Consider the following 70,600-nt stretch of genomic DNA (forward strand, 5'->3'; position numbering starts at 1 on the left):
ATTCATTTTGGGGGACTTTTAATCAACATATCCACTCTGTAGATGACGGTGCCTTTCTGAGAGGGGGGTGAAGCAGTGAGGAGAGCTGTGTGGGTGTAATTATGGCTTACTCTTTATTTTTTTTTGGGAGGTGGAGAGAGAAGGGTGAATTTTACTGCAGTTGAAAGGCATTTTCTAACATCCTCCTGGAAGACAGGAGTCCCCTGTCCACCAAGCACATGGGCAATGACAAAGGCAAAATTTGCTGCAAAGGCTGGAGCTGGCAGAGCTGCCTGGGGAGTCAGAGCAGGCTCCGGCCAGGAGCCTGAAGACAGACAGACAGACAGACAGACTGTCCCCCAGCCTGCAGCACCTTCTTTGGACCCCACCCTGCTTGCACAGCCAGCTCTGCCTCAGCTCATCCCCATCCCTGCAGGGCAAACCCCCATGGCTGGGCATGTCCCTCTGCAGTGTGTGGGACAGAGGGACAAACCCCACTTTCTGCACTGGGGTGCATTTGGAGCAAGCCATGGATGATCCTTGCTCCCCTCCCAACACAAGCAGTTTTTGCAAGGTGAAAAGGCAGCACCTTTCACAGCAAGGCCCTTTTAAATGGCAGCACGTGTTACCTTGGGCTGCCAGGGAGGCTAAAAGTGAGTTTGGAGGAGGGGATCAGCAGCAGCAGCAGCTCAGCCCGCAGTGACAAGTGCAGAGAGTGAAAGCAGCTCCCATGGAGGAGCCTCCCAGGCCTTAGGGGAGGATATGAGGGCAGGAGAGGCCCCTCCATGGATGTCCCTTGTTTGGGGATGAGAGGGTGCTGGCATGGGGCTCAGGGATGCTGAAAGCAGAGGGATGCAGAGGGGGGAGGCAGAACAAGGGGCTGCTGTGTCCTGGTCCTTGCCCTGATGGTGGGACCCTGGCAGAGCCCATCGGCCCCAGGTAACCCCTTTCATTTCCCCAGGACAGGCAGTTTCTGTGCAGATGTTCCCACTTGATTGGATCCCCCTTGCAGTGCAAAGGGGCTGCAGACCCACCTGGAGCCCCTCCTGTGCTCTGTCTGGCCCTCACCCCCGTGGGGAAATGGGAACCAGGCTCTGCCTTGGGCACCTGAGCCTGCCAGGGAAGGAGTCAAACCCTGAGTGCTGAGATCCCACAAGTGCTCTCTGATATTCCAGCCTTCACATTTCTGCCGCCTCCTAGAAAATACCAGACTGAAAAACAACTCCAGCAAGGCTCAGTGTTTATATCTGCTCTGCTTTTCCAGGCTGGGGAGCACGGGCTCGTGGGAACCTTTGAAGATTATTTCTCTTCAGTTTTCTGAAGAGCCTTCAGCCTCCTCTTGAATCTTTTTTATTTTGCCTCCTTTCAAGGCATCGGCCCGATTTCTCTGAGACTTAGCAGCAATGAACAAGATTAAGATTGGAGCTTAGAGAGCATTAGGAGACGATCTCTCCTTCCCTGACGTGCTGGCAATCGGCAGATCCTGGTGCCAGCATCCCTCTCCTGGATGTGCAGGCATTTCTGCTCCGCTGGCTCTGGGAGCACAGGGGCTGCAGGGCAGTGCATGGTGTCAGCTCCTCTGTGCTTCAGCTGCCAGCACAGGGGCTGGCATGGAGCTGGGAGCAGAGGGGAGAGGGAAGGTGGTGCTGGATGAAATAAACAGGGCAGGAGACTTTATTTTATGACTTTATTAAAAGCGATCAGCTCAAGATTGGGAAGCCTGACAGGTCTGCAGTCTCCATCATCTCTCTCAGGATAACTTGGAAGAGGAGGAATGCTCAGCTTTGTCCCCTAGGAGTAGAGCTGGGGGTCCCATCCTCAGGGAAGCTATAGGCATGATCCTGATCTCTGCTTTCTACTCTTTTCCATCTCTGGGTCTTGGTTTAAGATGATTTCTCTGCTCAGGGCGAGGGGCAACAAAGGCTTTCAGCATCTCTGCAGACTCAGCATTCTGTTCTTCACGTCTAGGCATCACTTTAATTTCTTAATTCTGCATTGGCTCGTTGTTTTGGGGGTTTTTTTGGTAAATTTGACACTTCTCATGGCATGCTGGTCTCGAAGTTATTTTGCATCTTCTGATGCCCCCCTTCCCATGCCCCCCTTTCCCCTCACTGTCTGGGGAGGAGAGCCATTAACTTAGCCCTAGCCTTTACTGATACAAAAAGAACTATTAACTTCAACGACTTGCGATTATCATAACAAATGATAACAAATGATAACAAATGGTGGCACTGTGGCAGCAACACTGGTGTGACTGGTTCTGTAACTATTTTTCCCCACAAAAAAAATTGGCAGATTTTTTGTTTATAACACTGGACAGGGCAGCACGGCCTGCTGGTGGACGGGGTGTGGGTTTGCATGCTTTTGGTTGGGAAGGAGAATCGTGGAGCAGGGTGAGGCTGGCTGTGCCCAGCAGGCACACAGCACAGCCCCGTGCGGCACAGGGCTGATCTGGGTCAGTGTTTCACGGGGGATCCTGGAGCTCAGGAGCATAGCAGAGCTGGCATTTCCCCATGAACTCCTGTGAGCATGGGCTGGGGAACACCAGGGATGGGGAGGAAGGGTGCAAATGGCAGTGCCAGCAGTGCACAGAGCTGGCATTTCCCCATGAACTCCTGTGAGCATGGGCTGGGGAGCACCAGGGATGGGGAGGAAGGGTGCAAATGGCAGTGCCAGCAGTGCACAGAGAGCAGCTGGATGGGCTCTGGGCTGGGGAGCAGCTCTGCCATGCACACAGGGTGGCAGTGGGACAGCACCCTGATGGCAGCACCATGGGGGGCTCTCAGGGCAGCTCTGGGTTCAGCTTGTCCCACCTGGGCCAGGAGGGCACAGAAGGAGAGGCAGCCCCATTGATTCCCCCATTTGGGAGTGGATAACAGCAGCACAGCACAGGCTCCCCTCTCCCTGCATGAAAGATGCTCTGGGGCAGGGGGGCACAGGATCTGCAGAGGATCTGCCCAGCTGCTCCAAGGAAGGAGCAGGCACAGCCCCTGCCCCGAGCTGGGTGTGCTGGGACCTGGATGGGCAGAGTGCCTCTGGGCACTATCCTCAGCTGGTCCCCTCCCTGCTGAGCTCTTGCTGGTGAAGCCCTGTTGGGGTGGCACTCAGGGCCACAGTGCCACAGTCCCAAGGACTGCCTCGCTAAAAACAACAAAAAACAGCCCCTCCAAGATGTGTCCCTCAAGTTCTGGCATTTGGGAGAGAAGGGAGTCTCCCTCTTCTGCACAGGAGACACTGGAGCTTCATGCAGGAGGAAATTAAAGAGGCCTGGAAAATGTCTAAGAACTCTCCAGAAGGGAAGAGGAGTGAAGAAATGGGCTTGCTGCAGGCACCATCACAGAGCCTCAGAGTCAGCCCCAGCTCAGAACAGCTCCTGGGAGCCCAGATCAGGCAGCACCTGCACAGGAGGGGAGGAAAGCTCCTTTCCCTGGTTTCTCTGCTTATCAACAGCCCTGCCTTATCCCTGGGCTGACAAAATGTCACACTGCCAGCAGAGCCAGGCAAGGAGAGCGCGGGATCAGCTGCGGGAGAGGCTGTAATTGAACATCCACACCCGGACACAGATGAGCAGCTCCATTATTTACTGGTGTATAAACATTCCTGAGCCACTGGAGAGAGGAGGCATTGAAATCCCCACGCCCCTGGGCAGAAATCCTACAGGTATTAACAGCAGAAGGCAGCTGTGCCTTCCTCTCTGCTTTTCCTAAATCCTTGGGCCAGAGGGGCTGATGTGGCCTCAGCTGTGCCCTCGGGGCTGCAGCAGGGGAAGGGACAGTCAAAATCACTGCTGGCCACGGGGTTTTGATGGTCAGCACCACCTTCCATGTGTTGGCTCTGCTCTGAATCCCAGCCTGTCCTCAGGAGAGCCCCAAGCTCTTCCCAGCTGTTGAGCACCCCTGGAAACACTGTACTAAGAACAGTTTGCATCCCAATGAGACTTTTTGTTGGATTCATGACTTTCCTGGCTGTTTTTCCCCTTCCCTGAACCATTGTGGCATCAAGGATGGAGATCCACCCCTTGTGGGGTCCCAAGGAGCAGTGGATCTCCATCCAGAAGCAGCCACTCTGTTTCTACAGTGAAGGGAAGCAGCTGTTCCTGTTCCTGCAGCTGCATGTCCCCAAAGTTTGTGCCAGCACTTGCACAGTTTGTAAAATAAAGATGGGAGCTATTCTGGGGTCTAAACTACAAGCTCATGGTCCCGTGCTGGACGTATCGCATCATACGTACAGATGCAAATTCCACTTGAAAAAGTATTGAAATACCTGGTGCTCTGTCTGCTGAGATTTTCCCCTTTTTTCTGTCAAATGCTGCCAGTTCTCTTTCCCTTCCCAACCCTTCCCGTGCACATTTTCTCTTTTTGCATTTCCATCCCTAGGAGAACTGTAACATGTGAAGCTCTGGGATGGGGATGGTTTCAGAAAAGCAGATCCATAAAAGCCCAGGAAATGGCACCTTTCCCATCCACAGGGTGACAGCAAGAGCTCTTCTGACACACAGGATCAGATCACCTAGCATTTGGTGATCTCTTTCCACTAAAAAACTAATTTTTGAAGAGGGACTGCCTGCAAAGGAAGGAAAGTAGAGACTCCTTCAGGCCTGACACGGCAGCAGAGGATGGAGGTAAAGTTCTCACTCCCATCCACGCTCTCATCACCCCCGGGACAGCCTGCACCAGCTCCTGCCACGGCCTGGGCTGTCCTCCCACACCCTTCACTCTCCTTGGAAAATATGCACGTCACATTTGTTCAGGCTCCAAACACATTTTTTAAATCTGTCAGCACTGCAAGTTCACTCCAGCACCTAAAAACCGAACTGTGCCCTGTCTGCTTCATCTATCATTGCTGTCCACAAAGGTGGGGAGGCAGAGCCCAGCTGAAGCTGTTATTGATGTCATGTGAGCCCAGATACAGCATCTGCTGCTGTGCCTGGCCAGCCTGAAAAAGACAAAACCAGGGTTACGTTGAACAAATGCCCTGGTAGGGTAAACAAATGTTTCTACAGCACAGGACATGCCCCAAGTCAGAGAGCAGGGCCAAGCCTTATGTGGGGTTTTCATCCTGCAGGATTTTCAGAGGGATCCTCAGTTGTCCTTCTCCTGCCTCATCCAGGTCTGTCAGGGTGTTCATCCCCCAGGTTTTGCAGAGGATGCTCAGCTCTCCTTCCCCAGGCTCATCCAGGTCTGTCAGGGTGCTCATCCCCCAAGTTTTGCAGAAGGATGCTCAGCTCTCCTTCCCCAGGCTCACCCAGCTCTGTCAGGGTGCTCATTCTGCAGGTTTTGCAGAGGGATCCTCAGCTCTCCTTCCCCAGGCTCACCCAGCTCTGTCAGGGTGCTCATCCCCCAAATTTTGCAGAGGGATCCTCAGCTCTCCTTCCCAGGCTCACCCAGGTCAGTCAGGGTGCCCATCCTCATGGGTGCTGCTGTGAGGGTGACCAGCCCTGTGCCCTGGCCATGGGGAGAGGGCCTGGCCTGGCCCTGAGCTGCTCCCAGGGATGCTGTGGCTCGGGGACAGCCCAAGGACCAGTTCAGTGCCAGGAGGACAGAGGACATCGAGGACAGCGGCTCTGGCTGTGCTCTGTCCTCAGCCAGATGACGTGCGGAGCGAGGGAGGAGGGGAAGGCGAGTTCACCTCCATGCAGCCCTTCAGAGCACTCTGCTGCATGGCCCTGGCACTGCTGCCTGCCAATGCCCTGGCAGCTCCTTGTCCTGGAGTGCTCTCAGAGCTGGCCTGTCCCTGCAGAGCCCCTGGGATCTCCCCCTCCCTGGGCTCCTCCAGTCCTGCTGCAGGTGCTCCTCCACCCTTGAGAGAGACAGATCTGTCTGAGGGAGATTGTGCAAGTACCAAGAGCCTGAACTTTCTCACAAATGAGCTCCTGAACACCTTGGGGCCATACTTTTCCCCACTTGTATCAGCTTTCCCTCTGATGTAGCCCAGAGGAAGAGCAGTCTCCTGAGGCAAGCAGTGACCAGCCCTTTGCACGGGGAAGAGGTGGCAGAGCTTTGCCTCCTGCCTTCCCCTGCTGCTCCAAACACACCCCCAGTGCAGGAGCAGGCAGCACACATCCCAAAAGGGGCTCTGAGAGGGCACTGAGGGCTTTGGGAAGGGCTGCAGATGTGCCCAGATGTGCCCATCCCTCCTAGAGCACTGCTATCCTTGCAAGGGTTGGGATCCTTGGGCCGGGGCTGGAATTGTCTCCTTTTCTCCCAGAGCTGAATCCTGCAGTGAGCAGGCAGCACACAGAAAGGGCTCTGAGAGAGCACTGAGGGCTTTGGAAGGGCTGCAGATGTGCCCAGGCTCATCCTTCCAAGGGTTGTGATCCTTGGGCCAGGGCTGGAATTGTCTCCCTGTCTCCCAGAGCTGAATCCTGCAGTGAGGGCTGCACAACCAAACCCTCATTTGCTGTGGCAGCTTGGCCCCCCAGGCTCTGGGCTCATGAGGACTCTGTAAATAATAGGTTTTATTAGTTTGCCAGTTAAACTGAAATACCAGAAGGGATAAAAAACATCTTGAATAAAGCATTGCATCTCCTGTTTAAGTTTCAAATCCCATGACAGTAGACCTCAAAACAAATGTCTCTTCAAAGTGGAAAATAGGGCCTGCTCCCTCCCAAAACATAAGAGCAGGACATTTTGTCCTTCCCAGCATTTGGACTGAGGGTGGTTTTCCTGGTCAGAACCAATCATGGTGAATTTGAAATGGATTTCTTCCTAGCCAAGCCTGTGCTGCTGATAAATAAGGTGTTTGCTGGAAAAGTAGTGCCCTTGCTCTCCAACACCATCAACAGGCTTCATTCTTGTCCCTGGTTCCAGGGAAAGACTCAGCACTCAGTTACAAAATTAAACCCCTGGAAATGAAGGAGACCTGAGACAAGAATTGCTTGGAAGCTCCTGGTGCACAAAAATTGCCTGGAAGGTGTCCCCAAAACAGCATCATGAGAGGATGCTGTGACTGCCTGGCATTTCCCAGCCCATCTCCACTGCTCTGAGCACAGCCCTCCCCAGATCTCTCAGCTTTCAGGCAGCAGAACGGGGCAGTCAGAAGAAATGAGTCCTGTGAATTTCCCCACATACCACTTCACATCCTGCGTCTTGAGGGGGAGCTGAGAGCACATATATGAACCCCTGGATTTTCTGTGGTCTGCTCGCGGCCAGAATCCTTGACAGCTACATCTTCCCTGCAGCTATTCTTGCACCTTTCCCAACTTCAGCTTCATCTGGATCCCCGAAGAACTTCTGGAACAATCCAGTGGCTTGCTTTGAAGCTTAAAGAGCTCTTTCCACCTTCAGTGCTGCTTTGATATTCATTATTTACTCTTTTGACATGTGCTTCCTGTAAACTCTGCCATCCAGAGCTGGCTTCTTTGCATGAAGCAAAGGCAACATCATCTGTAGCTGCTTCATTCCAGGAAAATGCCATCTCGGAGCCCTGATGCCTACAGCTGCCTCTTGTGGCTTTGGGGCTGCTCAGATCTCAGCTCGAGCTTAAGGGGATCATTGCAGTAACCAGCAAGGGAGAGAGCCTGGAAAAACCACCCAGGTGTGCTGCTGTTATTGCTGCTTGTCCTCCTGTGGTGTCCCCATCACCACCCAGACTGGTCCTGGCTGTGCCTGGGGAATGGGCAAGCCAAGCAGCAGCACCAGAACGCTTCAAATGGAGAGCAGAGCAGGGATTTGCCCTCTCCTCGTGTGCCAGGCCCAGGAGTGAGAGGAGAGTCAGCTCTCAGTAAAAGGGATGGTTCTGCTCTGGTCCAGAGGAGCTGGATTTGCCATCAGAATTACCAGAGATGCAAGGCCAGCTCTGGGGACCAGCTCCTGCACCTCAGCCTGCAGCTAAACACTAAAGGACAATTCTTGGTACCTCGTGTAGGTCTGACAAACTTTGTTCTGAGCAACTCTCACCCACAGCTCCCCAGGAAGGAATCTGCTCCTCCTGTTTGCCACTCGGGTGTCAGTACAGGAATGCCCCAGTGCATCTTGGCAAGCTCTGAAGGCAAAGAGCGACAGGCTGGGAGCCCCCAGCTGTCCCTCAGCTCCTCCCCACACACCCTCACGGCTGCTTTGCGGGGCAGCAGCCCCAACAGGTGGGAAAGGACCCTCTCCGGGCTGCACCTCAGCCCAGCGCGGCCTGCCGCCTTGCAGCAATAATTACCCACTCTTTCTTTTTTTAGACAAACACCCTAACTGTTGTACATGCAAAAGAAGAAGAAAAAAAAAAAAAAAAAGGGCGAGGAGTATTAAGAGAAATCGAGAAATCCACCGCCTCGTTCCGCAGAGGGGGAGCGGGCGCTGCTGGCAGCAGCTGACGATGCTCGCTCCGCGGCAGATGCGCCTCTCGGTGCTGCTCAGCCCCCCCGGCGGCGGCGCTCAGCCCCGGGGCTGCGGGGGAGGCCGGCCCCGTTGCGGGGAGGCAGGAGCCGCCGCCAGCCCCTCCCCGCCGCCGCCGCCGCCCGGAGCAGCAGCAGCAGCGATGCCCAAGTTCGCGGAGCGCGGCCGGAGCGGGGGGGGCGGCGGCGGGGCCGGAGCGCGGCGCTGCGGGCAGCGGGGGGGCCCGGTCGCCGCCCCCGGCCCGGCCCCGCGCTGAGCCCCGCACGGCCCCGCGCCGCCCCCGGGGCCGCCCTCGCCTCGCAGAGATGCCCCGGACGGTGCTGCTGCTCTGCCTGGCCCTCGGGCCGGTCCTGCGCGCCAGGTGAGTGCCGCCCCCCTCACGCCCCCTCCCTGCCTCAGTTTACCCGTCGGGGCAATGCGAGAGGAGGGGGTTGGAGTGGCAGCGCTTCTCCCCTAGCTCGCCAGCCCGGCTCCAGCGGGGATTTGGCACCTCCGGCTGTCCCTTCCAGCGGGTCCCGTCGCGGCAGCACCGAGTGCCCGCATGTCCTCCGCACCCCGGGCTCCCGTTCCGCATGCCGGAATGGAGAGGGCAGCTCGCTTTCCACCCTGGCATCGCCCCGCTGGCTGATCCTGCCGGGGGACCCTGCCGTCACCCCGCTGGCTGACCCTGCCGGGGGCCGAGCTCCTTCGGGGGTGCCCGGAGCAGGACCGGAGCGAGCCGGGCACCTCCGGGAGCTCCATCCACCCCCGGGGCATTCCCACGTGCAGTAGGGCTGGCTGGGAAGGAGCCTGGGTCCCCTTCCTTGCACTCCATCCCGGGACCCCGAAGCCCCCGCAGGGTGTGCGGGCTCCTGCCCTGCTCCACAGGTTGGCCGCGGGTCGCGGCTCTGGGTGCCCGCTGCCAGCCCGGTGCCAGCCCGGTGCCCCCAAGGAGGCGAGCGAGCGGAGGCAGGGGCGGGCAGGTGGCAGTGCTCTCCCAGGGCCAGCCCTTCGTATCGTAGGCTTTTCTGTAAACAGCGATGAAAGGGCCCACGCACAAGGGGGTTTCAAGTTTCTCTTTCCGTTTTTTTCTTTTTTTTTTTTTTTTTTTTTTTTTTTTTTTTTTTTTTACGATTCCTAGCCCGGCTGATGAGTTTAATGGCTAGATGGGGAAAGAACATGTTGTCAGCAGATTGTTACCCCCAGGGCTTGGGGGAAGAGGGATTTCACTGGCTGAAGCTAATTGGCAGAATAAGCCGCCTTAAAGCCGATCAAATCCCATTACAGATGCAGCCAGGGACAGAGAGCATGAATCCTGCCACTAATGGCCTGCCCTGCCAATGCTTCCCGACCCCGGGGGTGGGCACAAACTCCATCCCTGCCATGGTCCTGCGTGGTTTGGCCTTCCCAGGGTCGAGGAGCAGGAGCTGCCCCGCTGGTCATGCCCTGACACCCATTCTCTGCCGTGCCCTGGCACAAAACCTCCCGGGAGGAGATCCCTGCAGGTGCCAGGGGCACTGGGGGGCTGAGAGGGGGTGGATCCGTGGTGGTCCCGGTTCCTGTGCCCCACCATCCCTGCAGAGCATTGCCACGAGCCCTGCATCTCCAGAGGGTGAGTTGTGAGCTGCAGGATCACACGGAGGAGTAATTAAATGTGTTGTATTAATGTATTCACATCCCCTTGGGCAGGAATGCTCACCCTACAGCTGGCCCAGGCTCTCCTCTGCCCAGTGCCTCAAGCCTGAGCCCTGCTTTGCCAGGAGCAGTGGAGGTTTGCGGAGGGTGGGCATGATGGAGTGGGAGAGGAATCCTGTTAGAGGAGAAAAAAGAGCAAGTTATATCAGGGTCTTGCTCTGCATCTGCTGCGTTTTTCCTGGGTGCAGTTGTGGAGGGTTTAAAATCTCCTCTTCCCTGTTCCTCATGGTGGGTGCTGGGGTGAGGAGCTCTGCAAACAGAGCTGTGCATGTGAGCTCTTCTCCTGGTACAAGCAGCAGCACCCTTCCCCTGGCACTGCAGGGGCTGGGTGCTTTTTGCCAGGTGATTTAGCACTCCCCAGAGGGTGCCCCCAGCACAGAGGCTCCTTCACCAGCCTCTCCCAGGGCACTGCCTCGGCTGGGACCAGGGCAGCCAGCTCTGAGCCCTGAGGGCAGGAAGGCAGGATCCCTGCACAGCATCACACCCGATGCTGGGCTGGGCAGGTGCCTCAAACCATGCAGATTGGAGCACTGGGGCTTCATGGAGTGTGTTGTCAGAGGTGGGAAGAGATGTGAGATGGGTAGGGGCAGTTAGAGCCCCCATCCTTAAATCCTCTGCCTGCTTTTAATTCAGAGTCCTCACCCCTGTGCCTACAACCCTAGGGGGCATTGGGCTGGGTGAGTAAGGACACATTAGCATGTGGTAATTAGAACTGACCACAGTGCTTTTTGACCAAGGGAAACGTTGTTGTTGCATTTTGCTGCTCTCTTTTTCTTGGGAGCAGGGAATGCTTTCCGTTGTGCTTGCAGCAGGGCTGGATACAGCCCGGGGATCTGCATCTGTGCTGGGAGGCTCCTGCCTCAGGGCCACCAGCAGCAGCAGTGACAGTGGGTGTGCAGCCCAGCCAAGCACCACCAGCCGCCCCAGCAGGCACGGAGCAGAAGTTTCTTCGTGGCTCTTGTTGTTCTTCCCCTGCTCCTGCCAAGGGAACACCTTGGGCACAGGGGAGGGAGCCAGGCACAGCTCCTCAGGTGAGTTTCCCCAGCAGTGAGTGTTTGGAAGCCTCAGCCAAACAGGTGTCTGCCTGAGGAACAGGGAATCGGAGTGAGGCACGGCTCTGTCCTGCTGTAATGCCACAGGCTGCCCAGGGAGAATTGTCCAACCTCATCCATGCATGTGAGCGCATCCGAAAGGACACCTCCCTGCCGTGCCAGCCTCCTGCTCGGGGCACCAGCAGGAGCTGCCATGGCCCCAGCTCCTCTGTCAGCACCAAGGGTTTCCTTGCAATGCCCCCGTTCTGCCCTGCTGTCACCCCCTGCCCACACTGTGGCTGTGTCCCAGCCCATGGCCCTGCTCTGAGGAGGGTGTTCTGGCATCTCAACGTGCAGAGGTGAGGAAACACAGCTCTGCCTTTCCCCCTAGCTGCACAGAGACATATGAGAAGTGGCTGTCCCCTGTCACCAAGCCAGCTGCTTTGTGCCTGGAGACGGAGCTGCCAGGCCAGGCAGTGTTCACAGCATGTTGGGGATCTCTCAGGTCTGCAGTGTGACATTTCCATTAGCAGCTGGAGGGGGGATGCTCATGTCACCTTAACACCTCTTCTCTGCAATAGATCTCGGGCTCTTGCCTTCTCAGTTTAAAGTGGGGCCACCAAGAAGAGAAACCAGGGAGGAGGCAGTGGCTTGCAATAGGGTGGCATGAGAGTTACACTCTTAACCAGCAAGGGCTGATGTGTGTCTGTGTGTGCACAGGCACTCAGAAAAATCATATTTTCTCCAGCAAAAGCTGGCTTGCTTATGCTAAGATGGCTTAGTATGGTTTAGTCGGCTGGGATTAGCCGCATTAGCAAAAAGCATATTTTTTGTAGCGTCCCTGCATCCGTAATAGGGATGTGACTCCCTGGAAATGCTACCCCAAGCCTCAGTGTGTTAATCAGTGACACTAAATGGGGGGAAACCAGAAGTCTGAGAGCAGGGCAAGCTCAGATGGGGTTTGCTCAGCCCACAGAGGGATATTTCAATTTCTGCTGTAGCCTGACAGTTTCTCAGAGGACCGGGAATTTTGGCAGGGCAGGGAGATGTGCAGAGTTCAGCACTGGCAGGTGACTTCAAGAAAGTCAGAGGAAGGGAACACGGAGAAAACATTTCAGTGCATGAGGCAGCCTCCATCACCCAATACTCTGGCAGAAGGGAAGCAGTTCAGATTGCAGTTTGGATTGCATTTTGGGTTGCTTTCCCTCGCCCTGAGCTGTGCTGTGGGCACATGTTCCAGTGTGCTCTGTGCCCTCTGGGCTGGGCTGGCAGTGTACCCTGTGCCCCTGTGCCACCCTGGGGTGGGTTGGCAGTGTCCCCTGTGCTACCCTGGCAGTGTGCCCCATGCCACCCTCTGGGGTGGGCTGGCAGTGTGCCCTGTGCCACCCTGGCACTGTGCCCCGTGCCCCTAGAGCTGCTGGCTGCTTGGAGCTCCCTGCCCGCCCGCCTTTGGGAGCCAAGGCCACGGCGAGAGCCCGGCCAGGGCGCTGCTGGGATGGGGAAGAGCATCCTGCCAGCGCTGCTTAACACTCCTTGAGCGTGGTTAGCAAGCGCAGCGCAATCAGACGGGAGACAATGCGCTGATGTAGCAACACCTAATGCGCGGCGGCAGGCAGCCCGGCCCGGCCGGGGGACACGTCCCGGCGCCCCAGAGATGCAAAGAGTTTTAAAACCGAGTTTTGGCTGGAGTTTTGGGAGAGGGGCATCTGACAAATCGGCCGCAACGTGTCAATTTAATGCTTTTTCGACCCCTCCGAGTGCATCGGCCAGGCTGTGCCTCCGCAGGCGCTGGAGGGAGGTGGGATCTGTTCAAAACGAGAGCAGGCTCTCGGTGCTAAAGTGATTTCAGCATTTATTGTAAGAAAAGAAAGGCCCAAAGCAAGGGGGCTCCGGCCCAAGCAGGAGCATTCCCGTTGAAGATGGAGCAGCGCTGGTGCTGGGGCAATGGCCCCGATGTCCCAGATGGAGCAGCACAGATTCAGTGGGTCAAAGCCCCTTTTGATCCTGCTTTTTGTCCCTTTGGATTGGTTTCTTTTGGATCCTTCACTTGCATGAAGGTTTCTTTTTGGATCCTTCATTTGCATTTGCGCTCGATTGGCCATTACAGTTCTGTCCAGGCTGGCTGGTGCTGCACTTTACTGAGGTGTGTTATGGCACATTGTGTACCAGATTTCTTACAACCACCCTTTTAACCCCTTTTACAATATAATAACCAAACTAACAGCACATGCTTAGCGGTCTAACAACTATTTTACAACAGTTTCTAACCTATTTTTAACAGCCCCGTGGTGCCTGGCTACACCTCGGAGCTGTGAGGCTCCAGCTGAGAAGTGTCAGCACGGTGACAGCTCCCACTGAGAGACCCTCGCTGTCACTGGAGCAGGTGACACACTGCCATGGCAGACGTGGAGGGGGCTGTGCTGGCATCCTCTCCCACACATGGCTGTGGCATTCCAGGGACAGCCATGTGGATGAGCTGCCCAGAGCAGTGGCAGGTGGTTGCAATTTCCCGGGTGACCATGTGAACCTAATCTAATTAGATGCTTTAGGAAAACTCCTCTAGGAAAAGGGAGGAGTGTGAAAGGTTTAGAGAGGGCAGGGTTGAAAGGCAGCGAGAGAAGCTGTTGCTGAGTGGATGGTGTCCAAAAGAGGATGGATATGAGCTTTTCTTGCCTGGCTGGGAGATTGGGAAGATGGGGCATCCTTAAATGGGAGCTCATGCCACAGGCTGGGGAGGAAGGGTTGGTGAGTGCAGGGAATGGGTTGTGGCAGGTCGTGGCCTGGAGACAGAGGAGTTTGCATAAGGCTTTAATTTCCAGGGATCCGTGCAGGGCAGATGGCTGGCTTCCTGGCATGCAGGATGCCTGTGTGGTAGATAAGGACCTCTTTTCTCTGAAATGCATTCATTGCAAATGTCTTGCTCCCCAAAACCACTGTTTTGTCACTGTCTCTTCCCTCAGAGGAAGCCTGCTTCAGGTGTCAGCAGCAGGCAGAGCAGTGGAGGTATTTGAGGTGAACAGGCAGCTCTGGCAGCAGGAGCTGCTGGGTGGGATGAGCAGGAAGGCAGGGAAAGCAGGGACTGCCTCCCACACCTCGGGGATGAGCAGTGTGCCTCCAAAGGGAGCTGAGGAGGAGGTGAAGCACTCCATGCTAGTTTTTCTCACTGGTGGCAAGTCCCCAGCATGTCTGGTGACCCTGAAGTGAGCAGAGGTGCCAGGTGAGTTGTGCCTTCTTAGTAGTGTGGCTGAGAGGAGATCCCTGAGCTCCTCATGCTGTGCCTTTTAGCTGCACTGCATCCTCCTCCTTTGGTATCTCTGGAACACAGCTGTGCCCCCACTCCCAGGGAGTGCCAGAGAGCTGCCACAGCCACGTCCCTGCCCTCTGTCTCTCCTCTGCAGGTGTGAGAGCACAGAGGAATACGATTATGATTACCTCAGCATCAATAAAACCTGGGTCCTCACGCCCAAGGCACAGGAGACCGATGCCACGCAGATCCTCAACTCGCTGCTCAAGAACTATGACAACAAGCTGAGGCCTGACATTGGCAGTAAGTGTTCCCTGAAGCTCCCTGTGGCCACAGGTGTGACCTGGCCTGGCCATGTCCTGTGTTTTCCATGCTTTGGTGCTTGCTGGAGCTGGGATTTTTGTTGTGGTAGAGCCACGCTCATCCCAGATGGGATCATTCTTTGTCTAATCCCTCTGCCAATGCTCCTGGCCCAGCTGATGGTGCCTGTTTTCTTGTCTTTCCAGTCAAGCCCACCTTCATTGATGTGGATATCTACGTGAACAGCATCGGGCCGGTGTCTGTCATCCAGATGGTGAGTGCTGGTGTGCATGCAGGGCACGGTGTCCCCTCCTCATGGTGCCTGCAGGGCACAGTGTCCCCTCCCCGTGGCAGTGTGAAGGTGGTGTTGACATGAGAGGTTTCCTTTCCCTTGGTGAGGGTGCTCTGACCTGCTGGGAGCTGGAGCTGGAGAGCCCTGGGCACCATCGATGGTGATTGCTTGCGTGTCACCTTCCCACTGCAGGGCTGGCCCAGCTGGGGCAGGTTGTGTCCTGCTGCCTAGACATGGTGTGAAGGTGATGTTGGCATCATTGGAAGTTTCCTTTCCCTTAGTGAGGGTGCTCTGACCTGCTGGGAGCTGGAGCTGGAAAGATCTGAACACCATCGATGGTGATTGCTCATGTGCCTGCAGGGCACGGTGTCCCCTCCCCATGGCAGTGTGAAGGTGGTGTTGGCATGAGAGAAGATTTCTTTTCCTTTGGTGAAGGTGCTCTGACCTGCTGGGAGCTGGAGAGCCCTGAGCACCATCCCTGGTGAGGAGCAAGGTTCTCGAGTGGCCTTGGTGAGCCCACAACCCTTCCACTGTGGGTGATGCCCTCTCTGGTCTCTGCTGGAAGGGGTGGCAGACACTCCTGCCTGGTGGCTTTGCCCTCTCCTCCCTGGGAAGTGTGTGGGCACCAGGATGTTCAGGGCGAGGTGGAACCAGGAGGGCTGAGAGGGGTACCTGGAGATGGTTCCCATGGTTTCCATGGCAGTGTGAAACCTGAGTGCCCAGGCCTAGCCTGTGGTGCTGGGCAAGGGGAAAGCAGGGGGTCTTCAGGTCCAATGTTTCTTCTTCATAGTCTAGCACTTTAGAGAGATGCCACCAGGACTGTGACAATTTCTCCTTATGGCTCAGGACCCAGCTGTACCAAGAGCTGTGAAAACACCTAACACAGACACTCTTTGATCAGAAGAGCAACTGTTGGCTATTTAATTTTCACAGGAAACTTCCTTTATTATTATTATTATTACTATTTTCCCTGCAAAGTCATCTTTTTTCCCTTTTCTAGCAAGGAGCAAACCTGACTGTTGTCAGGTTTTGAAAGACTTCTCCAGTCCATTGGGCAGTGAGGTTGAGGGGACAAAAGCAAGATACAGCCAGGATAATTTGGTTGTTTATTTTTTATTTTTTCCCAATGCAAAACAGAGCAGGAACAAAACCATCCCCCTTAAACTAAAAAAAAAAAAAAAAAAAAAACAACCAAAAACCAAAACAAAAACCAAAAAAAAAAAAAAAAAACACCAAAAAAAAAACCCCAAAAAACACCAAGTTCCCATGATAGGCAAGTTATTTTTACCTTCCAAAGTACAACATCTCCAAGGAACAAACCCCTCTGGGGATAGAGGGATGGTACAGTAGCTGAGGTACCAGTTCCACTCCAAGAAGCATTTTGAAGCAGCCCTTCTGGCTGCTCACCACCACAAGGATGTGCCCCTGGCAGCTCCTGCTCACGAGCCACCAGATGGGCACTGCCTGGGCACCAGCTCACACCATGAGGGCCCAACAGGAGGCCCAGCAGGGACAGCCTCGAGGCTCAGAATTTCCTTGCATTGCTGCAGCATGCCCAGCTCAAGGTGCAGAACCACAGCCTGAGTTGGGTGGGTGTCACCCCCTGCTCTTGGGACTTCTGCTGCTCACAATGACCCCAAGATGTGTTAGAAAGTCTCTTTTCCCAGCCCAGCAGTTGAAGAAGGAGTCAGGATTCTTCTGTTCTTGTTCTCAAGGTTGTTTATTCTTTCTTATCTATAACATTCTGTCTCTGGCCTGCTGAGGTCTGTCCAGCAGGACAGTTCCAGGCACTCTGCCTGCTCCCAGGGCAGTGTTATCTTTTTATACTAAAAACTACATGTACATTATTTACCACAACTTCCCAATACCTATCACCTATGTTAGACAGTGAGCTTCTACCTTAAACCAATCCAAAAGTGCCACCATCACAGCAGAAGATGGAGGCCAAGAAGAAGAAGGAGAAAGGCTGGACATACCCAGATCCCTCCATCTTGCCCCCTGAACCCCTATTCTAAAAACCCCAAAAATGTATTTTTCACATTCTAAAAACCCCAAAAATCTATTTTTTACCCCGTGACAAACTAACTATTATTCTACTCAAACTTTCGTGGCTTGCAGATCCTCATATAAGGTTGGCAGTTTTTTCCATGGGTCATGATCAAAGGCACAGGGGTCTTGGGCTCTGTGCCAGGGTCTCTGAGCCCCCTGGCAGGGGTTTGGGCAATCCAGGACAGCCTGAGGGATGTCCTGGGTTTTGACACCCTGCCACGAGCCCCTGCAGCCCATGGGGGTGTGAGGCCAAGGTGGCACAAGAGCAGCAGTGCAGGGGCAGGGTGTGCTCACCCCTTCAGGAGAGCCTGCATGTAGAGCACAAGGGTCATGTCACAGCTGGCTGCTCTACCTGCTTTGCCAAGAAACCCCCACAAAACCCAGAGCACATCTTCATCCTTCCCTTTCCCTCTCATCCTTCCCTCACCACTCTTTTCCAGCCCTCTCTGCCATGGGAGCACTGCAGAGCCAGGCAGGTGCTAGCAGCAGAGAGTGGTTTCTAAAATCCACTCTGCATCCAGAGTTCATCTCTCCTCCTAAACAGGGATGCTGCTGCTAGGCTGGTTTCCTAAGAAACACAGCTTCTGCCATGGTGATGGGGATGTGGGAATGTGTGTGCGTCCATCCCAGGCTTGCAGGATTTTGGATCTGCTGGGCTAGCACCAGCCAGAAATGGCTGCAGGTACAGCAGCTCCAGGCACATTCAGTATCTCTGGTATTTTTGGGGAAACAAGATTCCAGGCAATGACAACAGACACCCCCACCAAGGGGAAAAGCTGTTGTGTGAACTCAGCCCTTACTAGAGACCAGGAAATCATGTGGGGGAGCTCAGCCCATGTGTTCAGCTCTCTCTGAGAGTCAGAAGAAGCTTTTTCTCTTTGTGAAATGGGGCTCCACTAGTGCATAGGACCCCTGGAACTGCCAGCATCTGCAGGGCTGTGCTGGGGGAACTGCTGCCATGGGCCTGACGCACCCCTCTGCAGCCTTCCCACCTGAGGAGGGGATTGCTGTTTGTAGGAACAGCCAGGAGCTGCTCAGGCAGGGAGGAAACTGCTCAGCGTGGACAGTTTTGAGGGACCAGTCCAGGGGTCTCCCCAGGGTCCCAGAATTCACCTGTGGTCTTGAGACACCTCCATATGACATCTCCAGGGATATCTCTCCTTCCTTGTTCCCTTAGGTATCTTCTTAAGCTTGAACCTGTGATGCCCTTGTACTGTGAAACCTTTTCCCACGAGATTGAGGTGATATTAAAGATACTGAAAGCAGCTAGGCCCAAGTCTTAATGCCTCAGATTTCTGCTATCTGTACCCTGTATATTTCCCCCTGCTCTTGGGAGAGGCTGCATCCTGCTCTGTGGTGTCCTGAAGCAAGAGGAAAGGGCAGTGACAAAGCTGCCACAGTGTCACCTCTAGACTTGGCTGCTTCACCCAGTTCTTTGGTGTTTGTTTGCTTTCCCATGCTGATGCAGTGAATTAAGTCATTCTGTGGGTCCTGCCAGGCCCTGGCAGGCTGGCATCAAACACATGATGGATGGTCTGTGCTGGGGACATGTCATTCCCACTCTGTCCCTGTTGGTACAGTGTAGGAGTGTTGAGGGGTAGGATGGTCAGGATGGACAGAGACAGAGATCTCTGCAGCCAGGGCTGGAACTTGGGGTTTATTGCAAAGGGCCTGGGTGCAGGGCCCTGCTGGGATTTGGGGTTCATTGCAAAGGGCCTGGGTGCAGGGCCCTGCTGGGATTTGGGGTTCATTGCAAAGGGCCTGGGAGCAGGGCCCTGCTGGGAGCTGCCAAACACAGCTCAGAGCAGCAAAGAGAGAAGAGAGGGGGAGAGAGGATGAGAGAGTAAGGGAGTAAAAAAGGTAAGGGAGCAAGGTTCCTGCTACAATACAATAAATCTTCTTCTGTGTTGAATATTCTGATTCTCACTAACCAATCTAGTACAAGATGATACAAATCCTATAGCATTTACATATAACCTATAAGAATCACTACATTACCACACTGTGTTACATTTTAAACCCTAAAAACTCCTCTTTGGGCCCCTTCTGCCAAACTGGCAGGGTCTGCTCTGACCCTTGGGCCTGTCTGCAAGCAGAGGGTGTTGTTCCATCAAAAGGGGATTCCCTTCAGCTGGCCATGCCATTGTTTTCCAGTTGTTCAGTAACTGAGGGATCTCAAAGCTTGCTTTCATTTCAATCTCACTTATAGTTTCCATATTCTCCAAATCTTTTGCCAGGCAATCATATTTATAAGGCTTTCCTGTTTCATCTTCCCCAACAGTACAGCTTCTCCCAACCTGAGAAGCTGTGCCCTCTCCCAGGGGCAGGCCCATCCCAGTGCCCCATCTTGCCTTTTCCCCATGCACAACCTGAGGAAATGCACATTTCCAAGGGAAGGGACCTAGAATTTGTCTCAGAGCTAGATCTCTCTTGAGCCCATGGTTGACATTTCACTGTGCCACAGACAGAGAGGCTTGTGTAGGCTGGAAGGGCCACTGGAGGGGAAATGTCCCATTGATCTCCTTTACGTGCATTGCCGTGACAGTGCCTTATGTAAATATTTCTCTCTCACATAGGCTGTGTAGAAGACAAAAAACCAAGTTCTGCTTTTCAGAGACACAGCAGCATTGCTGTGGCTGTTTGCCTGGACCACTGTGGCCTATAAATCTGCAGCTGGAGGCCACAGGATGGCCTGACATGCTGCTAGAGTAGAAGGCTCCTGTGACTGTGTTCACAGGAGTTTTCAGATTGGGGAAGAGACGAGGATCTGACTCCATGTTTCAGAAGGCTTGATTTATTATTTTATGATATATATTGCATTAAAACTATATTAAAGAATAGAAGAAAAGGTTTCATCAGAAGGCTAGCTAAGAATAGAATAGAAAGGAATGATAACAAAAGCTTCTGTCTTGGACAAGCCAGCTGACTGTGATTGGCCATTAATTAGAAACAACCACACGAGACCAATCACAGATTCACCTGTTGCATTCCACAGCAGCAGATAACCATTGTTTACATTTTGTTCCTGAGGCCTCACAGCTTCTCAGGAGGAAAAGTCCTAAGGAAAGGATTTTTCCTAAAAGTTGTCTGCAACAGGCTCCAACTTATCTGGTTTAAATCCTGGTCTCCTGTGATGCTCACCCTCAAAGGGTTAATGTCTCACTGCTGTCTTCATCCTGCTGGTGCTCTGTCAGGGACTGGGAGCTGGTCCTGCATAGCCACTGCCCAGCCTCCAAATGATAAATCACGTCAGGATACAAAACTGATTCCGGTCCTTAAAAATGAATAGGTGATTTGAAAATGCCCTGTGCTGGGTGTGAATTCTGCATTCCCTCATCAATCACTTGTCATAAATAACATTAACATTCAGGAGTCAGCAGAAGGTGGGCAGCTTTGGAGCAGGAAGAAATGGAAAGTGATTTCCTGATATCTTTTGTACACCAGAATGGCAGTCTTGTCTCCAGTTTAGGTGGCTGAGCAGATTTTATTCTGAAAAATATTCAGAATATTCTATCAGATTGTATTCCCTCTTTCTGAGGGAAAGGACCCTCTGTGCTCTCCAAGGACAATGTGGCAGTGACCAGAAGCAGAGCTAGAAGGTGGTTCAAGGACAGGAGGTGGGACAGGGGAAAAAGTGAGACCATCAAGTCCCACAGCTCTTTACCCCAATCACTGCATGGACTGGCATTTCCTCCCCAGCCCCGTGGATCTTTGGGTGGGATTGGGTCACTCAGCACCTCTCAGGATGGTATGAAGCTGCGTTTACACCATCAGGGGAAGGATGCACTGGCCATGAGCCCCTCCAGAGCTCTGCAGCTACTGAGCACTGGCCAGCAGCCCCTGGAGCCAAATGAGTTATCACCCACGGTGCTGCAGCTATGTCTTCAGCTGGATGCCCAATTAGATTCCCATTAACACAGTGCTGAGGTGTCTCTAGCTTATCAGAAGCTCAGCCTGATGCAAAGCCCTGCCTTCGTTCTCTGAGCATGTTTGTGGGGAGAGGTGCCAGGGAGGAGACTCTGGGTTCAGATTTTTCGCTGACTGGTTGTTTGCTGGAGGGATTTGTTCCTGGTTTTGTTTTGTAATGGCTTTATTGCTATAGATTATAGCTTTAACTGGTGTCAAGGGCACCTAGAGCTCTGGATCACCTTCCTTTAGGGATGCTTAACTCTCAGAAAATGAAAGTAAAGCAGGTGCCAGCTATTGGGGCTGAGTGTCTCTCAGTCCTGAGGACGTCCCTGAAGTGTCCGTGAGGGACAGAATGAGTGAGAGGGGGAGAAGTGCTTCTGTTCTGAGCCTGGGGATGGAGCAAATCTTGCCCAGAGCTTCTCAGATTCCTCCCAGAGGCCAGAGCTGAATGTCCTTTTCTTCTTTTCTTACACAAAACCAGGTGTGAGGCTCAAGGAGCCAGACTGAGAGCATGGTCCAGACACTGTGGCAGCCTCCTGGCAAAGGTGGATGGAGACATTTCATCCTTGGTTACCTGCCTCAGGTGTGTGGGATCAGAGGCACTGCACCAAGGGCTGGTTTGGGTGCTGGGGGCTCCTCTGTTTGCTGTGTGAGGAGGAGATGCCCTTGTGTGCCAAATTCTGTAGCAAAACAGAATGACAGCCCTTCTGCTGGTGTTGTACACCACCTCAATCTCATTACTTAACGATAATAAAGATGGAAAGAGCAAAATTTGCCTCCATCATTCAGCAGGGGCCAGGTTCTGCTGCCTCGGAAGTGCCTGTGATTTCCAGTGGGGGTTCTGAGCTCCTATCTCCATTGTTACAGCAAATTGTTTTCTTATCTCTGCCTGTGAGTGGGGGGCTGGAACCTGAAGGTGATATGTCCAAATAAAAGTGTTGGCTTTCCCTCCTTGCCTCTTTATGAAGGAGAAGCTGCACACTCTTAAATTCATAATGCTCTGCTTGACTACATTAGTTACACACTCACAAAATTGAGGGTGAAAAACATATTTTCCCACATCTGGAGTACTGCAGAAAGCATTTAATAGATTTGCACGTAGGGTGCATTTGTGGAGATGCTGCGAAAAAGGAGGAGGGAAGGGAAGAGGGAAAAGTTTATTCGTTATCAGCTGATGAATAATTAATTTACAAACATTGTCTTGTTAAATATAAATTGAAATCCTCATTTGACACACTTCATAATTTAGAAGTATAAGCCCAGCATGAATGAAGAGAACCCCCCACTGACTCCTTTCATGTAAATCCCGAGGAGGCAGGCAGGGAGGCTTGGCTCTCCAAGTTAAAGCTGACAAGGGCTGGTGCTTAGCAAGGGGATGATGTGACAGAGAGAGCCTGGGGACCTGGGGCACTTCCAGAGAGAGCTTGGGGACCTGGGGCACTTCACCCTGGCTCGTGGGGAGATGGCTGAGCGGGCCAGGGCGGCAGTGGGTGTCTGCAGAGCCCTTCTCCAAGGACTGATGCTCCACTCAGAGCTGCGGGTGGCTGAGCTCCGGATCACAATCCGAGGCAGCAGCTGCTTGGGAAGGGCTGAGCTCCCCCAGAGACCCCTGAGAGGGGACCAGAGATCTACAGAACTTAAGCCAGCCTTGCAGAGAGCCCTGGGGCAGCTAGAGCCTGGGGAAGCTGAGCCACATCCCAAAAAGTGCTCTGTTAAAGCAGCTCCTGTGACTGTCCCGCTGCAAGGCTTGGGTTAATTCCTTCCTTTCTCCCCTAAAAGACAAGGAAACCAAGACCAGTAATAATTGTATGGCTCTGAGGAACACTTAAGTCTTGATTATACTTAGCTTTGGCTGCTTTGGAATAAGTAGGAAGGAAATGACTTGAAAATGGCACACTGTTTAAAATGCTCCACTGTGTTGCTCTGGAGCACAAGATAAGCCTATAGGTAAAGGAAATCTGCTACCTCCCCCCTCCTTCCCTGATAATAATAGGTTCCAGCAGTTGCACAGCACTTCTCAACTGAAAGGACTTAAAAATCCTTCACAAATCATCTGTCTGGGAGGCAACAGCCCAGATGCACCCACTTTAGGGTGGATTGCAGTGCCTAAAGCACACTGCAGTGCTCTGCCGAGGGCTGGCCATCAGCACGAACCTGCTGGGGTTCTGCAGGACACACTCATGGGCTAGCCTGGGTTTTGGTCCCTGATAAGGATGTAGATCACAGAAATTTAAAGTGTTGGGAGGTGGTGTTGCTCACTAACAGCCCCAGTGCTTTTTCTGGCTGTTGTTCTCCGTGCCTGAGTGATGGCTCGGAGCTGTGCCGCATTTATTGCATCTTCAAAATCCTCGTGTGCTTGGAGAGGGCTCACATCTCCTGGTTCCCTGATGCTCAGGAGCAGGCACTGTCCCTCATGCTGGTGTTCACAGGTACAGAAGGGCAGCATCTCTCCTCATGAAAAGTTTGTCTTTCCGTACAAAACCCCCCTTAGGCCATTGAGAAATGACACCAACCACGTGTGACTTGTGTGGGACAAACCACGGGCTGCAACTAAAGGTCTAATGGAATAAATAAGCTGCTGCCATCCTAAACATATCCCAAGAGCTTCCAGAATTGTCAAAGTTTGCTTCCAAAATGGAAAAGAGCTGATTTATTCACTATGAATAATTCAGCCAGCTCCTTTTATTATCCAGAACATACACTAATCCCCTCCAGATATTTTCTGTGTGACATCCATGTTGGTATTTTATTTACAGGCTGTGCAGAAAACTCAAGGAGTCTGTTATCAGTGAAAAGCTGGAGGTTTGCATCTGAAATTTGGAGCTAAATAAAACCTGAAAATCTGGACAGTGGCCTCCTGGGGGCAGGGAAAGAGCTTTTCCTCTTTTCCTCGGAGACATTTCTGGAGAGCAAAGCCCTAAAGTTAATTAACATCTGCGCTCGCAGCCTGGTGCTAAATGGGGAATGTGGCTGTACTTAAAGGTTTCTTAAACTGCAGCATCAGTGCTGGCACACAGGTGCCTCCCGCAGCCACAGCCGGGCCAGCCTCTGGCCCTGGGGCAGCACGGATAAATCAACATCCATAATGAAGTAATCGGCTCTTGTAAATTCCTTCACGGATCCCATTTCCGCCCTTCTGCTGGCAGCAATGACTCAATCCCTCATTCATTTCGTGCCAGCCTCTGGAGAAAACTCGCATTTCCTCAGCTGGGCTGAATGCAGAGGGGATTTGCTGGCCCTGAACCTCTGCAGGCAGCCTGGGAAGGATGCGCCGGTGGCACCCAAGGAGCTGCTGTGCTCACTGTGCCTGACCCGAGAGCATAATGGCTATGGGGTCAGAGAATTCCTGCAGGATTTGGCCCATACCCTCCCATTTCCCACACCACTCAGGATTTTCCATGCCTGGGTCTACTCCTGGGTCAGGGGTCTCATCAGTCCTTCTAGAAATGTCAGCCCTCATTCTAGAGAAGATGCAGAGTGGATTGGAGAAATTTACCAGATTAAATACCAGAAAGATGGTCTCTAACATTCAGGGGAACCTGAACATTCTCCAATAATCATGTAACAGATTCAGAGGCGAAGAAGGAAAGCAAAGGCTGAAAAGCCTCCTCACCCTTACCCACAGGAAACCTTTCCTACAGTCTGGGGTCGTAGCAGCTGCACCCAGTCCCCCTTTCCACATGTTTCTGCCAGCAGTGGGGCTTCCTGCTTGGTAAAGGGCCACAGGGACACTTTTCAGTGACGAGGGGAGTGTCCTTGCTGGGGTCTGACCCAGGCTGGAGGGATGTCCCTGCTGCTGCCTCTCAGCTTGGCAGGCCATTCAAAGAGGCTCTGCTGTGATGCAGGGGCTGCATTGCTGCAGGGTGGGCACTCGGCCGTGCCCACTGCACTGCAGGGGATGCAAAGCATGGCTGGTTCCACCTCAGCCACCCCAAAGGAGCTGCCCTGCAGATCCCCAGGCTGTGCTCATGGACAGGGCAGGAGGCTGTGTGTGATCCAGCTACTGATCTGTGCTCTGACCCTCATTAAATTGATTCTTGCAAGTCAAAGGGAGAGCGCTGCTGTGTCAAACTTGACAGATATATGGACTGTGAACTGTACCAATAGTTGTCACTCGCTGGGCTGAATGATTTTTAGGCAGAGTTGATTTATTTGAACTGAAGGCCTTAGAAATCTCTGCAGGAGAGGATAGGATATTTCAGGTGTGTGAGAATCAAGCCCCAGAGCTGGTTAGAGGCCAGGGTTTGAGGGCAAGGTTTCTGGTCTAGGACAAACAGCAGCATCATAGGAGAGATCCGCTCATTCTCCCCACCCACTTGGGACAAACAACCAGAATTCTTCAGCATTTCCAAGGAGAAATGGGTTCAGGGACAATCAAAACATTTACATTTGGTTTCATCAGATTGTTTTGATTTGCTCTTCATATGGTGATAAATTCTGTCCTGCATAAGTAAAGCAAGAAAATGAGTATTTGGAAATAAACGTCAAAATGAAGTGCATCAACTAGATAAGAGTAAAACGAAATATTTTGTTAGCTTGCTGAAGAAAAAGAAGTTTTTGAATGAAATTATAAGGTTGAGGTAATTCATTTTGGGGTTTGACAATTTTAATTTATTTTGAGCAAAACACCTTTTTTTTTTTTTCCAGTACAAATCAGTTCTATTTATTTCCATGCATTCCCAGATGAAGCCATCCTACCATTTCCCTTAAAAGGCTGTTGTGAAATCTGCCTGCTCTAAATGTGTCACAAAATGGAGACCATTTCTCAGAATTCAGTGCTTGTGGGTGACCATAATCAATATGCTTCAAGGACCTCTTCATGCCTCGCTGCTAAAAGCAGAATATTCCGATTATTGCATCCCATCTCCATGCACAGGAAGGGTTTAATTGCCCGTGGTACAGATTGGAAGTGAGAAGCCAGTGTGAGCCTTCCTGGGGCTTTGCTTCTCCTCACATCTTTTCAAGTTGCTTTGGTGTCTCTGTGGCTCCAGCTTGGTGAGATGCGGTCAGTGGGTGGGCAGGTGGACGCTGCTGCCATTTCACACCAGCACTGCCCCAGCAGCTCCCAGTTCCCAGCTTTGCACGGCCCCAGAGGGATCCTGCTGGCTGCTTGGGGCACTGTGGGTGGGGAAATAAAGGGGCATGATGGCTGGAGACCCTGGCAAAAGCCTTGTGTGTCCATCTCCACTCCAGAGAACTCCGTGGTGAGGATTTGTGTTTGTTCCCTGAGCTGCAGTTGGAATTCGTGTGCTTGTTCCCTGACCAGGAATGGCTCCAGCCATCTGATCAGCTTTGTTCCACAGGGGAATTGCAGGTGGTGCTGGAGGCTCCCCCCTGAAGGCAGATGCCCGTGGGAGGTGTGAACCAAAACACTGGGGAGTGTGGGTGGGGGAACACCTTGTCTCCATGTGGCTGGGGAGCAGGGGAGGTCACACTGGGGATTCTCCAAATGCTGGAAGCTTTGTTTCTGACAGTTCCCCTCAATCAGCTCCTCTCTCCCTCCACATTTGCCACCTGTGATGCCTCCCACAGCAGAGGGTGGCCTTTAGTCTGTCATTCTCCTCCACAGCCACCCAGAGCCACCTCAGCAGTGTGGTAAAGGCAAGGAGAGGAAGCAGAGCAGCAGGGTAGAGGAGTGGGGAAAGCTTCAGAGAGTTGGGTTGGTTGTTCAGCCATACCTTAGTATTTCTGCTCTCACAGCCATAGGGGTGAAGTTCAGATGACAAATGGGTGATCTTCGTTTGGTTCTTGAAAAGCTGAAGGCAGGGAGACCTGTAACATTCAGGATGAACCATTTCCTTCCATGAGCTGGCATGTCCAGGGACTGCAGCCTTAGTCTCTCACATGACTCTGTTTCTTGTGAGAAGGCTCAATGGACCCTGGTTCCTCTCTCTGGACCAGCAAGATGAAAATACCTCAGTATTTCTGCTCTCACAAAAAGCCAAAGCCAAGTCCAGGTGCTGGAATTTGGTAAGGAGCATTAAAGATGTGCTGTCCAGCTCCTGGATTTTGTTTGGTTTCTTTCTGTGTACAATTCTTTCTGTGTATAATTTTGTTTGGTTTCTTTCTGTGTATAATTCTGGGATATACAAGATCTGCCAGAGTATTTCTTACACTGCTGTGTAGAAAACAGAGCCTTTATGTTTTTCACCACTTCCCAAAGATGTTCTGAAGTCATTGAGGGGAGCTGGGGAAGGTCAAGTGGTTGAGTCTCAAAGGAGGAATCTACAGCAGGCAGAGAGTGTACAAAGCAGTTGGGAGAAGGAAAAAAAAAAAAAGGCTGGGAATATCAATCCCTCATTTCTGAGGAGAGTGGTTTGCACCCACCAGGTGCCATGGGAAGTGAGCAGCCCTCAGGAGCAGAGCTCAGCAGGCCCAGGGCTGGTGACCTGAGTGCCAGATGGCCTCCCCACTTGGCCTGGAGTGTGGATTTGTGCCTGGAGAAGGGAATCAGCTTCCCTGGTAACCCTTCTGCAACTGCACTCCTGCTGCTCTGCCCTCCCAGTGCCCAACAGGGGAGCACAGAGAAAGTGTTCTTTTTTTGTAACCTGATTAGTTTCTCCCAGCTGCTTTCCACAGCCTGGTGCTCCCTTCAAATCTCATTAGGGCTGGGCTGTGATTGTGTGGTGGCTTGAAAAGAACTGCAAAGGGAAAAACAAAATGAGGCAGAGAGAAGGAATATCAAGGAACTGGCAGGGCAGGAAGAGAGAGGTGGTAAGCACAGCAAGGGGGCATGAGAGACAACATGAAACAGATTCCTTGAAAGAGCTGGTGAAGTAGAGTACACTTTCCCATCTCTTCCTTCACCTGGGGCTGGGAAAGAATGGGGTCAGCAGTGAGGATCACTGCAGAGGGTACAAACTGATCCCCTATTGTGAAAACAGATCTTTTTCAGGTGGTTTGAATGTCCTTTTTTTACCTTGATGGTGAGAATGAGACAGCGATTTTTACAGGTGGTTTTTCTCCTGGCCAGTGCCGGCATTTCCATAGCATGGGTGGCATCCCAGGGACTTGGGGTGCACTGACCTTTCTCAGGCCAGGCCTGGGCTCTGCTGGATCCTCCACCCTCTGAACGTGCTGCCAGCAGAGGTGGTTTGCCAGAGCTCAGTGTTTTGGGGAAGATGAAACAGGAAAGCCTTATAAATATGATTGCCTGGCAAAAGATTTTGAGAATATGGAAACTATAAGCGAGATTGAAATGAAAGCAAGCTTTGAGATCCCTCAGTTACTGAACAACTGGAAAACAATGGTGTGCCTGGCTGAAGGTGATCCCCTTTTATGAAACAACACCCTCTGCTTGCAGACAGGTCAAGGGTCAGAGCAGACCCTGCCAGCTTGGCAGAAGGGGCCCAAAGAGGAGTTTTTAGGGTTTAAAATGTAACACAGTATGGTAATGTAATGATTCTTATAGACTGTATGGAAATGCTGTAGGATTTGTATCTTGTACTAGATTGGTTAGTGAGAATCAGAATATTCAACACAGAAGAAGATTTATGGTATTGTGATGAGAACTTCGCACTCTTACCTCTTGTCTCTTAGCTCTTGCCTTTTACGCTCTTACCCCTTTTACCCTTTTACTCTCTCACCCCTTTTACCCTTTGACTCTCTCACCCTCTCATCCTCTCCCCCTCTCTTCTCTCTTTGCTGCTCTGAGCTGTGTTTGGCAGCTCCCAGCAGGGCCCTGCACCCAGGCCCTTTGCAATGAACCCCAAATCCCAGCAGGGCCCTGCCCCCAGGCCCTTTGCAATAAACCCCAAATCCCAGCAGGGCCCTGCACCCAGGCCCTTTGCAATAAACCCCAAATCCCAGCAGGGCCCTGCACCCAGGCCCTTTGCAATAAACCCCAAATCCCAGCCCTGGCTGCAGAGATCTCTCTTCTCCATCCGTCCTGACCGTGCTACCCACATCAATCCCACACCAGTGTTTGTTGGGAGTGAGTGAGTGTTTCTCACAGAGCAGGGCTGCAGCAGCTGCTCCCCACTCCTGGGCAGTTCTGCACTGCCCATCCCAGAGTTTCATTTTAGTCACAGTGGGTGGCACGGGAATGGGAAATGCAATTAAGGAAATTCCAGCTTCTCATCTGAATCTTGTCAAGCTGTTCTGGGGGAGCAGTCCCGGGGAGTTAATTGTATGCAGTGAGAAGTTTTGTGTTCCAGCCCTTCCCAAGAAAATTTCCTTTTGCCTTCTCAAACATCCCATAAGCCAGAAGGACAGATGAACAACAGCACCGGCCCAAAGTGTAAAATATTCTCCTCCAATTATCCTATGTTATCTCTGCTGCTCTGCACTCACATCTTCCATCCTCCCCTCTTCTCTTTCCCCACCTGCTTTCTCCTTTTGCACAAAGTTCCTTTAACATTGTAGGGAGTAGTTAAGCTTTTAGCAGTGAGGTGTGACATGAAGACAAGACTTTGCACAAACCTGGCTTTGCCCAGGTATTTTCCAGAGATCGTGGAAACTGGGCTGCATGTTTATTTGCATCAGAATTTCCACGTGACTTTGCACCCAGAGCAGGTCCTCTCCTGAGTGTGGAGGAAAAAAAATCAAGCTAAAATGAGGTGGCTCCTTCCCTGAGGTGCTTTGCATAATATTTCAGTGTTCAGTACCTTCCCCTTTAATCATTTCTGCCCCACCTGCATAGAGCATCCCATGTCCACATCTCTGCCTTTTCAGAAATAACCTCATCAGGGGCAGTGCAGACAGACTTGTGCTTCTGCAGAGCAGAGCCTGGCTGATGTCATGTCTGGCCTCAAGGACTTTCCTCAGTCCTCTGGGTGATGGCTGCTAACAGATGCTAAAACACACACACACACACACACACACACACGTGCAGGTCCTGTGCCCCTGGGGCTCACAGGGAGAGCCCATGGAAGGAGGAATGGGCACTCTGGGGCTGCCTGGGAGGAGGTAACATCACTGCAGGGCAGGAGAGAACATCTCTGAAGAAAGGATTTGGGGTGATTGGCTGTCAGGAGGGTAAAACCTGCCTTTTAGATGTCCCCACCTGCACATCCACGGCAGCGGGAAGGAGCAGAGGTGCAGGGAGCAGGCAGATGGGGCTCTCAGGAGGCAGCACAGGTTTGAAAGCCCTGTCCAGTTCCCATCTGCCAGCTCCAGGGGTGAGCAAGCCGTGACTGGGGGAGTTTGCAATTGACAGAGCAGCATTTATAGCATGACTTGTTTGACAGCTCCTGGCATGAGCACAGGACATGGAGATGGTTTTTAATAGCACGTTTGTATTAAAAAAAGAACTCTGTTTCATCTGAGATTCCCTGGACAGAGGCAAAAGACATTCAGGCAAGGACAGCGCTGCCAGTGCTGCTGCAGAAGTGAAACAGATGGGAAGTTCAGTGTGTCACCTTGAAAGCACAGATCATCACAACTCTGCTCCTGCTGTACTTGAGAGCTCCCCCAGCCACTCCAGCACCATGTCCAGAAATCTCTCTGGGGTCTGATTTCAGGGGAAGAGGACCTTGGAGGTGGAATTAAATTTATATTCGCATTATTCTGATTGTTGTGTTGGAGAGACAGATCTCACCCAGAGCAGGGCCATGGAGGTGGCCACAAGTGAGGTGTCCCACACTGCTAATGGGAGAGCTGGGACAAGCCTGGCACTGCCCAGGCAGTCCCTGCAGTGCTCAGTGTTGGAAACAGCACGTGCTGTTGATGCCTGTCCCCTCTGCTGGCTGCCCACACATGTCATGCCCAGCAGCACATCCCTGCCCACCAGTTGGGGGGACAACAAGGGGTGCATTCAGATATCAAGATTATTCTAAACTACAGTGTCTTGGTTTGGACAGACAGGAGTCTGCTAAGGAAGGCAGGAGCCTCCCCTGACATGGAGAATGTAAAACCCCCCCACCCCTCCCAATTACTATAAATTTTAAATTAAGGGGCTCTCAGGCAAAAATATGGGAGCAGGAAATAACAGTTCTTTAATAGGGAAAAGAAAAAAAGAAAGAATAAAATAAACAATGCAGTACACATGAACAACACTGGCAGAGTCAGAACCCAACCTGACACCCTGTGGGTCAGGGTGTTGGCAGCAGTCCCATTGGAATTGTGGCTCAGCCCTCCTGCAGTGTCAGGGGTCGTTCTGCTGGAGCAGGGATCCTGTAGAGAAGGATGGATTCTTCCTCTGAAGATCCAGGGGAAGAGGAGGCAGCTGCTGTTCCTCTGGGCAATCCAGTGGAGAAGCTGTGCTGGTGTTCCAGAATCTCCAGATTATATCCAGGTAGGAATGCTTGGCTCCTCCCTCTGGGCTCACATCTCCCAGTGGGATGCTGCAGTTCTTATCAGCCATGCAGTGACATTCAATAGCTGTTATCAGCAGATGCCCCCTCCCAAGGGAGGAGTGAATGTGGTCACTCAAAGAGAGAGATAAGGCAAACTGCCCCCTTGACAAAGATAATCTGCCATGGTAGATGGTAATTGAAAACATCTTGCATTGCAATCTTCAACATACAGTTATCTTATTTAGGTTGTTTATTTACTCTTGAAGGCATCTCCAGACTTTTTACTATTGTAGAATGTGTTCCCTGAGATGTGGAGACACATGTGTGGTGCAAGCCAGGATTTGTCTGAGATGTTTGCAGGCTGGAAAAGTGTTTGGGGCATCCTGGAGAGGAAAATGCTCACCTGGGCAGGGCTGGACATGGTGAGCACAGAGTGTCCTACCAGCCCTTGAAAAAAACTCACCCCATTCCTGGGTGTCCTCTAAGAAAGAACTTCTGAGAATTCCCTGAATTTCAGCATCCCTGAGATGCCTGTGACATTTGCTTTGCTTGGCTGTGTGATTGGCAGCATGGCCACATCACACTCACGTCAGAGCACCTGAAATGCTGTCCCTGCTTTATTGGACTGCAGCGAGGGATTTGCTTGGAGGTGAAGAGGGAAGGGAGCTCTGTGAGTAAAAACAAATATCAGAACAATGAAAGCTAGAAAGTGACTGTCTAGGAGATTAATCTCTCAGCCCCACTGTTATTTAGGATTTTTCACAGAGTATTCTGAGTTGGAAGAGACTAAACTATCTCTCCAGCAGAGGAAAATTGAGGAAGGTGTTTCCAGGTCTCTGAGCCCTCTGTTCAGAGCTTTTCTTGTTGCTGTTGAATACAAGTGAAGTTGCAAAAACCACATTTAAAACTTCATTTTATCCTAATTTAGGAGGCCATCCGCTTAAATGGACATGTTCATCTTATGGCATTGCTCCTCTCTTTGGCATTTAGCAGAAAGCTGAGCTCTTAATACGGAAAAAGCAACTCATAAATGGAGCAGAGGAACCACAAGGTCTCAGCCCCTCTGGTTCCCACTAATTGCACTCTTGAGAGGGGTCAGCTGAACTGAACACACAAACTTGATAAAAGCCACTTGGAAAGGATGCTTTGGCAGAGCCCAGCTGTGTTTGTTTGGTATGTAAGGTAACCTGAAAACACACACTGTTCACTTCAAATCTTCTCCTGCAAACCCTGTGAGTTTAAGCTGTTGTTCGGAAACTCAGCAGCCCTAAATTACATTTGCTCTGAACCCGGTGTGGAACTTGGTCCAGAGCAGAGTTCCTAAAGTCAGATCTTACTGGGAATGTGGGCTGATTCCCCGTCTGTGAGGGCAGAGCAGCAGAGACAGCCCAAGGAGCAGAGATAACCCAAGGAACAAGCCTCAGGGTAGCACACAAGGCCAGCTCCCAGCTCCTCTGTGCTGGGGACAGGCTGATTTCTGAACAAGTCTCTTTTCTTTTGGATTGAAAATGTTTGGGGTTTTCTTAGAAATTACTTTTCACACATCAAGGCCATCGCTTTTGAAAACCGAAAGGCTTTGAAAGCACAATAAAAATCTTTTTGTTGTTATTTTTTTTCTTCCAATATGAAATACCCCCATCAGCTCCCCATCCTTTTATTTCTCACAAATGTTCTTTTACCCAACGCCATTCTTTCCATTGAATGTTTTCAGGTCATGCCATTCTCTGGAACTGTGTTTCCACCAGCATCTGTGCTGCCCACATGAGGAAAACCAGGGCTGATGGGGGGGTGTGCAGCAGTGCCAGGTGATGACAGTGCCCCAGGGCCAGCAAGGCTGGGCTGGAGCACACTCAGCCAGCAGAGGACACGCTGCAGGGCATCCCTTAGCACAGAATAAACTCATGTGACAGCATTTGGGGTAGGCAGCCCTCTGGGTTTGCCTCGTGGGGAGTTGGGTTTATTATTCCATGACTGAAATTTGATGTAATATTGCATGCGTGCCAACATGTGTGTGCTACCCCACGTGTGTGATCCAAATGGTGTGGCCAAACTGTTAAAGCAATTCCTCCTTCCTTCGTTAGCTCCTTCTGTTAAAGCCACTAAAAATGCCTGTGCCTTCACAGAGGAGCTAACAACCTCCATGTGCTGCACAGCAGATGGTGCAGTAATGGTGGGGGCGTATTTTACAATAACCCTTTTCCACATGGGGAAATCGAGGCATTGAGAAGTCTCTTTCTGATGGCTGAGTGTCAGGGGCAGAGAAAAACTACAGGGGCAGAGAAAAACTACAGTGCCCCGAGTTTTAGGGGCTGAGCTCATCCTGCCAAACTCCAGCTACTCAGCTTTGATCAGTGGACTCTCCCAAGGTCATGAAGAGTTTATTCTTAATATATTATTAAGAGCAATTTCCATAACACAACCTGGACTGCTTCACATTGAGATCCCCCTCCAGCAGTCCCTAAAAGCTGTAGGAACCCCATGGGCAAGCACCTCCTGTCTTTATCACCTTGGCAGATTACTGCAGCTAAGTGGGATCAAAATAACACCCAAAGAGGGGTCTGAGCACCATCCCACATCTGATCAGTGCAGAATTCCAGCCATGCAAGCTCCTCAGCATCACTGGGGGTTCCTGGTGGGAATGGGTGCTGAATTCTTCAGGAGCTGTTGTGGTTTAGCCCCAGTGGGGACACACAGTGCTCCTCACTCAACAGCACAGGGGAGGAAGTTGGAAGGGTAAAAGTCGTCCCAAAGGCCACAGCACTTTTATATAAATCTTGCCTCAGATAATTCTGTAAGAAAATACATTAGTAAATGCCAAAAACTCCCAATGGGCTCCCTACAGGGAGGCAAGGGAGCCAGCTCAGCTCCCAAGTTCTGCCTCGTGAGTAGCTGTGCTAATAATAGCCACTGAAATGAGATCAAACCACAGGACAGTGACAGTAACAGCTCAGATGCTTCACAAGAGCTGAATGACTTGTGCACCACACCTTTTGCAAAGGCTGGCTATGAATGGCACAGGAGGAGCTCTTTAATGCTGATCCCTCCTGAAAATCTGGGCTTGGGAACAAATGCTAAGCCCCTGGGATAGCTGACCCTCCACTCTTGCAGAGTGTTAGCGTTGATTATCCCAGACTAGAATGCTGAACTTGAAGGCAGGACACAACTGAGCAGCCAGCCCAGAAGTGAGATGTCACCAGTGCCTCCAGTTGGGAGTTAAAACACTGATAGTGACATCAAACATTAATTTATCTCTGCAGTTTTGGTTGCTTTCTCCTACACCAGAGATATTACTTAGGAGGAGCTATGTAAACTCACATGAACTCAAACAGGGCGTGCAGTGATGGGGGAGAATATGTCAAATATTGTGCTATTTTGGCCCCAACGCTGCACCAATGCTGCTTTTATTTCACATTTTTACATGTCTCCATCACCACATACCCTATACCTGAGCAGTACCCAGTGTGATCCTGTGGCCACATTTCTCCTTCACAGAGAAAAGCAAGGCACAACTTCCCAAGGATTTTCTGGGAATCACAGCAAGGAACCTCAGAGAAAGAAAAAAACAATTCTTATCTCAGTTGCTGCTCCTGTATTTGTGCCAAAGTAGAATGCAATATGGAGATTGTTTACCAAGAATGATGGTGTTTTGTTTCCTTGGCCTGTCAGGGCCAGGTGTGTGTGCACACTGTGGGTCAGCAGACAGTGATAGAATTCGGGGCAGTTGAGTTTAGTTGGGTGCTTGTGCAGATTCAGTGTAATAGTGTATAGAATAATACAGTATAATAAAGTAATTAATTAGCCTTCTGATATCAGTGGAGTTCGATGCATCATTCTCCCCTTGCTGGGGTTGCCCTGCATTTCCTGTAAGATCCAGCAGATTCAGGTGCTGGGATGGGCATTTCCTATAAGATCCAGCACATTCGGGTGCTGGGATGGGCATTTCCTATAAGATCCAGCACATTCAGGTGCTGGGATGGGCATTTCCTATAAGATCCAACAGATTCAGGTGCTGGGATGGGCATTTCCTATAAGATCCAGCAGATTCGGGTGCTGGGATGGGCATTTCCTATAAGATCCAGCACATTCAGGTGCTGGGATGGGCTCTCCCATCCCCTGGCTCTGGGCTGTGGCCCTGCCTGTGCACTTCCCTCTGAGAGCTGCTGTCCTTAACTCTGTGTTTGCTTTGAGTGAGCTGTGGAGGCAAAGCCACCCTCTGAACGTGCTGCACCTGTCCCCATTCTCCCCTCCTTGGACATCCTTTGGGACCCTGTCCCTGTCCCCTTTGCTCATCCCCTAACCAGGGTGAAGCATCAGCCCAGAGAGCGACTCGGGGATGGCAAAATCTCTTCCCTCACCATGTCATTCCTGTGCTGGGGACATGCTGGGGACCCATCACTCCTCTCTGCTGGCTGCCAGGGGAGGAGGATGGAGCTGTCCCCCACAGGACACGCTGTCCCAGGCAGCAGCACGGCTGGAGGAGCCGCCTCTGAACCGGCAGCCAGGGGAGGATGTGCTGCAGTCATAAAAATTCCACCGAGAGAAATCAATAGAGGGAGGAGGAGAGTGAGAGGGAGGGATGGCAAAGTCAGACTTTCTTCATCTCTGCACACAAAAGAGAGGGAGGCACTGGGGGTCGTGTGGGTTCAGCAGCAGTGACAGGGATCAAAAGTCACCCCAGGAGCAGGTGACTGACTGCAGCATGCACTGGTGGGACTGGATCTGGGTCTGCTTCAGACAGCTGCTGAGTGCCAGACTTGTTCCTGCATGGCATTAATTAGCACCTTCTCAGGCAGGCTGAAAAGGAGTTTAAGGAGCAAACTGAGCTGCAGCAGCGAGCAGCAGAGTGGTGGGCTAATGGTGTGGGCTACTGCCAGTCCAACCCAGGCAGGAGCTGCCTCTCAGATCTGCCAGTTATCCAAAGCTAGGACACACTCTCTCATCAAAAGTGGAGTCCTTATTATAGTGGAAAATCTCTTTTCAGTGAAATACTCAGGATTTTTAACTGGTTTCACTCAGAGCTTGGACCATGCAACCCCAGCTTTCTTTTCTAATCTCCAGCAAGGGGTATCCACCCAAGGACCCAGAGTGCTCTGAGTTTTCAGATAAACCCTTTTCAGTCCTGTAGCAAGGGGTGGATTACCACTAGATTTATTTACATTTTTTTTAATTTTTACATTTTTATAAACTTTTTTTTAGCACAGCACCACCATTGTTCTCTGTACAAATGAGGTGTGTGGAACAGGGCTGGGCTGTACCCCAGTAAATAACAAAAAGAGCTGTCTGCTTGCCTTCCCTGCTCAGCTGGGGAGCAGCTTTCCCTGCCTGTGATTGAAAAGAGGAGCTGAACTTAAGGCTGAATTCAGCCAATGTCCACACTGCCCCTTCATGCCTGTGCTTAAAATGAGTATTGAGCTGTCTGCCAAGAGGAAGCTCAGGTCTTGTTTGTATGGTCCTGGTTTTCCAGGAGAGGGCCAGGCTCAGCCCAGCAGTGAACACAGAGTCTTTGGCTCTTCCTAAGTCATGGTATAGCAATGCTGTGAGGGCTAATGAAATACTTTATTATACTTTATTATCCTATACGTCTAAAAGTGTATCTGCCAAGCACTCAACCCTGCACACACTGCACTGAGTCTGGTGACTGTCCCCCAACAGTCCCAACACAAACACACAAACACACACACACACACACACCCCTGGCCCTGACAGGCCAAGGAAACAAAACACCATCACTCTGGGTAAACAATCTCCACATTGTATTCTGCTTTGGCACAAACACAGGCACAGCAAATGATAAGAATTCTGTTTTCTTTCTCTGAGGTTCAGAGAATGTGAATCCCAGAAAATTCTTGGGAAGAATTGTGCCTTGCTTTTCTCTGTGAACAGAAATGTGGGGCTACACCATGGATGTCGTGGCTGTGAGCTACTGGTGAGCCTGGAAAGGTGTCAGAGGCCACCAGCACCTGCTCCCAGACTGGGAAAATCAATGTTCTGCCTGCAGAGCAGAGGAGCAGGCTCTGCTTGGCCTGAATACCTCTCAGAACATCCCATTCTCCCCTGTCCTCCCCAGGAATACACCATTGACATCTTCTTTGCCCAGACGTGGTACGACCGGCGCCTGCGGTTCAACAGCACGCTCAAGGCTCTGACCCTGAACACCAACATGGTGAGCCGCATCTGGATCCCTGACACCTTCTTCAGGAACTCCAAACGGGCTGATTCCCACTGGATAACCACTCCCAATCAGCTCCTCCGCATCTGGAATGATGGAAAAGTGCTCTACACTCTCAGGTACATCCAGCAGCCTCTGGTCTGATGACAAAGAGATGGTCAAGTGGTTCCCTAAACTAAAATACTTTAAAATGTTGACTTGGTCAGTCCAGCTGTTTTATTCTGTTAATAGATGTTTGATAGATAAATAAAAAGAGAATTTGGCTCTTTGTTCCCATAACTTCTCACTTTCATAAACGGATCTGAAAAGCTGACTAAACAGAAGGGCTTTTTGAAGGTGGAATTTACATGTTTTTCCTCACCTTGAAAATATCCAAACATGTATTTTTGGTTTGGAATGTTCCCGCAAACAGGCTGATCTTCAGCAAATTAGCTCTCAAGGAAGTGAGAATGCCTCTGTCACATTTAGGTGCTGGAACCAAACCATCTTCACCAGCTTAAAATCTCTTTCTCTCTCTCCCCCTGTCTCAGGCTGACAATCGAGGCTGAATGTCTGCTCCAGCTGCAGAATTTCCCAATGGACACTCACTCCTGCCCTTTGGTTTTTTCCAGTTGTGAGTATACATATTTCAAAGATAGCTTTAGAAGGCAAGCAGAAACCTCAGTGGAGGTTTCTTTTCTGGGGAAGCCACCCTCCCTTTTAGCTACATTTTTTCACCTAATTTCTATGGCACCCTTCTTGAGCCATTACCCTTCATGGCCTGAAGCATCCTTCTACTCCTGGACTGGCAGAGATCATCAGGGACAGATTCACAACATTTCTGAATTTCTCCTTAATTTGGGTGGATGGTTGGAGGAGATTATTTCACTAACCTTCTGGTCACTCCAGACAGAACATGGATGTATTTTGGTGGACAAATGGCACCATCCTGCCTTGCATCTTCTCCCGCTCCCTGAGTGAGGTCTGGAAACGTTCTGCTCCAAAGGAGGGTTACTCAGACCTCTCCTCTCAGTCACTACTCATCCAGACTCTTCAGCAGAGAAGGCTTCTGATGTTAATTTTGCAGGGAGCCTTTCTGCACCAAGAGATCCCTGTCCTCCTTGTGCGTGGGTGTGAAATGTGATTTAATCATCTGAGCTCGGGTTCTCCTGCTTCCCCTGCCACTGAAGAGATGCAACTCAGAGCTCTGAGGTGCTTCAGAGGGAGGCAGCATGCTGAGGAGATCTCATCCCTTCATCTCCCACCACCCCTCATCTTTGCTAATTAGTGCTGCATGCCGTACATGCTTGATAATTAGAAACACACTGTTAGTTAGCTGCCAAGCTCTTACTCCATCCTCCTCCCAGGGACTTTCTCCTAGGTCCCAGCTTCACTGCAGGCTTGCTTCTTTATCAAGAAAGCCAGAGGCAGGAGAAGCTGTGCTGCAGCCTGCAGGGCCAGGTTTTCTTCTCCATGGAGAGTGCATCCCTTCTTTTCCATAGATCAGTTCCCAGGGAGCACACAGAGCAGCCAGAGCCATGCTGGCAGCTTTGTATTCCTGGTATACTCATGGCTGGGATGGCACTCATGAGGTGCCAGCTGCCCCAGGGAGATAAAACCCTTAAAGATTTCAGGCTGGTGTAGTCACAGAATTGCAGAAGAGTCAGGGCTGGAAGGGGCCTTTGGAGATCTTCTGGAACAGCCTCACTGGCAGGCAGCATCACCTAGAGCAGGTTACACAGGAATGCAGCCAGGTGGGGCTTGAATCCCGAGTTTTGACTCCAGAATCGTGGGAGGGACACTCCACAACCTCCCTGAGCACACTGTTCCATTGCTCTGCCACCCTCAATCGAGTTCTTCCCCAAACCAGCAGAGTCCTCTTGGACCAACCCACATCCAGTGCAGTCCTTAGAAAGGCTGTGTTTCTGGCAGTGCCCTGTTTCTGGCAGTGCCTTCCCCATCCCCAGGATCTGAAGCAGCCCACGAGGGGAGGTTCAGTCCCTACTCCCATTCCATGTGGGAATGCCTCAGGGTTTTAAACAAAAGGCACCAGAAACACCTGCTGAAGGGTGTTTGCAGAGCAGTTCTGGTGAGATGCCCATGTTTCTGCATTCAGGGTGGTACCCAGGGTGGGGATGGGTGGCATTGTGTTGTCTGATGGCTTTTCCCAGATGGATACCCTCGGGAGGAGATCATCTATCGCTGGAGGCGCTACTCCATCGAGGTGTCCGACCAGCGCACATGGAGGCTCTACCAGTTCGACTTCACAGGGCTGAGGAACACCTCAGAAGTCCTCAGGACTGGGGCAGGTGAGCCAAGGGGAGGCAGCCCATGGAGCACCACTGTGCTGGGCTTTGGTGGGAGGCAAAGCAGTGGGGAAGGGAGGTTACAACAGCATGGTCAGAGGAAAAACCTAGAAATGAAAAGATGGAGCTTGGCCTGAGGGAGCAAAGTGATGGGGATGAAGGGTGCAAGGAGAAACCAGAACCACTGACATCTGTGAACTGTGGGGTGACAATGCTGGTGAATGAAGCTATCCCTAACTGAAGGGTCAGGAGGGAGAGGAGAGGGAGCTTAAATCCCCTCTTGTTGCAGAGTGTGCATGCTGTGTAATCTCTGGGTGATGCTTACAATTCGAACAGGGCTGGAGAAATCAGAACTTGCAGGCCTCAATCTATCCTTCTGTGAACTCGTGTCAGGCTGATGAACACCTGAACTGTGCTTTAAGAGACAGGGACAAGGCTGCATGTGTGAAGAAACTAAATAATGTGTATCTAAATAATGGAAGCCCTTCAGCTCTTCCTCCTCCTCCTCCTCCTCATAATAGCTCACATCCCCATTCCTTCCCACAGACAACTGAGGGAAGCCTCTGGATTGCTGAAGGTGGGCTGAGCTCATACTTTTCAGCCCTCTGAAGCAGCCAGTAGCTTCTCCCACTCTGCAGGAAGCTGCTGCTCTCAACAGTGGCAGCCAGGGTAGAAAGGCAGCACAGACTGGGACAAGAAGTGAAAGTGTCTTGAATGCACCAGTGGCCCTCTGATGTTTGTAATTCTCTTTTTTTTGGTAATTGCTTGCAAGCTCCATCTTAACCCCAGAGCTGTCAGGTGGCTTTTTTCCAATACTCACTGTGAGAAAAAAGGAAGAGCCACCACTGTAAGTTGCCAAATGAGCAATTAGGATGTGCAGCACCACATGCCTTTTCCAGAGGCAGGAGCAGAGTCCCAGTGGAAGTGATTGAAGGACACCTCCTTTGTCACAGCTCAGGTAGATCGTTAGCAAGCCAGGCCATGCAGCCTGTTACAGCCAAAGAGCTTCTATAGAAAAGAAACCCTTGCAGCAATCAGCTGAAGATAAATGCTCTCTGCAGCTCCTTCCCTGAAATTTTTCCAGACTGTGTGCTTTTCACTGTCCTTAGCCAGGCCAGTATGAATGCAGCCTCGTGGCCATATGGACAGCCAGGCAAACAGCCAGTTGGGCAACCACAAAGTCAGCTCCTAAATTAGTCACAAAGACAGCTACAGAGCCAGCCATGTAGCCACAGAATCCAGTGCCAACAAAACCAGAGACTCACCAAACCTGCTCAGCCAGCCATGTGAAGTTAACAGTCTGGGCAGCTACAAAACCAGATGGACAGGCACTTAAAGCAACAAAAATCCTCATCAGAAACTCCTAAATTCTGAAACTTTGCTGATTGTTCTGCTCTAGGAAGCCTCGTGTTGTGATGCCAATGTCTGTTGCTTTTTCCTAGGGGAGTACATGGTGATGACAGTTTCTTTTGACCTAAGCAGACGTATGGGTTACTTTGCCATTCAGACCTACATTCCCTGCATCCTGACTGTTGTTCTTTCCTGGGTTTCCTTCTGGATCAAGAGAGACTCTACGCCAGCCAGGACATCTCTGGGTAAGAGACAGGATGATGCATGTCTGATGCTTGTCAAACCCTGCCAGGCAAGCAGACTGCCAGTGTTGGACTACAAAGCCTCCCGAAGCACTTTGCCATTTTCTGGCATTTTTGAGCTTACCAGAGAATATTTCACTCCTTCAGCTTCCTGTGTGTAACATTCCACAGCTCAACCAAATCTCCAGCTGTGCTGGTTTGGGCTGCTGGATTATCTCAGGAGAGCACCTCACTCTTCTCTTATGGCTTCATATGAAACCCAAGCACAGCCTTTTCTGTGGGAGATCTAGGACTTTTGAACAATTGATTAATATTATTAAGTAGGAGCTGTTTATTGTTTACATTATACATATATTTTTAGATTTTATAAACTACTAAGCACACACTTTTTATTGGTGCTTTTGTTCTTGTTCACTCGTTTTCTGTTTGCATTTCCTGGAGTATATGATTGGTTACAATCTAGGTGTTTTAGTCTTCGGTTATCTAGTTCTTGTGGTCTTGGTATTTGGTTTCTCAGCCTCTTCTTTCTTAATTTAGCACAATTTTTGTTCTAATAGTCTTGACAAATTCTTGAGGTTTTGATAACAGAAGTAGGTTAGCTGGTGCCTAACCCTTGCAAATACATTGCAACACTTTTCCAAGCTGACAATGGGAAATTCTCATGCACCAAAAGGGGGAGAAAGGGGCTGAGCTGTGGCATTGCAGGGCTGCCCAAAGGGCTCCTGTCACATGCACATTTTCCACAATTCCTCACAACTTCTCAAGGCTTCTGCGCAGGGCTGCTGACAGGAAGGTTGTAGGGTTAATGGGCAAAGTTGCTTGGCTGCACCCATAGGGCCCCAGGCTCTGGCAGGAGCTGGGAGCCCTGTAGGTAAAACCTTTTTCTGTCAGTCACCCCACAGGACCCAGGGAGTGACAGCAGCTCTGCCTATTGTTGAGATTTTCTTAGCAAACTGCAGTGTCTCCTTGAGGCAGGAGAAACGCTTCTGTTGATTGAATGCAGCTCTGATGGGTGCTGGGGACATCTTTGCAGTGTTCAGTAGGTTTTGGCTGTATCTGCATTTTGCAGCAAGCTGTGATTCCCAGTGCTGTCCTTCCTATCAGCCCTGCTGACTTTGCCTTTAATTGGAGGCAGCATTCCCAGCCCTGCCTGGGGATGGAGGGGAGAGGAGGGGCCATCAGCTATTCAGAGCCCATCCATGATGGCCATGTCTCCCCACCTCCCTCTCAAAATTAATTACTTTGGTGCTCCTGGAGGGAGGAGGAGGAGGAGGGTGTCATTCCCAATGAAGGTGAGGGTGTGCTGTAGTCTGTGGCTGGTAAAGGAGTGAACAGCAAGAGGAAAATGTGCACGGCTCTAGTGACTGTCTCAAAAAACAAAGGCAGGTTTCCCCAGGAGAGGGGCCCCCCTCTATGGGAAAGGACTAGAGCCCATGAAGAATAATGTATTCTCTCCACAGCCCCTCTTGTGCTTTACACAAATCATCCCCAGCACATTTTGAGCCTGCCAGCCTACATCAGGGAGATGTGAACTGGACCAGTTCCACTGGCACTGCAAAAACGTGGGAAGTCACATCACATCTGCTATTGCAAGTACAGCAGGAAAACATGAAAATCTTTTGCCATGCTCACCCCCAGTGTCAGGATCTTTACCTTGTCACAGTGACCCCAAGAAGAGTTGGAAAGTCTCTTTTCCAAGCCCAGTGCTTGAAGAAGGAGTCAGGGCTCTTCATTTCTCAGTCTCAAGGTTGTTTATTGTATCTTATCTATAAAATTCTTTCTCCTGTCCTGCCCAGGTCCATCCAGCAGGACAGTTACAGGCACTCTGCCTGCCCCCAGGGCAGTGTTATGTCTTTATACTAAAAACTACCTGTACAATGTTTACAATTACCTTCCAATACCTATCACCTATGTTAGACAGTGAGCTTCTCCTCTAAACCAATCTGTAAGTGTCACCATCACAGCAGAAGATGGAGGCCAAGAAGAAGAAGGAGAAAGGCTGGACATGCCCAGTTCCCTCCATCTTGCCTCCTGAGCCCCCATTCCAGAAACCCCAAAATCTACTTTTCCACTCTGTGATAACTTCACTATTATTCTACCTAAACTGTTGTGGCTTGCTGACCTTCATATAAGGTTGGTAATTTGCTCCACGGATCATAATCAAACCCACAGGTGTTCTGGGCTCTGTGCCAGGGTCTCTGAGCCCCCTGGCAGGGGTCCTGGCCATCCTGGACAGCAGAGGGATGTTCTGGGTTCTGACACCCCAGAGCCACTGAGGTGACCTCAGGAAAGGGTGGCAGGTGGATTTAGGTGGATGCTAGAGAAGGAAAAACAGGTGGACTTCCTCATTCTTCCCCACATCCTGAAAATCAGTGGATGAGATCACAGGACCAGCTCCTGTAGCTGATCCTTTGTTGGCTCCTGACACTTCATCTCTGAAAGCAGAAACGTGAGCGCTGCTGCTCCTGCAAAAACGATTCCAAGCTCCACTCATGTCAAAAGAAATTCCTTATCACCTCCTACACACTTGCCCTCTGCATCAAGGGATGGATAGATTGTGAAGAGCTGTCTCTGAAGAATAGCCAGGAGCAGATTGGAAATTTATGAAATCAGACCAAGGCAATAAAGGGAACCTTGTGGTTGGTATCTACTACAGGGCAGCCTGATGAGCAGGGAGCAGAACAGCACTGGCAGATTTTTCAGGACATTTTCCAAAGAGCACAAGGGCTCTCAATCCCCAGGTGTAAGAAGACAGGAAAGGAAGGCAAGAGACCAGCATGGATATGCCAGGAGCTTCTGGTCAGACTAAAGGGTGAGAAGGAAATGCACAGGCAGTGGAAGCAGGGCCAGGTATCCTGGAAGGAGCACAGGGACACTGCCAGTTGTAGGGATGGGGTTAGGCATGCAGAGGATACTAACACGGGCTTCTCCAGGTTTGTCAGCCAGAAAAGGAAGGTCAAAGCAAGTTGAATACAGCTGGCAAACTGGTAAAAATGGATGAGGAGGAGGCTGGGGTACTTTTTTGCCTCAGTCTCCACTGGCAGCCTCTCTCCCCACATGCCACAGTGGGTGGACTGCAAGATAGGAACTGGAGCAGCAAAACCCTCTCACTGCAAGAGATCAGCTTTGAGACACCTGAAGAACCTGAACATCCATAAGTCTATGGGACCTGACAAGATACATCCCAGTGCATGGCTGATGTAGTTTCCAAGCCACTCTCTGGGATACTTGAAAAGTCATGGTTGTAACCAGAAAAGGGGAAATGTTGCACCCATTTCTTCAAAGGGTAGAAAGGAGGATCCCAGGAGCTACAGACCTGTCAGCCTCCCCTCCGTGCCTGGGAAGATTGTGGATCCTTGTAGAAGCTGTGCTGAGGCACATGGAGGACAGGAGGTGTGGGCAAGCCCTGCCTGACCTACCCAGCCTCATGCAGAGTCTGATTTTCCTGCTCATTTACCAGTCCACACTGATGGTCTGTGTGATACTGTGTGACAGTGTTCACAGGGGTTTTCAGATGAGGGAAGAGACGAGGATGTGACTCCATATTTCAGAAGGCTTGATTTATTATTTTATGACATATATTACATTAAAACTGTACTAAAAGAATAGAAGAAAAGGTTCTCCTCAGAAGGCTAGCTAAGCTAAGAATAGAAAGGAATGAATAACAAAGGCAGCTGTCCCAGACTCTCTGTCTGAGCCGGGTGTGCTGTGATTGGCCATTAATTAGAAACAACTCTATGAGACCAATCACAGATGCACCTGTTGCATTCCACAGCAGCAGATAACCATTGTTTACATTCTGTTCCTGAGACCTCTCAGCTTCTCAGGAGGAAAAAGTCCTAAGGAAAGGATTTTCATAAAAAGATGTCTGCGACAATACTGAGTTTTGAACATCATTCTTTCTCATAGAGCATTGTCAGAGGGTTCCTCAAGACCAGAGTCTGGCTGAGCAGAGCCAGAATGGGACCAGACAACCAGGGCAGAGAGAAAATGGAGCTGTTCTGAGGGGTGTAGAAGACAGATGTACTCCCTGTCAGTACTCAGCCAGCTGTTTTCTCTCTCAGGTATCACGACTGTGCTCACCATGACCACCCTGAGCACCATCTCCCGCAAGCACCTGCCCCGTGTGTCCTACATCACTGCCATGGACCTCTTTGTCTCCGTGTGCTTCATCTTCGTCTTCGCCGCTCTCATGGAGTACGCCACGCTCAACTACCTGGTGGGGAACAAGAAACCCCTGGAGCACAGCCACAGGAAAGCCAGGCTGGTAGGTCACAGGGGCCAGCAGAGCTGGATGCTATTATCAACCCCAAGCTGTTAAAAAATGTCCTTTCTGAGCCTGCATTGGAAACTGCTGATGTGGTTTAGGGCCTGACCCATACTGAGTTCACCCAGTGGGTCTGAGAGGTGAGACACAGCCAGAAAAAGCAGCTGAGACTCCCTTAAAACAAGGAAGCCCCTGTCAGAGCCAGGTATGCTGTGCCCTCTTCAGAACTGCTGGAGAGCTCATCAGAACAGTTTAGAATGACTCACATGACTGAATGGAAATGACACTTTAAAACACCTGTATCAGTTTGATCTCTATAGAGGTATCTCAGGTCACAGAGATGCAGAAACTGACTTTTCTTTGTGTCTTCCCCTGAGTGTGAGGATACTGAGCCCATGGTGGTCATCATTCTCTTCATCCTCATCCTCTATCATGAGATCTGCCCTAGCTCGTGGCAGGTACTTCTGGCACATGAACTGAAAGAGGCCTCTGCCCTGGGGCAGAATTGAAACAGAAAAAGACATATCTCTTCTGAGCCAGGCTATTTCCCAGCACATCCCCCATATACCTGATATCCCATCCTCATATCCCAGGGTGGACAGAGCTGTTCCATGAGGCTCCTGATGGGCCAAGAGGAGTCACATACAGCTTTTCTCCAGTAACAGGCAGCAACCAGCAGACACATCTGGGCTGTGTGCTGTATCTTCAGAGACAGCTGAGCTCAGGGAAATGAGGGAAGAGGCCAGAACAGATCGAACAGGTCGTGTTCCTGCAGTGACTATTACTGGCACAGATGGGCAATCAGTGCAATCAGACCTTTGCTGAGTAGGGCTGTGCCCTGGGGTGCCAGGGAGAACACTCACAGTCATGCAGGGAGCTGCCAGCTCCCCAAACGCGGTGATTCACAGCCAGGTGCAGAGACTGGGGATGATCAGTCATCCCCCTCCACTGAACTGCACCCTTGGTGATCTGATCTGTTGCCAGATGGGTGGGGATTGATGTCCAGGACACATTTTGCTGCCTTTTCGTCCCGTTCAACCTGCCTGTCCCCCCCACAGCCACCTGCGGGCGCACAGGTGATGCCGACCTTCACCGCCATCAACATCAACCACATCATGCACTGGCCCCCGGAGATGGAGGAGGATGAGGATGACGAGCCCGGCTCCCCGTGCCTGGAGGGGAAGGAGTGTGAGCGGTTCTTCTGCTGCATCGAGGACTGTCAGACGGGGATGTGGCGGGAGGGGCGGGTGCGCATCCACATATCCCGCCTGGACTCCTACTCCCGCGTCTTCTTCCCCACCGCCTTCCTGCTCTTCAACATCGTCTACTGGATTGCCTATCTGTATCTCTAGCCCTCCTTTGTGCTCAGCTGGAACGGGCAGGGCACCAGCGAGAGGGGCTTCTCGAGGAGCATAGAGAACAGCATCTCTCCTGCTGTAGTCAGCTGTCATTCTGAGCACCCCGACCTGGTGATTCCCTCTCCCTGCTCTCTCATCTCTTCTGAGAAGAACCAAACAGCTTTTTTTTTTTTAGCCTTCTAACATATCTTTTTAGAGAATCTACCCTTCCCCAGACAGCCCTCTCTCCAAGACCACCAGCATTGTACTCCTTGTAAAATTACCCAAAATTTCCATCTCAAGCATTAGGGATTTTGTCAAAAAAAAACCCTTAATGCATTTCATTTTTCCATCCAGTCCTACTCTGAAATTTCAAGGCAAGCGATGGCAAATGGAGTTTTCTGCATAGTTATTAAGACTGCAAAGGAAATAAAATACATCTTACGACTTCTGCACCACTTCCACCAGAGCAGACTTTGTGGGGTGCCAGAAGCTCAGAAAGGTCAGGAGGAAATAGTGTGGACAAGGACAGCAGTGCAGCTCTCCCACAGTAGCTGGGCTTGGCTGAAACGTTCTGGGCCTGCCCAGACATCTGATGGTGGCACTGACGAGGATGGAGATGCTGCAAGCCTCCCCCAGCTCCCCGCAGAGCATCTCTGAAGCATTCATTCCTCACAGATCACTCCAGGACACCCTCCCACTGAGGCACTGCTCATTCCCACCCCACGGGGATGGAAAGCATTTCCAAGCTGGAAGGGCCCACCTGCCTTGCTGGAGCAGGCTCTTCAGGGCCCACGGTGACATTTCTGATGTGGGACCAGGACTCAGAGCAGGCTCTGCAGTTGGGCATAGGCAAAAGAGGGGGGAGGTCCTTGTGAGGAGGGCCAGAAGAAGCTTCCTGAGCCTGTAGTGAGGTAGTTCTCTTTGGGCTGTGAATCACAGAGGGGCAGTGCTGTCCTGGCAGTGACACTCGCTGGTGCCATCAGATCAGTGCTGGGTACTCGGTGGCACCCTGAGGAAGGGGTATAGGAAAGGGAACACACAGCTTCCAGTGCATTCCTGCTGCTCAGATGTGTTCCCTTCTTTATTTATTTTTTTTTTTCATAATTGCATAAAACAAGAGTTTTCACTCTAACTGGATGGCTCCTCCCAGTTGCCATCATCACTTGGCCTGTTTCCTCATAAAATCAGGAAAGGGAGTGAGTTGTCCTTGATGGATTTTAAGAAGGACAAGCGTAGTGAGATGGTCCCATCTTAAAGAGATGGAGAAGTACATTACACAGTTTCAGCTGGGGAGAAACTGCTTAATGAAGAAGAGGAAACTGAGGCCCAAGGTCCATAATGTGTTAACTTGCTGCCTCCCCATTTACACCAGCTGCTGATGTGGCCCACAGCATGATTGTGAGAAGCAGTGGGCCGTTAATAGTTACTTACTGTGTAAATTATAAACAAAAATATCTTTTTTTAAAAAACAGCATGTTTTAGAAAAAAAATTAGGACTTAAAAGGCTTGTCAGGAAAAGGAAGCCAGCATGGCTGCAGAGGAAAAGTTAGGAAAGGCTGGCTCACAGGACAGCTAACAGGGACAGGAGGTTTTATATATTCTTGGAGAGCAATTTGGTCTGGTTTAAAGACGGATTTTGACACTGTTAAATTTGATCTGAATAATGAAGTGTCATGTTTAATTCATTCACAAATGCAGCCTTACCTGGGTTCCAGATGAACAGCTAGAGCATCTTATTAAGTATACAATAGTACAACACTCAGCTAAGTATAACCTAATGGGGTCAGACCAGCAGAGCTCTGAAAGGGGAAATTGCGCCTGTCTAACCTGTTACAGTTCTTTTAAAATACCAAGGAAGAGATAAAGGTTACTCAGAAGCATAATTTGCTTAGCTACTCCGACAGCTTTTGAAAGGGAGGAAAGAAATTGTGGCGGGCGGTTCTAACTGAGGAAATTGATTTAGCAAAAGAATTATTAAGGAGGTTCTAATTAGAGGAAATTAACTGAGGAGAGGGGGGAAAAAAAGAATTGTTAAGGAGGCTCTAATTAGAGGAAATTAATGTTTTAGAGAGAAAGACACAGAGAGGGAGAAGTCTAAGAAAAGAATCAAAACAACTTGCAGACAAGGGAAGCTGCTGGGTGACAGTGCCGACTCCCAGCCAAGCTGGATGATGTTCTGCTCCCAGTAGCAAAGCGTTATTAGATGTAGCAACAGAAAAACCTCCTATGACTCAGCCCTACACCGCCAGGGAGCTGGATTAAACAGGGTCCTGTGATCTCTTTGGGGAGCCAAAAGGAAAGAGCATCCTGGATTGGAAGTGGCTCACACGGCAGGCTCTGAGTGAAGCACGTCCTCACATTTGGGCAGGCAGCTGTCGGGGCTGTGTGGGAGGGGACGCCCCGGTGGCAAACCAGATCCCTCCCCAACAGGATGGTGCCTTGAACAGTGTGCAGGCACTGGAGGCTGCGCTGAGCACAGGGAGCAAAGTGGCGAAGGGAAAAATTAACAGCCCTGTGTGACAGAGCCCAAACAGCTGCAATTTGCTGTGGCTTCGAAGCTCTTGGTGAACACAAATGATTGTCATGGGCACTGGAGAACCGAGCTCAGCCCTGACAGCAGCAACTTGTTGAAATTAGACCTTTTACAAAATCAGCCAGGAGAGAAACGGGGTGTGCAAAAACCTAAGAGGACAAAGTAGACTTGAAAGATTGTAAGATTTCACCAAAAAAAGATAAAGCCAACACACACCTAGGTAATTGAACCAATGATGGAGGATTTGACAGAGGAAAATAGTCTAGCGTGGGCTGGAGCACAAGGAAGCTGATTACTAAGGCTGGGGAAGGAGGAGGGAGGGGGCTTTTTGGCTTAGGGAAGTCTGTGCCCATCATCCATAGCACAATAAGTAAAGGCATGCACAAATTCAATCATGTTTTTAATTTTCTATAGTATCAAAAAAAAGGGAAAAAAAAAAAAAAGAAACGCTAAGAAAAGCCAAAAAGAAAAATCTGCCATTCTTTTGGAATGACTTTGCAAGGCTCCAGTTTCCTTCTGGAATGGATTTTTCCAGCTATCAGGAGGGAACTCAGGGCACAGAGACATCCAGTAGCTGTGAGCTGCCCTGCTCTGCACGGCCCTGGGAGTGCCCTCTCTCTCTGTGCCCTCCTGGGCTGGCATTAGACACAGACCAAACCCTTCCCTCACCTACTGCCTCCCCTTCCCAGGGAGCAGCCAGTCCCATTCCCACCCCTGCCATGGAAGACAAACACACCCAGGGCAGCAGGACCAGGGCAGTGACTGTCCCTCTTTGCTGGGCATGGTGAGGCCACTCCTCAGCTCCTCAGGTCAGTTTTGGAGGGTCTGGAGCACAAGCCTGATGAGGGGATATCTTGGTTTGGAAAGACAGGAGTCTGCTAAGGAAGGCAGGAGCCTCCCCTGACATGGAGAATGTAAACCCGCTCCCTCCAAATTGCTATAAATTTTAAATTAAGGGGCTCTCAGGTAAAAATATGGGAACAGGAAATAACAGTTCTTTAATAGGGAACGAAAATAAAAGGATAAAATAAACAATTCAGTACACTAGAACAACACTGGCAGAGTCAGAACCCAGCCTGACACCCTGTGGGTCAGGGTGTTGGCAGCAGTCCCATTGGAATTGTGGTTCAGCCCTCCTGCAGTGTCAGGGGTGGTTCTGCTGGAGCAGGGATCCTGTAGAGAAGGATGGATTCTTCCTCTGAAGATCCAGTGGGAGGAGAGGCAGCTGCTGTTCCTCTGGGCAATCCAGTGGAGAAGCTGTGCTGGTGTTCCAGAATCTCCAGATTATATCCAGGTAGGAATGCTTGGCTCCTCCCTCTGGGCTCACATCTCCCAATGGGCTGCTGTAGTTCTTATCAGCCATGCAGTGACATTCAATAGTCTGTTATCAGCAGATGTCCCCTCCGAGGGAGGAGTGGGTGTGGAAGAGATAAGGCAAACTGCCCACTGAACAGAAGAGGACTGCCATACAGATGGCAAGTAGAATACAATCTGCTTTTGCAAATCCAGAACAGGGGAAGCTGAGGGAGCTGTGGGGGCTCAGCCTGGAGAAAAGGAGGCTCAGGAGAGACCTTATTGCTCTCTACAGCTCCCTGACAGGAGGGTGTGATGAGGGGTAGGTCGGTCACTTCTCCCAGATAACAAGAAACAGCATAAGAGAAAACATACTCTAGTTGTGCCAGGGAAGGTCTAGGTTGGATACTGGGGAAAAATTCTTCATTGGAAGGGTGGTCAGGCTGTGGAACAGGCTGACCAGGAAAGTGGAGGAGTCACTGTTCCTGGAGGTGTTTAAAAGATGTGGAGATGTGGCACCTGGGGAGATGGTTTAATGGAGCTCTTGGCAGTGTTAGATTTACATTTGGACACAATGATCATAAAAGGTCTTTTCCAACCTAAGTGATTCTGTGATTCTATCACTCTACTAGCCTCATACCTAATGATGGGGACTGGAAATTATGATCTCAGCATTCATGTCTTGTGGCCTTTCTTTGGAATATAAAAGGAAATCAGGAAGAAGGTTGATTTTTCATTTCTCTGCCTCCAATTCCTATTCTTCCCCTCCAAATTATGCCACATAAGGAACCATTTTTAGCCTGTGTGCTCTTCAGGACAGGGATTCTGTTACTGTGTGTTTGTACAGGGGCTGGCACTCTGGGGCTTGGTCCTTAACTGAGATTTCTGGATGCTTCTTAATATACATAATAAACAACATTATACACTGCCCATCCTTACCACTGTCTATCTACACCTTGTAAGAGGGGTAAAAATTGTGCCCTGGCCCCCTCCTGATGCGGTTACTGGAGCTGGTTAAGTTATTTATTTCCAGAGAAAACTATCTTGTTGGAAAGTAGGGGAAAATGTCACTGATGTTTTTGATGGGTGTTGGGATATTTTTGGGTTTGTTGTTTAGCTTTAAGAAAGGCAGAAGTTGCTTCAAGTCAGCGCTGCTCAGGAGCAGTCTCAGCCACTCAAAGACATTCTTTGTAAAGCAGGAGAAGGCCTTGCTTGTACCCCTCACTCTGTTGCCATTGTAAATAAAATAACTGATGTTTCCCCCAGTGTCTTGGGGTGGAGGGGCTTTGGCAGCAATATTTGGTGGAGTTTATTTCAGCCTTTCTCTATTTCCATTCATGCTGGTGACTTTTGGAGCAATCACAACCCAAAGGACAAACCCAGCTCTGGAGGAGGCCTCACCCAACAGCCACCCTCCTGTCCCTGGGCCCACACAGCCACATCTGTGTCACTTTAACCTTTTAATCATTTTATCCCCCTTTCTTCCCCACTTTTGGGTGCCAGGGGAGGTGTTGTTATTTAGCACTGAGGCACAGGGAGGGAAGGTGCTGCTTTCTGGGTGCCGTGCGGCAGAGGCCCTAGCCCACAAATGGAGCACCTCCACCTCTCCCTGGCACACTGTGCATCCCTCCAGGATTTAGCACTTCCCAAAATGTTAAAAACATGAGGTCATGAACGGGGAGGGAAAGGGGAGAAGGGCAAGTTATATTAAGTCGTTACTTTTTATATTCCTAATATACATTCATTATAATTTGTCTTCCCCTTAATGGCTCAGATTTGTAGGCCTTGGGAAGACTGAATTTAAGGAGAATGAGAGTGGCCAAAAATGTTCCAAACTGTGTGTCTCAGAGTAAGGAGGGAGACACAAACATTCCTGCTGGATAGGATGGGATGGGATGGGATGGGATGGGACCTGCCTCCCCTCATGGAGAAATGGCCCCATCACCCAACAGAACCTCCGGCAGCCCATGAAGGGCAGGAGGTACCTGCTGTGAAGGGCTGGGGTAGGAGACACCTTGCTCCCCGTGTTGGAAACCCAGGAACCCAGGGGAAATGCATCATTGCCTGCAGAACTCCAATTAAAAAAAAAAGGAAAAAATTATTTCTTCTTTTTTTTTTTAAGGATTGTGCATGAGAAAATTGACTCAATTTTCTCTCTGAAGGACTCTCAGGTCTTTCAGGTTGATTTGTTGTTGTTGTTGATGCTTGACACGATTTTACCCCTCTCTACTTGTTTTTTCCCCTTCTACCCACATCTTCCAGAAAAAGTAAATAATAGAGTCTGGGCCTTCTCTGTCCCAGCCACACTCCTGGCACCATCTGAGCCTCGGTGAGAGTCAGAACAATGCAGGATGGAGGGGAGCTGGGAAGCCTCAATAGCTGCTCTGAGCAGATCGGCATAGCAACATCTCCAGGGAGAACGCACCATGGGGTAATTTCCATTCCCTTTAAAGCCCACTTGGGCTGCTGGAGTGGTATAAAAGGGACTCAGAAAAAGCCTGTTAATTAGGATTAGCAGCTTCAGGAGCATCAAGCCACAGTGCTCTGAGCTGAGCCATTTATCTAAGAGAACTCAAGGCTCTTGACTGCCTCCTTCTCAAGGCACAGCATACAACTTGGAAATCAGATGGCAGAGCCATCTTTGAGGGAATGGCCCCACCCTGGCTGCTGAATGGCTCTGCAGCCCCTTTCCTGTGTGCACACCACGCTTTGCTGGGCTCAGGAGGCACGGACCCATCTCATCAACACAAACTGCACAGGGTGTGAAACCCACAGAGGGTGTGAAACCCACAGGGCACATGCTGGGTGCCCCTGGGTGAGGTTTTGGGATGATTCATATGCCATGGATGTTTGAAGAGCTCCAAGAGCAAGCAGCCACCATGGACAGGAGGTTTCACCATGCTCTTTCATGAACTCCTTGGAAAAACAAGGCAGGGGCATTTTCACAGCTCCTGGGATATGACTTTTATTCAGCTGCCATAAGGTTCCTGCCTTTCATCATTCTGCTGCATGAGAGGCCCAAGGAAGGTGATAAGTCTGTAAAAATGAAACCCATCTTTGCAGCAGCCTGTATCACACACATGGGCAAAAATAAGGCTGCAGGGAGAGGTTGAGTCACTGCCAGGCTGCCATTGGGCTGATTTGCATCTCTGGAGTGTTACTGACCCTGACAAACCTCCTCGGGAACTTTTGCTGCCACCTCCCCTTGCCAAATGTGTGGTGAAACACAGATGTCTCCCTAGCTTTATTCTGCTTCTCTGGGTGCTTTCACCTCCTCAGGGTAAAACACTACCTGAATCAGAGATGAGCTGCAGGCAGAGCTGCCCATCTGGGACTGGAGTACAAGTTTCCTGGTATAGATCACTCTTCCTGGAGAAATAACTTTAGGTCTGGTCAAAAAATACCCTTGGCAGCAATTCAGTCCTTCACACTGCAATCTGGTTTTCAAGATCAGAAAGGAAAAAGTCCTTTGCCATATTGACTGCTGGGCCAGGTTCAGGCAGCTCTGAAAGGCAGAATTTTAAGGCATTTTAAGGCAGAAAGGGGCCTATAGTCTCCTCCCATTCTAGCCACAGAAACTCCCAATAACCTCAAAGAATATATATATAGCAGCAGAACCCCACCAGGCCAGAAAGACAAGGAATCCCTGCCCAAGAGTCTACAGTCAGCACCTTGAAAATGCTCAGTGTCTGCTGTGGTCCTTGCCATGAGGAAATTCCATGAGGAACATCCTTCACCTTCTGTCACAGCCAGGCCCCCCCAGCATCCAGCAGAGATCAGGAGCTCAGGGAAGGAAGTCAGGACAATGTGTGAGAAGGAAAAGCTGTAGTAAAGATTTTTAGTCAGCCAGAACTGTCACACCTCAAAATAACAGGTATGATAACAATTCTAGGTGACTGGATGTCTGAGTAAGATCACACACTGACCAAAAAGGTAGAAACACAGAACTGAAGAATAGTTTGGGTTAGGAAGAATCTTTCAATTCAATCTAGTCTAACCTCCCTGCAATGAGCAGGGAAATGTCCATCTATATCAGGTTGCTCAGAGCCTCAGAACCTGACCCTGGATGTTCTCAGAGATGGGGCTTCTACCTGAGCAACCTATACCAGGTTTTCACCACTCTAATTATTAAAAAAAATTATCCATGTGTCTAGTCTGAACTCACCATCTTTGAGTTTAAAACCATTATTCCTTGTTGCATTTTGGCACTGAACCCAAAAGCAAAAGGAGCTGCACAGCCCCTGTGCCCCCTCTGCCCAGCACCACTGGGATATTAAAGCCTAACAGCCGAGTGTTAGAACATGCTGAGTTCATTCAGGCATTTCTCATTAGTTTCCCATGACTTCTCAATATCCTGCCTCTCAATGTATTAATCTGGCAGCAAATTAGAGATGAGGGAGCGGCGTCTCTCCCTAAGTCATCCAGAGAACACAAAATGAAGCAAAACCATAACAGACAGGGAAACTTCTTGTGAGTCATCATCTTCCCTCCTTCCCCTCTCCCTTTTCAGCACTGCTAATAGCCCCAGGATTGCTCCATGAAGCCTGGAACCAGAAGGTACCATTCCTGCTCTTTTTTAGCTTTCATTTCACATAAGAGAAGGAAGAAAGCAGCAGTTGGATCTTTGTGTCTCTATTTCAGACATCCTGTACATGCTCTGCTGAGATTGATGGCCCAGTTATGCCAAATCTATGACATAAATTCAATGTCCCTTTACCACCATGCCCAGTAAGATCTTACCCACCCACCATCCCCAAAAAAAGGAACACCCAACCAACAAAAGAAACAAACCCAAACAAATGGATTAATCAAAGAGAGCACCAGAGCTGTTGTGATCAGTGCACAACAATCCAGGGGTGCTGCACATAAAAGGAAGGAAAATGGTCTCATGTCTGTAGAACAAAGAAAATGCTTTTGTCAAATCCTCAGATCCCTGTGTTCAAACTGCAAGGCAATTTCAGTGGCATTGGTTTTGCTGTATCCTTCCACATATTTCAAATTATAGCTTGATCATCAACTTTCACTGCTCAAAAAGAAAGATAAAAACTTGCTCTAGGCTGCTGTATTTTAAAGAACCATTTCTGATTTCTTTGGCCAAATTTTCAGAACAAATGCATTTGTCCTTGAGATACTTTCTATTTGATCTGCATTGATATTCACAAAATAACCCACTTCTCCCTGGCTGAAGGGACTGAAATGTTTGCTCCAGAGACTTTAGATAAGCCATTAATAAATGTTGCTGGGTTTAGGGGTGATAGGGTCACCATGCCTTGTGGACCTATAGGTGGCCAACATTCCTGCAGTGTTTAGGACCTGAATTCAAATTCACTACCAATGTATTTGTATCTATTAGGGGAAAACTTGGCAGGCTGAAACCATCCCCATCTTTCATTAGTTAAAGCAATAGAAATAGCTAACTTGGAACTCTTGGAATCCAAAAGTGCAGGAAACTGGGTCCACAAACACCATCCCACCTGTGAAAAGGGGGATGGAGAGAAGGGAGGTGTAGGAAGGGAACACCATGAACTCAGCTCATCCCTGGTGTGTCTGCCACCTCCTTTCTGCTCTGTGACTCCCTGCACTGAGGCTGCTGCCCTTGCAAACTGGAAAATCTGTACTAAGTGATGTGCAAAAACCATCCCAGCACACAGGAGGCTGCTCACCCTGTTTGTTCCCCAAGCCACATCCACACACAGAAACACTTTTTGACACCAAGACCTCTTTCACCTGCTGATTGTCCCATCTCCTCTCCAGGGGGGTTGGTATTTCTGCTGACTCTTGAAAATACCGAGCCAGGAAGAGAGACCTGACGTCCTGGAGCTCTGGAGTGTATGGACCATGCTGGTTTTTACCATTCTGGGCCAGCCAGGGGTCCAGGCTCTCCAGGAGCAGTGTCCCAAGGGAGCAGAAATCCATTTGGCTGATCCATGAGTTTGCAGGAAGAAGGGAGAAAAGCAGGATGTGACTTTAGAAGGGGTTTTACTCCAAAAGCAGAAGAGGTTTTAACTCAGGTGAGTCACCTGACCTCACATGTAGTTCATGACTTTGGATGGAGCAAGCACAGAGAGGAAAATGAAAAAAAAAGAAAGAAAAAAAATTCCAAAAATAATATAGATTTTCAGCCACCTAAAAATGCATCGGAACAGAAACAACTTCTCACTGTGATCAGCTTCTAGAGCAAAGCCAGAGCTCTCCTCAGAAGACCAGGCTCTTTGTTGGTGGCCTAAAACAGCCTCTGTGAGGATAAAGCACAAGGACCTCACTTTCAAGCAACTAAAAAGCCTCCTGACCCCAGGCCACCCACAGCAGCTTGCTGTGACACTTCCCAGACCCAGCCTGGCCCTACACGGTCCCACTGCATGGAGACAGGTGAAAATTGGTCTCCTTCCCCAGAAATCCTGCTGCTCTCCCTCACTGGGCCCCAGAAAATGACATTACAGCCATGCTGCACTCAGATGACCCCCAAGGGGTCTCAAGTGAAGAGGAAATAAATAGACAGAGGCACTTTGCTTTTCCACCATACAATCCAGGGCAGCCAGGACACAGCCAAGCTCTTCCTGCACCCTGAAATGGGAGAGGGTCCCTGGCAGGACCCTCATCTCCTCATCTCCTTATCTCAGGGATGGCTTATTGCATGGGCAGATTATTCTAGTGCAAATTTTATCTTAGCTAAAACTGGAAAAAGTAATCAAGGCAAATGCAACAGCTCAGAAGGAATCAGAGTAGGATTAGACATTTATATGAATAAGAATAGCTTCTGCACTTTGACTTGCTGTGATAAAAATAATAAGAACCTCAGTTTTCACGCTCCAGGGCAGAAAAAAATGATCTCTGAACAAGGTGTTAGAAAGAAATTTCCTCTCACCACAGTGGTCCTCAACTGGCCAGGTCACAGAACAGAATCTAGGGGTGTGTGGAGACAGAGCTGGCTGGAAGGCCCTGGGCTTGCTCAGGAGCATGAGATGGGTGCAGTTATCAGAAATAAATGAAGCAAGGCCATCACTCCAGTTATCAGAAATAAATTAAGCAAGGCCATCACTCCCCTTCCCTCTTTGCGTTTCCTTGCTAAACCCCAGTCCACCCCAAATAAAGACCAGTGAGTTTGTGCATTGGGTTCCAGGGATCTCCTCACATTCTCTGGTGTTTCTCTGCAGAGATGGATCAGTGCCACCCCTCACCTCCTCCTCCTCCTCCTCCTCCCAGGCTGAGCCTTTAAGTGGTAATGGCCTGAGCTGATTAATAAACTGGCTTGAGACTGCTGATCTCTTTGCACCATTAAACCTTTCCCCAGCGACTCCTCATTAATCCCTCCCAAAGTCCTCCTAGATGAGGTTGTTGTTAGCACCATCAATCCTTTTTAAGGCCTCAATTTGCAGAGGAAAGGAGCAGGGGAGTGCGGGAAAGGGTGCATTTGTCAGGGGAGCCATCTGTTCCCGGGGCTGCGGAGAGCTCAGTGCCTGCTCCCAGGTGAGGAGCAGCACACAGCATCCACCACAGGGCAGGACAGCCTGCTCCAGGCACCTGGGGGATTCAGGAAGGCCAGGAGAAATACCTGGCATTTATTTTCCTTAATTCCAGTGCCTTTGGTTAGGGGCAGAAGGCTCCACCACACCTGGTCAATGATAAATTCCTGCTGGTATCTGCAGAGATGCTCTCAAATAAACAGGGCTGGGACAGCAACCACTCACAGCACTGCTGCCTATAGGCCTGAGCAATCCTCCTTGTCTTAGCTCCTCTTTCTAATTATTAAAGCAGCCACATCTTCAGCCAGAAGACTTGATTTGCCTTAATTCTTCTGGAAAGTGGAATTTTGTGGGAAATGCATGAATTTTATGATTGGCTTTTTGCAAATATTAAAATAAATATTATATGTGTTGTGTTAGAAAGTAATGCTGTATTAATTCTCTTAAGTAGTCTGTTAAATACAGTTTTAGGTTATAACATAATGTTAAAATAGAAACTATGCTGTTTTAAAGAAAGGACTCACAGTGAGATGGCAGCCACAGGATACCCAAATCTTGCAGAGAAAGAGAATTTATTGCTCTCTTATCAGAAGAAGCAAACTTCTTCCCGCCTCGAAGGCACTGTTAGGATTCAGAGGAAGAAGTTGACACTGACCAGACAGAATCCTGTGTTTGAATGGAATTTATGCATCATGTATGAGGTGTATGAATATGCAACAGGTTATTGTTTTTAAGGGTTGATCCTCTGTTAACGTGGGTCCTTTTCAGGCTTATTTTGCCCAGAAAGAGGTACCCAGACTGTCCATAACTCTTTGTCTCTATTGTCTCATATTGTCCTAATTACAATTGTCCAAATCATTAGTACTCTAATTGTATTACTATTTTTATAACAATTGTATTACTATTAAACTTTTAAAATTTTAAAAACAAGTGATTGGCGTTTTTCACAAATTTCAACCACCCAGTCCATAGCCCCCTGTCACTTTCAGCCTTTTCCCTCACTGTCAGCACACTAGCCCTGATTGTCTTTTCTTAGCTCTTCCAGAAATTTTTCACATCCTTAATTCTCATTACTTTGAGCCATGCTTAGGGGCTTGTAAGGAGGATGGTGGCAGCAGAGGTGCTGAACTGTCCCCACCACTGATGGTGGCAGCATGGAAATCACGTCTGCAAAGCCACAGCCCAATGTTTCTGCCTTTTAACCTAAAACCTCACAGCTATTTTTCCCCTCCCCTGTGTCTGAAAACTTGCAACTTTTGAACTCTGGGCTTTATGTCCATGTGAGCTTTTCAAATGAATGTTTTAAGATCAGGTTTGATAGATATGAGGTCATATAAGCCTGTCAGCTGGAACCAAGCTACAACTGTGGCTGCACACAGAGCAAACTGTGCCACTGCTGCTAATGATCCACTGGAGTGGAGGGGAGGGAGAAGGGACAGAAGGGAGGGAGGGAGGGATGATTCTGGCACAGGAACTGTGGACAGCAGTTTCCTTTTGGAGCCACTTGTGGGAGGGACAGCTGCCCAGTGTTCAGGCAAACATCAGAACAAACATCTTCAAAGCTGAAATTGGTAGCTTGATTTAACCATGATACCATTGTGTGCAAACCCAGGGCACACGGGGAATATTTCTGTGTCTGCTCTGGGGTGCCCTGACCCCCAGGACAGCACTGACTCTGACCCTCATCCATGGAGAAAGTTTCCTAGACTGCAAGATAGACTGGAATCCACAAAAGTGTGAAATAGATTATAGAGAGCAGTGTAGGTGAATCACTTGGTGAGAAATTGAGGTTTTGGGATTTTTAATGTGTTGTGGATGGAAGCAAGTTGGAGGGCACAGGGTGTTGTCCTGGGTTTCTTCTTCATGCTTCTTCTTCCTCCTTCTCCATGGGTTTGGGTGGCATTTTGTAATTGGGCAGAAAAGTCCCCATTGCAGTTCTTTGGGATCAGTTATTGGGTTAAAAGGAGAAATAATCCAGGTGTCAGTTTAGCTTTAAAATACCTTGGAACAAGAGATTGTTGGCCATTTTTGAGGTGCTTTTCCAGCATGCTGAGCCTGGTGTGGGTAGCATGCAAAACTCTAGATAAGGTAATAATAAACAAGAATGTTAAGACCAAAAAAATCCAGTGCAACTCCTTTCCTGACACAAAACCACTCCAGGAGGGTCTCCCCAGACAGGGGAGCCACCAGGGAGGGCCCAGCCTGGGATCCAGAAGTCGAGGAATCGGCAACAGGTACCCTGGCCCCATTGCTCCCAAAGTGTTGGAACCCAAGGCATGGGGAATGTTTCTCTGAGAAGTCCTGACGCCCAGGAGAACTGCTTTTAACCTTCACCCATGGAGAAAGCTTCCAAGGCTTTGGAATTAATTGGAATATACGAGTGTGTGAAATGGATAGTGGTGTAGTTCATCACAGGGTGAGTTTTGGGAGACAAGATGGAGGATTTTGGGTGTTGTCTGATCTCCTTCTTGCTCTTCATCTGCTCCATTTTCTGCAGTGCTGGTGGCACAGAGGGATTGTTAGAAAGAGCCCCAATGCAGATGTTGTGTGAACAGACAAATAATTAATTATTGGTAGAAAGGTAGAAATAAAATTAGTTCTAAGAGTTAGTTGGACAAAATAATTTTAAAAGACCTTAAATCTGTGCGTCTTGTGACTTCTTGGTGCCTCTCTCTTTGTGTGCTAAGTCTGGTGTGCAGACAGTGTTGATAAGAGAAAAAAATAAACAACAACCTGAAGACTGAAAAAACCCAAAGTCTGTTCATCTCTCAATCCTGGCACAGAACTAATTAGGGGTCTCCACATCAGGGGATCCTCAGGGGGGTTTTCACACCAAAGCATGTCCAAGAGGGGCTCTGAGAGGGAAAACCCCGGGCATGGGCACAGCTTGGAAAAGGATTTCTCCATGCTTGGCCCAAGAGCTGATCAGTGCTGTGCTCCTGGTTACACCTCCCACGTCTCTGTGCTGCCTTTGCCAGCTGTAATTTGGAAATGACCATGTCAGTTCTGTGATGTTGGAGTTCTGGGTGTTGAGAATTTTAGACTTTCTATGCTAACAAACTCTAACTCCCAATGAAACACTACATTTAACCTAAAGCCATAGAGAAAACTTCCAAACTTAATGAATAACACTAAGATTACAAGTGTGTAGTTAATTAGAAGTGTGTAATATCACAAAGTAGAAAATTCAAAGTTTAACGTTTTAGAGTATAATCATATATATAAAACTAAAATAAAAGTTTTAAAGCAGTAACTGATCCTTCCTCTTCACAGTCTTCTTCATAAGTTTAAGTAATTTTTTGTGATTAAACAAAAAAGTCCATATGACAAACTTTAAGTAATTAATTATTAAATTACAAATAAATATAATTTAAGTATAATTTCTTAAATAATTTAACCTTTAAAAAACTGATAAAAATAGTAAACCATTTTATAACTTATTAGTAAAATACTATAAAACTCACAACTTATAAAATAAATAAAAAATAATAAACACCTAAATCTTAGTTTTAGAATATAATAATATATATAAAACTTAAATAAAAGTCTTAAAGCAGTAACTAATCCTTCCTCTTCACCTTCTTCATAATTTTCAGTAATATTTTGTAATTAAACCAAAAAGTCCACATTGCAAACTTTGAGTAACTAATTATTAAATTAAAAATAAAAATAATTTAAGTGTCATGTCTTAATTAAATAATTTAACCTTAAAAACCTTATAAATTAAAGTGCATTTTATAACTTATTAGTAAAATATTCACAACTATAATGAGCAGGAGTTTTCAGAGGCCGTGGTGGCTTTGGCAGTGGTTTGGCTGGTGATGAGCACACCAAGTATAGCCAGCAACAGCTGGACTCCACAGGGGAAAAAAGGAAATAACCACACACACATGCAAAAATCATCAGTCAGTCTCCTTTTAAATGATTAATGCAGCGCACAGAGAAAGGCTTTTCAGCTCTGAAATCTTCCCATGATTATATAAACCTTAACTCCTTGCAGCTCCTGAGGAGCTGTGTTTGTTTGTGGGCATTTGCAGCTGCTGTGGTGTCAGAAATAGAGCACAGAGGGAGGATCCCATGGGCAAACAGAGGAAACCCCAAATTGCTCCAGTCATTTAAACATTCAGGGAGATAAAACACTGCAGAGAGGGTCTGGAGTGAGCAGTGCTCGAGGGAGGGAGGGGTTACAGCCACCACTGAAGTTGTTTCCGTTCTCTTGGGTCCATACAATTAATTATGGTTATTAATTATTTATGATGTTACATAAATAAGTAATAATTAGTGCTATAATCACCTCAGCCACTGAAATTGTAGAATTATCACAGAATTATCTGGGTTGGGAGGCACCTTAAAGATGATCTTGTCCAACCCCTCTGCCATGGGCAGGGACACTTTTCACCATCCCAGGCTGCTCCAAGCCCTGTCCAGCCTGGCCTTGGGCACTGCCAGGGATCCAGGGGCAGCCACAGCTGCTCTGGGCACCCTGTGCCAGGGCCTGCCCACCCTCACAAGGGAGAATTGCTTCCTCAAATCTAATCTAAACCTGCCCTCTGCCATTTTAAACCCATTACCCCTTGTCTCATCACTAAAAATCCTTGTCCAAATTCCCTCTCAAGCTCTTTTGGAGCCCCTTTAGTCTCCCTTGAGCCTTCCCTTCCCCAGTGTGGTCCTACTGCTCTGTTCCTCAGCCCTCTCTCTGTCCAGGGAGAACCTCCATGTGACCCCAAATTCATCCCTAGAGGATGGATTCCCCCAAATCCACTGCCCATTTCTGTGCTGGTGCCCCCATGGGCTGTCCCAGGAGTGCTCACACTTGCAGCGGGATGCTGATTTCTCCCTCTGTGATTTCTCCCTCTCTTCTCTCTGGCTGTGGACATCATGGACCAAGAGACATCTCAGAATGGAGGGCATTGCACTGATTTAAGAGGTTTTGTTTCACCTTAGGGCTTCACAAGCAATTACCTCCCTCAGTGAGGAGTGATCACACAGAGGCCACTGCCCATCCCACAGCCTCCCACCTCCATCCACCCACCAGGTAAATCAGGAGGACAGGAATGCCCCAAACCCCCTCCAGCCCCTCTGCCATCCATCCCATCAACTGGCACCTCATGCACTGGGCTTCAACTCCACCAAAAATGAACACATTTTGCAATGCCCACACCCTGAAGAAACACCAGCAAAGAAACAACACTGAAACCCAAGAGTGAGCTCTTCTTCTCCTCCACATCCAGCCCCTCTCCCCCCAACTGCTGCTCACAACATCCAGGCCCTGGGGGTGACCAGCAGGTGACACTGCCCAGCCTCATGGGCACTTGCATAATGGGGAAGTGTCAGGGATTAGAGCGGCTGCAATATAAAAGCAAACTGAATAATTAAAGAGAGGAGCTGTTCCTTGCAGAGAACAAAATGAAAGAGTTGTGTGATTTGAGCAGAAGTGACCTTTACACTTCATTACAAGGAGGTGGCGTCCTTATGGGGTTATTAATATTTCCAGCTGAATTAGCTTGGGTTAAAAATGGCTCAAAGGAATGAGGAAGGAGAGGGAGAGTGAACAAAAATATATCATTCTGTCTTTTTCTCCTCCTCTTTGCTTTTTACTTTTTCTTTTTTATTTTTTTAATTTGTTGACTTGAAAGCAGAAGGGGCTGAGTGGCCATCAGGAGGGAGGCTTCATTAGAAACAGGGAGAGCTGCAGGGTGAGCTGGCTCAGGGATCTCCCCTCCATGCTGGCTGTGCTTCACAAGCAGCCTGTGGTGCCTCTGTGGCTGTTGCCACACTGACACCAGGGCACACAGGGGGCTGTCACTCACTGAGCTGCACACACGTCACAGAAATGACACTCAGGTGGCTCTGAGCCAACAGTGGAGCTCTGACATGGACTCAGTGGGATCTCCTAGGGCAGGCATGCTCCTGTGGTCACTATTCACCTCCCAGCTGATTCCCCTTGTGGGCCAGCTGATTCCCCTTGCCACACAACATCAATGTGGAGATGGACAGCCCTGCTCAGCACACTGTAACCCACCCTGACACAAGGGACAGACAAACACCCTCCCTCCCAAACAGACACAGAGCCACGGCCTCCATCAGGGCTGTTTTAGCACGGAGCAGACCACAGAAATCCTGCAGAAAATAGAGCTGCTTCTGTCGCAGACATCTTTTTATGAGAAATCCTTTCCTTCAGATTTTTTTCCTCCTGAGAAGCTGGAGGCCTCAGGAACAAAATGTAAACAATGGTTATCTGCTGCTGTGGAATGCAACAGGTGCATCTGGGATTGGTCTCATGTGGTTGTTTGGAATTAATGGCCAATCACAGTCAGCTGGCTTGGACACAGTGTCCGAGCCACAAACCTTTGTTATCATTTTCTTATTCTATTCTTAGCTTAGCCAGCCTTCTGAGATGAAACCTTTTCTTCTATTCTTTTAGTTTAGTTTTAATGTCATATATATCATAAAATAATAAATCAAGCCTTTTGAAATATGGAGTCAAATCCTCATCTCTTCCTTCATCCTAAGACCCCTGTGAAGACCGTCACAGCTTCAGTTCCGTTCAGTTCAGTTCAGTTTCATCCAGGAAAGGACCTTCACCTCAGCATGTCCCAGCAGGGGCAGCCCCACACAACCCCACAGAATCATGACTGCCAATGAAGCCCCAAAGCACTGGGTGAATTAAATAAATAAAGTTCAGCTCAGCAACCTGAACCTAAATCCAAGCTGCAATTTTGCTGCTCAGAGCCTCGAGGTGAACACAGTTGTGCTTTTTGCTGTGATCACTCAGGCTCATTTTAGTCCCATCACTGAGATGCAAAAGTGTTGTTACCTTGATGACACAGCCAGACACCTGCTTGTTTCTCCACAATCCAGGCCTGAACAATTTCTTTTACTGCCTCTCTGTGCCCAGCAATAACAGCCATCAGGAAAACCCACCAGAGCAAACAGAAGGGGAGAGAAACATGAAAGCAGGTGCAGATCAATGAGGAGGGAGCCTGCAACCCCTGCCAGGGCTGCAGAGTCACCACAGGGCTCCCTCCACAGCATCCTCCCCACCCTCCCAGCAGGGCACCTTGCAGGGGGCTCTTGCAAATGCCATGCAAAACCACAAATCAAATAAAAACTCGAGGCTTTTGATCATGAAATGGCCACGGTGGCAGCTGCTGCTCCTCCAGTGGCTGCTGAATCACAGCCCCTCACTTATTTATAGGGCTCCCCAGGGCGAGTGGATGACAAATGCCAAAGAACATGCACCTCACCCCCACAAGGTGTTGTTATCCTGGTGCAAAGGAGATGCAGAGTGAGGAAGCAGCACCCTGGCAGCTGTGCCAGACGGGTGGAGGCAGGCAGAGCACCCAGACACTTCACCCACCAGCAATGCCTCCAGCACCATCACTGAGAGCTGCTCCCAGCAAGGGCTCTCACCCTCAGGTTGTAGCTCATGCCCATTCCTAATTCCCACTGTTTTTAGTGGGAATTACTGATTCCCCCAGTTTTTGATGCCATCTTCACTTTGACAAAGGGCACCACTCCTGTGAGCACAGTAAAGAGCACAGTGGTGCACAGAGCAGATTTATCTGGGCTCTGAACTGATTCCAGGGATGGAGGCCAGGGTGCTGATGCTCCAGAGGGAGAAGCAGCAATAGATGCTGAGATCCAAAGTTTTCCCCTTATTGCTGGAGGCTATTGCACATGAGCCAGGCATTGAACAGTTCCAAGGGCAAGGGAGGGGAAAATTCAGCCTTAACATGGCCTTGGTGCTAGGAAAAGGCATGAAAGTGAGGTGAGAGGAAGGAAAAGGCCGCATCTTCCCCAGGCTGGGTCAGGGAGGTGGGAAACCCTCTCAGGGAAAGCAAAGGTGAACAGTACCACCTTGTTCTGACCCTAAGAGCATCCCTCCCAGGTGACCTCCACCTCCAGGGCTCTGCTCCAGAGGGAAGAAATCATTTCCTTTGCCATAGTGCCAGGGAGCTCTCCCTGGGTGCATCCACAAACTCTGCACAGCTGACAAAAGCAGGAGTCAGGAAGCAGATCTCCATTATCAGGGATGATTCACAGGCCGCAGAGATCACAGCTTGCCTTGTAGATGTCACTGGGACCTGGCAGTCCAGGAAAAGCATCTTATTTATAAACTGGGAGGAATTATGAGTGCTGAGGTGTAGCCCACACGGGAGCTGCTACCTGCTGTCTGGAATGGAATGACTCTTTAGATGATCCACGAGGCTGCAGGGCTCCTCCCCAGGGCTCTCTAGCTGGGACAGGGCTCCCTGGGCAGGTGTGCAGAGCCCTGCAGGTCTCACACAGCCAGACCAGGGCTTCCATAGACCAGCCTTCCTGGTGTTAGCTGGGCTGCTGGAGCTGGTTTTTAATTCAAGTCATTATTCACAGATTAAATCTGAAGTGGCTCTTTGGACTAGACTTGTTTTCTGTGAAAACTGTCACACAGGCTGAAAAGGCAATGGGATTTACAGGGAACAGCCAGGGACTGGCTCTGCTGCAATTCCAGGTGGCCACAGGAAAGGCAGTGAGCTGCTTTGTGAGAGAAGCTGGGTTGCTGTGGAGTTTCTGGGATGAAAATCTCTGAGGTCTGATTTCGGGCTGAGCTCAAAGTGAGGCCAACAGGACCACTGATAAAGTCTCTCCCTTGATTCTTCATTTTCCTGATGTTTTTAAGCACACAGTTCCAGCTCTAGGTGGAATTAGCTGTTGCCATAAAATGTTTTTGAAGCATGAACTGGAGTCAGACAGACATAAAGGTCACCTAGGTCTTGTTTTCTTTGTTTCAACTTTCTACAGCCAAACCCATGACTGATCTGAAAGGATTTGAGGCAGCAGCAGCAGTCCTGCACACCTGAGATCCACTGGGAAATGCAACTGTGGAGCAGTGGGGAGAGAGAAAGGGGAAAGAGGAAAAAGAGAGAGGAGAGGAGAGGAGAGGAGAGGAGAGGAGAGGAGAGGAGAGGAGAGGAGAGGAGAGGAGAGGAGAGGAGAGGAGAGGAGAGGAGAGGAGAGGAGAGGAGAGGAGAGGGAGAGGAGAGGAGAGGAGAGGAAGAGGAGAGGAGAGGAGAGAGGAGAGGAGAGGAGAGGAGAGGAGAGGAGAGGAGAGGAGAGGAGAGGAGAGGAGAGGAGAGGAGAGGAGAGAGAGGAGAGGAGAGGAGAGGAGAGGAGAGGAGAGGAGAGGAGAGGAGAGGAGAGAGAGGAGAGGAGAGGAGAGGAGAGGAGAGGAGAGGAGAGGAGAAGAGAAGAGAAGAGGAAGAGAAGAGAAGAGAAGAGAAGAGAAGAGAAAGAGAAGAGAAGAGAAGAGAAGAGAAGAGAAGAGAAGAGAAGAGAAGAGAAGAGAAGAGAAGAGAAGAGAAGAGAAGAGAAGAGAAGAGAAGAGAAGAGAAGAGAAGAGAAGAGAAGAGAAGAGAAGAGAAGAGAAGAGAAGAGAAGAGAAGAGAAGAGAAGAGAAGAGAAGAGAAGAGAAGAGAAGAGAAGAGAAGAGAGAGAAGAGAAGAGAAGAGGAAGAGAAGAGAAGAGAAGAGAAGAGAAGAGAAGAGAAGAGAAGAGAAGAGAAGAGAAGAGAAGAGAAGAGAAGAGAAGAGAGAAGAGGACTCCTTGCTAATCTCAACAAGCAAATCCCACTTTAACTCCACTAACACAGAAAGCAGTAGCAGCAGTAGCTCATCATCTGAATACTGTGACACGAAATTTATCTTTTTTCATTGCTTTCACAGCAATTTTGCACTGTGTTTGATAGCTGATGTGCATATCCAAATTCATGCAGCCCCACCACCCCTCTCCCTCTGCCTACTCACGCTCACCCACGCTCTTCTGCGTGTGACTCAGGATGAAAAGGGATTTAGAAAGATGCAGGGAACGTTTACAAGCCACCCACCCTTTCACCCCCAGCCTGGATGGCCACATCAGCACGTCCAATTCGGAGCCAAATCCCTGGGACAGGCTTTTCTTCTGTCCCCTGCACAGTCAGGCTCAGAGCACAGCTCTGCCTCAGTGGTTGCTGCTGGCTGGACATTGCAAGGCTGGGCTTGTTTAAAACATGGGAAAATCCCCAACTTCTTGCTCAGTGCCTTGTGCATGTATGGGTCCAGGATGGTCTCTGCAGCAGAGCCCTTCCCTCACCATAAGGAGGTCACTTGGTCACCCTGCAGTGTAGGAGGGTGGGAGACGTTTGTAAAACAGCCACAGCCTGCCCTGTTCAGCAGCACCAGCAAAAATGGGGTTCTGTGGAACTCTGGGGCTTTTTCTGGGCTGGTTGGGCTTGGTGTGGAGACTTGAGCCTGGGAATTCTGCAGTAAAATCCCTGCAGAATGGGGGCACTGCTGCAGGTCCCACCAGCACAAAACCAGCAGCAACAAAATCCCCCAGCAGGGAGTGACAGGGGACAAACTACCCAGATCTGGGTGGCAAACCAAAGCCAGTCTCCCCCTTAACAGTCGTGCTGAGAAGCCATTTAGGGGAGTGTGTCACCACTAACATCATCCTGTTTCCATGGAGACCAGATTAACAGAGCTGTCGAGAGAAGCTGCACTCCTAATCTCTCCCTGAGAAAAGAGCTTGCTGATACAAGAGACCTTTAAACATCTTTAATCCAAATTCAGGGTTTTCCTTTCCATGTTGCCTCTAATCCTTCTGGAGGTTACCAGCCCCTTTCAGCCCCGAGCCCAGCACAACAGCATCAAACAGTGCAGGCACCCACAGCCTCTGCAGTCCCTTGCTAATATAAAATTTGCTATCTCTCTCTCCAAAATTTGGCTGGCTTAAAAATAGCAATTTTACCAGGCCATCGTGTGCAAAGGTCCTGAAAACTGATGTCTTCATTGGTGCACTCAGCCTGTTTTCTGGAGATGGAATTAGAGCCTGAGGACAGGGATGGGGGCACCTTCTTCCATCAACAAAAAGATGCAGGTCCTGCTTTCTGCATTGCATGAGACACTTTCCATTTACTTTATTCTCCTGAGCTTTTGTCTCTCCCGTGGAGCATCCCAGATAAGATCAGGTCCCACAAGATCAGGGAATAATTTGCCCACTGGACTGGTTCACTGCAATTGCACAGCCTAACCTATGGATTTAGAGAATCACAGAATGGTTTGGGGTAGAAGGAACCTTAAAGACCATTTGGTCCAACTTCCCTGCCATGGCAGGGACACTTTCCAATGTCCCAGGGTGCTCCAAACCCCATCCAACCTGGCCTTGGACACTTCCAGGGATCCAGGGGCAGCCACAGCTTTTTTGGGTAACCTGTGCCAGGGTTTCCTCACCCTCACAGGGAAGAATTTCTTCCCAATATCTGATCTAAATCTACCCTCCTTCAGCTTAAGGTGATACCCTGTGAGAAATGCCTCTCCACTTCTCTTTATCTCGCCCTCCAGATCCCAAATTTACTTCTGTTTTGGAAGGCAGGAGCACAGTTACTCTGTTTACTTCCACCAGCCCAGCAGGTTTAAGCACAGCAGAACAAGGCTGCCTTCCCCTCCAGATCTGTTTGGCCTGGACTTTTCCTTTTCCTGATGGACAATTCATATCTCCAAATGCTGCAGGAGCTCCCATGCCCTCCCTGCCCATCCAAGGCAGGCATCCACACTTCCAAACAACCAGGCAGGGCCTTTGCCAAACAGACTTTGTTGATTTTGTGGGATTCACACTGATGAAGCCTCCTGTCCCTCTCTAAGTCTCCAGGCAGGTGGGACACTGCCCACAGCCCTTTGAGGGCACCCTGAACACCCCACATGTTGCTCACAAATTGGAACATCTCTGCCTGCTAAGCTGAATAAAGGCTCTGCCACCTTCCTGTTGCTTCCAGAAGTTCAAAGAAATTGGACTCCTTGCTTTTCCTTGCCTTTACCCTAAAATCCTGTCAGGGAGGATCGTGACATGGTTTGACAATGCCAGAATGATGGAGAAGGAGTCGGTGTGACTGGGAAAATGCAGTTCAATCTCAATTTCCTCCTGCTCCCCTTGCCAGAGGGCTGGGTGACGTTCTGCACATCTGGAGGCAGAGCTGTGGCTTTGCACAGCCCTTGTAGCTCAGCTGTGTAAAACATCTCACCCAGAGCAGCCCTCTGGCCCTTCCCTTCACCTGTGTGTGATGCTGCTGCCTTGGCACACAGTACACATGCCATTTTACTCCCTCCTATCCCACATGCCAGCCTGGAGCTCCCCAGAAGCTCTCAAACAGGCACACCGTGATCTGGGAAAGGCACATCTGTGTCCTGCAGCTGTGGGCAATGAAGGGTAACTTCTCTGCAGGCTCTGGAGGCACATCTCTGAAGCATCAGGCTATTTCTGCTCAGCGTGCCTGATTTCAGATGAGAGCTCTGCTGTGGGATAGAGCTGGCATGTGGGATAGGAGGGAGTAAATTCTACACAGGGTATTTTGGTGCAGGGTTTCCTACACCTACTCCCATTGTCCTCCTCTGCCTGAAGGCTCCATCTGGTTTGCTCATGGCTGGGCACAGAGGTGGGGGGGCAGCAGAAGGGGAAGCAAGGGCTAAGTTAAAGCAGGGTGCTGCAAAGGCTGACCTGCAGCTACAAGAGACTGACTTTTTGGTGGTTTGGGGGTTTTTTTGCATTTTTGTTTGGGTTTAATTTTTATTATTATCTTTGGCTGGGTTTGGGTTTTTGTTGTTGGGC

General features: G+C 49.8%; 1 protein-coding gene across 1 annotated transcript; it reads left to right on the forward strand.

Annotated features, from left to right (window-relative positions):
* The first annotated feature begins 8,522 nt into the window (after positions 1-8,522).
* On the forward strand, positions 8,523-51,759 carry LOC131564026 (gamma-aminobutyric acid receptor subunit gamma-4). The gene is made up of 9 exons (XM_058814284.1): positions 8,523-8,664; positions 14,407-14,555; positions 14,759-14,826; positions 37,105-37,325; positions 37,737-37,819; positions 39,357-39,494; positions 40,934-41,086; positions 45,148-45,350; positions 46,409-51,759. Exons 1-9 carry the CDS (start codon positions 8,609-8,611, stop codon positions 46,700-46,702), a joined length of 1,365 nt encoding a protein of 454 aa, XP_058670267.1. The 5' UTR covers positions 8,523-8,608; the 3' UTR covers positions 46,703-51,759.
* Positions 51,760-70,600: the final 18,841 nt, after the last annotated feature.

Source organism: Ammospiza caudacuta, chromosome 14, assembly GCF_027887145.1.
Source record: "Ammospiza caudacuta isolate bAmmCau1 chromosome 14, bAmmCau1.pri, whole genome shotgun sequence".
Classification (NCBI taxonomy): Eukaryota; Metazoa; Chordata; class Aves; order Passeriformes; family Passerellidae; genus Ammospiza; species Ammospiza caudacuta.

Coding starts and splice junctions, on each gene's coding strand:
- LOC131564026 (XM_058814284.1), top strand. CDS start 8,609: ATGCCCCGGACGGTGCTGCTGCTCTGCCTGGCCCTCGGGCCGGTCCTG. Junction 14,556..14,758: donor GCTGAGGCCTGACATTGGCA/GTAAGTGTTCCC, acceptor TTGTCTTTCCAG/TCAAGCCCACCTTCATTGAT. Junction 39,495..40,933: donor AGTCCTCAGGACTGGGGCAG/GTGAGCCAAGGG, acceptor GCTTTTTCCTAG/GGGAGTACATGGTGATGACA.